Below are 72,089 nucleotides of genomic sequence, written 5' to 3'. Positions count from 1 at the left end.
CCATTATATAGTGAAGGTCTATGCATTTCATTGTATGCAAATTTCTCAATAGAAATGACTCAATATCAATTAAGAATCATCCATAAATTATCAAAAGCACTTCAACTATCATTGTATGGTTACTTTAATGCTTGCAAGTCACTTTTCACTAGTTATTGCATGAAGCTTATGCCAAGAAAGAAGATGCCCCCAGCATAGAGCCTGAACCTTGCCTCGCATTAAACAGCTTGGGGAACACATGTAGAGCAGTAATATGTTTTCTGAAACAACCTGTTTCTTCACACAAAGAAACATCTGAAGATCTAAGTGAAAAACCAAAAAACGTATATGAAAAATGCTCCAATGCAAAACAATGTTCCTAATCAATGACGCCTGTATCAAAAGTATGGATATTTGTCAGATGGCAGAAATTATTCTAAGTTCTGAAAAAAGACGATTTAACCTGGTGTCACAAATTTACATAGTGGTCTTGGTGGTCTTCTAAGTGCTAAGATGTATTATGCTACATGTTTTCATGCTTGTGCTGTTTTGTACTGTGCTTTAAAAATTTCTAGTATCTATTTATAATATGAATCAAATGTTTGCAAAGCCCCTGAAGTACCTACCAGGTTGAAAACCAATGGTCTAGCTACACTCTCTGTATTGGAGGCCAGGAAGCTGCTTTCTGTTTATGCTAAATAGCTTTGTTAATGGCTGGGCTTAAGTGTTAACAGTTTAGTGGTAATGGGTAAGCTGGCAGTCTGGGAGACTAAATGACTCCAGTTAAAAAATTGATAATGGCTCCTCCTGGGCAGAAGCAAAGGACAGATAAATAAGGAGAGGCTATAAACTGTCCATTGAACTGAAATCAGATGATGTGGGTTAGAAGCATTATTTCAACCCATTTTTGGCTGTGTGAGTCTTGGTGAGCCGTTCACATTGTCTGGGCCTCAGTTTCTTCTTGTGTCCTGCCCCCCTCAGTGGGCTAGAATGGTGCTTCTTCAACGTTCTTACAGGTACAAGTCACTGAGACATCTTGTTAAAATACACGTGATGACCCAGGAGGACTGGAGGAGGCTGGAGACTCTGCATTTCCAATAGGCCTCTGGGTGATGCTAATGCTGCAGGTCCAAGGACCACGCTCTCCAGGGGCTGGGAAACTCACACACTACTGCTTTCTGAGAGGGCCTCTCAGTGATGCAATTTAGATTAAGGGTGGAGAGAAGGTGGGATTTGAGAGGAAACACAGATCCGTAAATGCTGTGCTGGCCAATGTGGTAGCCACTAGCCCCATGTGGCTAATTAAGTTTACATAAAATGAAATTAAAAATTCAGTTTCTCAGTGGAAATAGCCACATTTTAAGTGCTCCATAGCCACGTAAGGTGACTATTGGCTAATGGATTATATTAGTCAGCACAAAATAGAAACATTTCCTTCATCACAGACAGTTCCATTGTGTAGCACTGCTTTGGGGTATTCAAGAGAGCAGAGCTTCACCCGGGAACAGGCTGGAACCTGGGAGCTGGACAGTGTTCCAGAATGAGGAGTCTCTCGAGCAGATGATCAGCTGAGCTGGATGAAGCAGGACACTGCATCTATAGGTAATGCTGGTAAAGGTCCATCTGGGATTAATGAGTGTCCTTCCAAATCTTTGGACCTGGAGTCTATTCTTGCTGCTGTTCTGCTCAGGTGGACTGTGGGTTGGGTTTCTGACCTTATGCACACCATTTGCCTCTTCCAATCACTGCACATTCAGCACATGTGGTTGCAGTACACCGAAGTTGGTGGATCTCCAGACCATTCAGAGCTGGGAGGAACCCTATTTCGGTGCTTTCTAAACCATCTTCTGGGGAGACTGCACCATCCTGGCTGGGGGCTCCTTCTGCTTCAATACAGATCAGTTTCACTTTCGTCTATTTCACATATTAGTTTCCTCGAAAACTTCCCTTTCAAAAAAATTGGTCCCACTCTTAGCAAAGTTTCACGTCCAATGATGCTAGTTCAGCCAGCTCACTTTATAAACAATGAAACTGAAGTCCAGAGAGGTGGAGGGCCTGACCTTTCCAAAGTCATATAGCCAATTAGTGAGCAAGCCGAGATGAGGAGTCGAGTCTCCTGACCTGGGAGCTCACTGTTAATTATCTTCTGCGGCTGTGTGTCTGGCCACCCCAGCTGGGCTGTTGGCTCTTGGAGGGGAGGACGAGGCCTGAGGCATTTTTGGGACTACTCTTGGTCCGTGCCTGGCTCGCTGTGGAGAAGTAGTGCCGTCTAGTTAGTTGCAGGTTATGGTAGTTTCCTGGGAGTTGAGGTACTCGGAGGAGTTCAGAGGCAGAACACATGGATGCCTCAAAACTTCCACGTCTGTAATTTGGAGGTGACGCTCTCAGGACAACTGGCTTTTCAGGTGCCTGTGACTTGCCATCATGAAGGACCACTGAAAGGTCATCAGAAGGTATTCACTGTTTCTTCTTCCCCAGGGTCTGGTGCTCTGTCCCAGAACTGGCCCCCAGGTCAGGCCTGCGCTCCCTGGGCTGGAATGTGGCTAATTTCTAGCTTCCATCCGGAGCTAAGTGCTTTTCCATTGTCGGCCTCATTAACTATACAATGATGATTGCTGGCTCCCCAGCTGGCTCTCTTCCTCCTTTTTTGTTTTTATAGTAGATCTTTCTTGAGCTTCTATCTGTTCCTCCGGTAACACTTCATCTTGATATTCACACATGCTAACCATATGCCAAGGAACAGAAATTTCTGAGCCTCTCCTAAATGGTGCTGGTGAGGGATTGGATCCAGTTAGGCCACTGGATGCTGAATGGGGATTGTTAGAGGACGATGTGAGAAACAAAGCTCTGACAATCCAGTGTTCCTTTTAAGTTGTATTCTGCCCCAGAGACCAGGAGCTGAATGTTTCAGACAGACAGAGTTTCTTGCTTCACAAAAGGGTCCCATTTACCAGGCATGTATCATTTAGGTGAATTTGAAATTTATTCTAAATTTAGTGATCTCTTCGTTTACTCCCAACACAATGATGATTTATTGGCATATACATCATGCAAGGGCTTCCATGAATCCATAGGGCTGTTAGTACTGTGTATCTAAGGCCTTTCTCAGCCTATCTCTGTGCCCGTTCCCCACCAACCCCACAACTTTGTGCACATGCACACATACAGTCCATTTTGGAGGTAGGCCAAGTGGTTCATCCAAATCGCCTGGCCATGCCCTGGTGAGTTCAAGAATTAGAGATAATGATGCAGAGGACAGGGGGATAGTGCTTACCTTGTCTTATTGCTGGTTGGTTTGTTTTTCCTCTTTTGGAACACTTATGATGGATGCTACTAGTTGACTCACTTAAGGCCCATTTGACTTCCTTCTTCCTTGTCTTTCTGTCCAATAGACTCTAAAAAGCAAAATAAAGTACTAACATTTTTAGCTTCACTTGTCATCAGCATGGCCATGAGACATCATTCTGGACAACTGAAGACCACCATCCCTCACCATTGTTTCTTGGCCATGTAGGGGACAGAGAACTGGTCTTTTTAGCTCACATATTCTGAGTCCACTGCCCCTGAGGAATTGCGCCCAAGGATCCTCATTCACATCTGGATCTGATGATGAAATTCTGAATTTCAAGGAGATACTTTAAGAGGACTAGTATTTTGAGGGTAGAGGTACATGTGAATCATTGTGATTAGAGGGTAGCCAGTACAGATTGTTTGCAAAGATGGCCACAGAAATCCTTTTCATTGTACATTTTGTCTTGCAACATGACTTTGTTCTTCTTGCCATCAAGAGATGAAATCTATTTCCCCACCTTGAGTCTAAGCTGGCCTTGTATCTTCCTTTGACCAACAGAGTGAAGTGGAAGAGATCTTGCAACATTTCCTGCCCCACTGACCCTCTACCTTGGGCATTAGCCCCAAGAGAAGAGGTATGACTACCCTACTGTTCACAAGCAAAGATATGGAATCAACCTAAGTGTCCATCAATGGATAATTGGATAAAGAAAATGTGGCATAGATCTATACAATGGAATACTATTCAGCTATAAAGACGACTGAAATCACATCTTTTACAAAAACATGGATGAAACTGGAGGCCATTCTCTTTAAGTGAAATCACTCGGAAATAGAAAGTCAAATACCACATGTTCTCACTTACAAGTGGGAGCTAAATAATATGTACTCATGGACATAGAGTCTGGAATGATGGACATTGGAGACTTGGAAGGGTGGAGGTGGATGGGAGGGGTTGAGGGATGAGAAATTATTTAATAGGTACAATGTATATTATTTGGGTGATGGTTACACTAAAAACCCAGACTTCACCACTGGGCAATATATCCATGTAACAAAACTGCATTTGTACCCCTTAAATTTATACAACTAATAAATAAAAAAGTATGGCTACTCTTCTAGAGAAATAACATGGAGAGGTCCTGAACGGCAGCAGTGTCAACCACCACGCATGTGCCAACAACACAGGGAGAAGAATGCCCAGCTGAGAGCCCAGCCAGTCCACAGAATTATAAGAAAGGCAAATGATTGTTGCTTTAACCCGTTAAGTTTTGGAGTGGTTTACTATGCAGCAATAGACAACCAATACAAGGACAGTGGCCTTGTTTTCTGCTTCTCAGACGCTCAGTCCCTTGAGTGCTTGTGAAGGCAGCAGTTCTGTTTTTGGAAGGCCCAAGTTACCTGGAAGCCCAGAAATCATCTTCCTGAACCTTTGGAGTGGAGCCCAGCAGGTGTTTAATGGCTCTCCCTGGAGTCCTCTGTTGCCTCCCTGCCCAGCAGCCCGGTCCCCATGGACTCTGGAGTATGTAGTGAGAATAGTCACAACAGCTGATGTGAACAGCTGCAGGACAGAAAGGCACTGGGAGGGTAATTACTTGGAAGCTGGAGGGATGCTGAGGACAGAGGCTGCACCCTGTATCCATACGTCGTGTCTAGGAGAGACTAGATGGACACTGGATAGGCCTCTGTCCTCAGGGAATTCTCTCCTGCTCAGTGTTGTAGTGGCAGGCAGGTGCTTCCCTTTCCTTGAATGAGCCCTGTGTTTTTCTGTCTCCATGTTCCCCCGCCCCTGGAACTCCCCACCCGCCTTGTCTACCAGAGGAAATCCTACTTCATTTTAAAGACTCATTCACACATCTTCTCTGTAATGCTTTTTTTAACCTACCTGAGCAGAGTCAATCGATCGAGGTTCTGCTCCCACAGAGCACTCCTTAGAACACATTCGGCTATTACCACAGTCTGACTTGTCTGCTGGGTGCTTTACTAGTTAGGGTTATAGTGAAGTGAGGGTAACAGAAAGTTTTAAAGCAATAGCATCTTAAACAAGGTAGAAATCTTCTTGTATATAGGAAGTGTGGAGGTAGTGACTCTGGGGCTGGTCAGTGCCCCCCCGGTGTCTGGGCCTAGACACTCTCTGTTCTGTGCTCTACTGTGGACAGGTCCCATTCTAAAGGTAACCTCCAGGTCTAAGGTGGCTACTAGAGGTCCAGCCTTCATGTTCACATTCCAGCCTCTGGAATAAAGATTTACAAAGGCATATTCCTTCCCTGTAAACACATTCATTAAAAATTGCAGACACCTCTTCTGCTGATGCCTTGGGCTAGAGCTGCAGGTGAAGCTGGAAAATATGGCCTTTAATCCCAGCTCAAGTTGAGAGTTGTATTTCTAAGAAAGAGAGAGATGATTAATGTAAGTGGGACAATTATTGAGTTTTGTCAAAGAATCATCTTCCTCATTAAAATGACCTTCTTGAGGCCAGAAAACACACCTCCTTCATCCATGTTTTCCCCAGATGACCAGCCCCGTGCCTGACACATGGTAGATATTCACTGAGCAATGACCTAACAAATCTGCTTGCTGATTTGAGGCCAGTACCTCTGGGAGAGAAAGCACAATTCATTATTAGAAACTCAGTAGAAATTTGTTTCTAGTCTCTGAGTTCTGGCTTCTTCTTTCCCTAAAATTTCTTTCTGACTTTTCCATGCCTATTCTCTCCCTTGCTCCTGGATCCTCAGGTCCTCATGCCATTATTATCAACCCATCTCACAAACTCTCCACCCAGCTACTCAGAAGCTGAAGCCAGGGAGAGCTACAGGCTGGGAGGTGCTGTGTTGCTCTCATTGGTTGAGGAGATGATGGGGGTGAGATGTGTATTTGAATTGGAGAGCAGGGAACTGGGCTGTGGTTTCAGTTTAGCCACTAGGTAAGACCATGACTCTGGTAAACCATGTTGATTATCTTTACCTTGATTTCTTCTTCTGTAAAATAATAGAGATATACACTCTCTCCACACTAGAGGTTTAGAACACACAAGAGCATACTGAAGACCACATCTATTTTATATGCGTATGTGTGTATATATATATGTATAAAATAAAGTTGCAAGGTATTACTATATGTGCATTTAGAACAAGCAAGCAAGCAGGCAAACAAACACACATAAAGATTCCTTGCATCCTTCTCCACTGCAACTGGTTTCCCAAACAGGTATTATTGGATTGAAAGGGTTAGGAAGAATCTTGATCTCTGCCTTCTTCCTCTTCCCTCTGTTTTCTTTCCTGGGCTGCCTGAATATAGAAGTCCTTCTCAGCCCTGAGGTGTTACTCCCAGTCATTTCCACTGGTGGGCCAGGAATGGCAGGGTGATGGATATTGCTCTTACTGCCTGGACTTAGATGGGGAAATGTTTTTCTGGCTGGCCCTGGAAGCCTTCATGCCATTGATTTTCTTGAAACTCAGAAGCTTGACAGATGTGAACCAAAGGTGGCCTGCAGAGCCCTAGGGATAGGCTGCCCCAGTTATCTACGCTTTGAATGTTTTTAGGCACTGCTTGGCCTTTGAAGTATTTACTGTGTCATAAAAGTTTGGAGAATGGAGGAGGAAAATAAATGGACCAGTGAGGTCTTGGGAGAGTGTCTCAAGACCATGCAGGCAGATGGGATGGGCTGGCTCTCCATAACCCCTGTGCTCTTCACTCCCACTTCCTGGGGGAGGTGGCAGAGAAGGAGGGAAAGGATTCCTTCTAGAAAGCCAGGGAGTGTCAGGCATGGTCCCACGAGCACCACTCCAGGCTCTCCAGCAGGTATGGCAATGGGAGCCTTTACCCAACCTTGACTCTGCTACTGGGAGACATAGGCAGGAATGCTCACCTCCCTTCACCTGTGATCCTGATCAGTATGTTCCAAGAGAAGGAAGAGGGAGTGAAGAGAAAACAAGGATTGGGGGTAAGATGAAGGCAGGGGTGAAGTTATCACACCTCCCAGAGGTGAGATGCAGACTTTGCTAAGAGGGTCTCAGCCACCAAAGCAAAGAGGAGAACACAACAAATGATTACTTACAATGTCCACATGAGAAATCAAAAGTCTCCTCCCATCCTACTTGCTGAAGTGAGCACAGTGTTTTCTGCTATGAAATGGGTTCTTCTAAAGGGCTGTGACATGCTTAAACTCATTGCTGTCATGCATAGGACAGGTGAGACCTCCTGGTTTGTTCCTCTAAGGGCATGGTGCAAACATACAATTCCAATAAAAAATAATGTAGAGAGCAAAGTGAGACAATTTTAACCTGGAACAGTGATAAAGCACTTTGTGACCCTCTTTTTTTTCAGACCCTTTTGCTAGGGTATTTATCCCTTGTTGGTCCTGGAAAGTCCACACTGGGTCCTTAAAGCTGAACAGAAGCAAGAAATATTCCTGACCTAAAAGGTGAGACCATGAGGCTGGGCTCAGTGGCTCATGCCTGAAATCCCAGCTGTTACTGAGGCAGAAGTGGAAGGACAGTTTGAGCCTAGGAGTTTGAGACCTGCCTGGGCAATATAGCAAGACCCCGTTCTCTACAAAAAGGAAAAAAAAAAGACAAAAAAAAAAAAAAAACAAGTGAGACCAAAATGAGAGATTTTGTTTTCTTGGGAGCTGGCAAGAGAGAAAATAAAGGACTCCAGAGATTTCCATTTCTGTGTTGCCTAAGTGTTGGGCTAGGTAGGGAGGAGGATGCTGTGTGAGCTCTAGTCCTTTGTCCCCTCCCCGACCCCTCCATTTGTTCCAAGTGTGGCTGCCTCCTTGGGGTCCTAATCAGGATGAGAACCGGGTAGAAGGCATTGGGCAGAGGCTGGGGAGAAGCTGTTCTGCCCAGGCTGGCTCATCCCTGGGGTAGGAGACCCTGGGCTGCAATGAAGCTCAAACCCTGTTCCCAGAATTGAAGAGGTGGCAGAATTGAAGCCTGAACATGCTGCTGGAGCAGATGTGGGCTCTGGAATGCCCTTGAAATGTGAAATTGTGAGTATAAAGGGAGCTCAGGGACCAGAAGGCTCCATTGAGAGGAGTTAATTATGAGGCCAGTTCCACTAGATGAAACCAAGAGACCACGCTGCATAAACTGTTCCCTGCCAGCTCCGGAGCTTAATAGCCCTGCTCACTCCCTGGCCCTGGCCCTGCTCAATTCTGGGTTGGCAGGGGTGGGCTACAGGGATAGGGGAGAGGGAAGATCAGAGCCAGGTTCTCACTTTCCCAGGGTTCTGAAGAAGAAATATCCAGCAGGCAGCTCCTTGAGGGTCAGGCAGATGCCAAGGCAGAACCAGGAGGGCTTAAAGAATGGCATTAGGAGGATGGGTTATCTGCATTAGAGGGAAACCAGGAAAGGAAGGGCTGAGATTTTGCCACTGCACTCTAGCATGGGCAACAGAGTGAGACTCCATCTAAAATAATAATAAAAATTAAAAAATAAAATTAAAAAAGGCTGAGTAAGAGGGAACTCTTCCTGCCTGACTGCTGAGCTGGGACATTGGTCTTTTCCTTCCTCTGGACTTGAACTGAAATACCAGCTCTTCTTGAATCTTGAGCCTGCTGCCTATTGGACTGGAACTTACACCATCAGCTCTCCTGGGTCTCCAGTTTGCTGGCTGCAGATTTTGGGACTTGTCAGCCTCCATAATGATTGAGGCAATTCTTTATAATATGTCTAGATATGTATATCCTGTTGATTCTGTTTCTCTGGAGAACTCTAATACTAAGGGGGGGGGGCATTCTAGAAGGCTTGTGAGCTCACTAAGGTGATAGAAAAGCACAGGTGGTTTTAAGCTGGGGAGGGCATGATGGGGCCTGTGTTTTCACATCTTCAGGTCCAGTGGAAGGAGGTCTAGAGAGACCTCATCAGCTGCCCTGACACCCAGGACTTTCTTGTCTCAGTGACTATCGCCCTGTGCCTGTCTCATGGGTGAGTCTGAGATCTTGGTGCTGCCTTCCATGGGTCTGGGGGCTCCAGGTCATTCCTCTCCTATGTGGGGTGCCCTTACCTGTGTTTGACTCAAGATTGGCTCCAGCTGGACTCTGGTGATCCCTTAATGTGTTGGAACCTGTAAGCCAGGATATAAACCCTCTCTGGCAGGAGGAGAAGCCTGCGCCTCGTACCCTGATATTTTTGTGGTTCCTGCTCTCTCCTTGGCTGTTTTCCTGTAATATTTGGTAAAGTATTCTTGGATATTCCATCCACCTCAGCTGTTCTAAGAGGAGCCAAGGGAAGATCTGCATGTATGTTTAGATGAGCGCTTTGAAAGTGAGTTACAGTACTGAGGGTGCAAGGTGTGAACAGCAGGTCCTGAGGGGTAAGTGGTAGGTTCTGAAGGCAAGAACCTTGAAGGAAGGAGAAGCTGCTGAAAAAGAAGCCAGAGATGATGCCAGAACCACTTGCTCCAGCCTGTTTTACCCACTCAGAGGCCGTCCTATCTGACAAAATCTTGGGAAGCACTGTTTTATCTTAATAAGGGGGTCCTTTTACAATCTTGCATCTGACAAAGCCGTACTCTTGGAAAGACAAACATAATTTCCTTTGGACTTTGGAGTTAGTCCTAGGTTTGCATTTTGGCACTGCCACAGCATAGCTGTGTGCCCGGGGAATCTCCTGGGGTCTTGGCCTCATTTTCTTTACTTATGAAATGGAGAAATTCACGCTCACCTTCCAGGCTGGTTGTGAGGCTCATTGAATGAGGTACCATGTAGGATGTGCTTCCCAATATGTTATGCACCCATTTTCCAAGTCCAGAGAAAAGCTCTCTAGATAAAGTGTGCCATCCTTGCCTAAGACCCCCTGAAGAATTCATGTATTTCTTCACTTCATTTATTCCGAAAATGTGTGCTTCCTTCCCCATAATGGAATCTGCACTAATGACTGTGGCATTCCAGGCCTGGGGGCCCTCTGTGAAGCCTGCAGCCAGTTAAGGCCAGTGGGAAAAGACTGAACATTCAAACTCATTTTTAGGAGATGACTGAATGCCTGTATGTCCCAGACAAACTACTGCCAAGGCAGAAGCATGACTCTTTAAATTCTTTGACTTCCTGTCCACAAATGGAAGGGCTCCAGAGAGAGGCCAGAAAATGGTGCTGGGGAAGAGGAAGCATATTCAGGTCCAGACCATGTTGGTGGCCAGTTTTTCCTTTTCTTCTAGGACATGTGATAATGGTACCTCTGAATATTCAACCCAATGGATGTTTGTGTTTATCATTTGATATGGTTTAGCTGTTTCCCCACCCATACCTCATCTTGAATTGTAGCTCCCATAATTCCCACACATTGTGGGAGGGAGCCGGCGGGAATTAATTGAATCATGGGGGCAGTTTCCCCATACTGCTCTTGTGGTAGTGAATAAGTCTCACGAGATCCGATGGTTTTATGAGGGGAAACCCCTTTCACTTGGCTCTCATTCTCTCTCTTGCCTGCCATCATGATTGTGAGGCCTCCCCAGCTGTGTGGAACTGTGAATCCATTAAACTTCTTTTTCTGGCCGGACGCGGTGGCTCACGCCTGTAATCCCAGCACTTTGGGAGGCTGAGGTGGGCAGATCACTAGGTCAGGAGATCGAGACCATCCTGGCTAACACGATGAAACCCCGTCTCTACCAAAATTACAAAAAATTAGCCAGGCGTGGTGTTGGGCACCTGTAGTCCCAGCTACTTGGGAGGCTGAGGCAGGAGAATGGTGTCAACTTGGCAGGTGGAGCTTGCAGTGAGCCGAGATAGTGCGACTGCACTCCAGCCTGGGCTACAGTGACTCCGTCCCAAAATAAAAACAAAACAAAACAAAACAAAAAAACACCTCTTTTTCTTTATAAATTACCCAGTCTGGGGTTTGTCTTTATCAGCAGCATGAAAATGACTAACACATCATTCATTCCATTCATTCTTCATTCATACATCACCCTCTATTCAGAGGTGAATACTATGGCTCCAGCTCTTCAGGCCTTCATTCTAGTATGGGGAAGGGGAATAGAAAAGCGCTTCAGAACTTGTTGGGCTGTGTGATGAATAGTGTGATGGAGACATGTGACAGCCAGGAGTTTTGGAACACAGAGAAGGATGCCCAGAGAAATGACCTGTGACCTGGGTCTTTAAGGACAAGCAGGAATTTTCCAATGCAATAAGAATTGCACGGGGGTGTGGAGGGTGTTCCTAAAATAGAGATAATCTTATGCAAAAGCTTGGAGGCATGAAGGCATGAGAAATTGCAGCATGTTCAAAGGATTGCAAATAGTTCAGACTGGCTGGAGGGCAGGGACAGAGAAGGACTGTGTGCGTGTGGGGTGTGTGTTTGGGTGGGGGCAAGCGGGACCTGGGGTGGCAGTTGGGAGCAGAATGCCTATAAGCGTGGGATTTGAGGCTGGAGAGGTAGAGTTCAGATGATCCCAGGGGAGTTTAATTTTATTCTGGGGGAAATTAGAGCTTCGGAGGAATTTGAGCAGGGAATTAATGAGGCCACATTTCTTTATTGATTATTTTTTTCTGTCCAGTAATATGGGTATTCAAAGAGCCATAATAGGAATGTTCCTTGCTTTTGTGGAGTTTGAGTTTTGATTGAAACAGCATGTACACTCAATGCCCTTGTCCCTCCCCTGTCTGGGTCTGTTTACTCATTCGCGATATGAATACACAGCTAGGATTTCTCTAGGCCTTGAACCCCAGCCCACGGTTCTGAGGCCATGATGCCTTTTGGATTTTTCCTGTGCCTCTCCTGGGCACTGGACCTGGTGCCCCATCCTTGAGGGCACCCTACTGGTTGGAGATTGGCTATGGATGGCCATGCCCCTCCCCAAACGGTAGCCAAGGGGCCCCCCAATTTTTTTTGGTAGAGAGGGGTTCTCAAATCAGTTGATCAGGCTGGAGTGCAGTGGTGTGATCACAGCTCACTGCAGCCTCAAACTCCTAGGCTCAAGCAATTCTCCTGCCTCAGCCTCCTAAGTAGTTGGGACTACAGGCATGTGCTTCCACACTTGGTTAATTTTAAAATTGTTTTGTAGAGACAAGGTCTCACTATGTTGCCCAGGCTGGTCTTTAACTCCTGGCCTAAAGGGATCCTCCTACCTCAATGTCCCAAAGTGCTGGATTGCAGGCATGAGCCTCTGTGCTGACCACCCCGACCCTTAAGTATTGGCCCCTGCGGGGCCCACCTGTGTCGGTTGCCTAAATGACCTCTAGCTAGGTGTGCAGGGCCATCTAGGGAGTCCCAGTTAGTCTCCAATGTCCCTCCTACGTCTCAGGATCAATCTGGGACTCCTCTCCCTTTGGGGAGCTGTCTAGAGCCTGACAGACTTCCTGCTCAAATCATCCCTTCTTCTCCAGCACATAATTAGTGACAGACTAGACTAGGTGATCTTCGGCAGTCCATTAAGCTTGTGGGAAAAGTTAAGCAAGGGAAAACAGAGATAGAAAGTTTGTCACAAACCATTAGTAAAGAAGAGCCAGAAGGGTGAAGGAATTTAAAGGTAGGGAAGAGTGTTGGTTGGCTGAGGGGACCAGCCACTTCCTTTAAAACCTGCAGCCAAGTGTTTCCCCAGAAGCCCTCCTCTCCCTGTATATCAAAGTGCATCACTTTGATTTCTTCCAGGGAGTTGCAGTAGGTCCTCCTCTGTGTTTTCAAACCAGCTGTTGAAGACAGAAGCCTTTTTGGAGAAGGTCAGAAAGTTGTTCTCCACCTTGTGGAAATGACTCTGAGCCTCCAGCAGCTTCTTCTTCTGGGTTTAGAGAATAAACTTGTGTCTATGTGAATATGGACAGTTAGCATTTACCAACAGGTGTCTGTCTACTTTCTGTTCCTTAAAAAGAGAAAAAAAAGTGCCGGGCGTGGTGGCTCATGTCTGTAATCTCAGCACTTTGGGAGGCTGAGGCGGGTGGATCATTAGGTCAGGAGATCGAGACCATCCTGGCTAATGCAGTGAAACCCTGTCTGTACTAAAAATACAAAAAATTAGCCAGGCATGGTGGCAGGTGCCTGTAGTCCCAGTTACTTGGGAGGCTGAGGCAGGAGAATGGCATGAACCCAGGAGGCAGAGCTTGCAGTGAACTGAGATTGCACCGCAGCACTGCAGCCTGGGCAACAGAGAGAGAATCTATCTCAAAAAAAAAAAAAAAAAAAAAAGAGAGAGAGAGAGAAACAGTAATAAATGAGATTATAGAAGCTCAGTAAGGGATGGGTTTGAGATGTTTCAGTGGGTTAAGTGGGCATTTTGGCAATCTGCCTTCTTTGGCATGTTTAATTGTGATGTTTAATGGACATCTTTGCAGTTTAAGATGACACTTTAAAAATAAATACTCTCCTAATGATGACTTGAGTCCTGCCACTCAATGGGAGAATCAGCAGAACCTGGAGGGTCTTATTTGGAACTGACATTCTTTGTGGTAATTTTGTTCCTGTTTATTTTTAAATTTTCTTTTTACTTTACTGGAAAGGAAGGATGATGTTCAGTTCCATTAAAAGGATACAAGTTGCTTTTTTACAGTGAAACTAAATGTGAACACACACGTGTATGGGTGCACATGTGTGGGTAAGCGCACACACACACAGGCACACACACTGCTCCTCTGCTGCGTGCATTTCCTGCTGGATTCCAGAACGCGCTCTGCTCCCTGCCCATGTCGGTCTGTGTTACAGGGCATTGCCTGGCTCATTGCTGCCCTGGCTTCAACCACCCCCCACCTGCTCAGGCACTGTCTGGGTAGGGCACAGGGTTGGGGTAAGAACTTCCTTCCAGCCTCCCCAGTGGTACCAGTTCCCTCATCCTAAGACTTGCCTGTTATGTATCTGAATCTCCCACCACAGTAGGCTCCTTCAGTGTATGCATTGTCTTTTGGTCACGTTTGCGTCTCTAGTGCCTGACACAACACGAGTGCTTGTTGGAGGTTGCCATGGGAAAGTTGCTGGAGACAGGGGTTCATCCTCTGAGGGCTGAGGATAGATAGATGGTTGCCTTGAGTCATTTCTTCTGTGGAAGGGACAGACAGAACTGGATCCACCTGAAGCAAAATTGTAAGGCAAATATTTCGTCTTCAGTGATGGTCCTCAGCCCCCTATTTGGGTGGGTTTTACCTTTTATCTATCTCTGCTCCCAGATATGGCGTTAGGTGTATCCCTACCTGTTGAGTTATCCTACCAGACATACAATTTATAAAAACACTCACACGAGAAAGGGCCTTGCTTAAGCAAAGGGGTGAATCAAGTTTTTGTTTTGTTTTGTTTCTGTTTTGTTTTGTTTTTGTTTAAGACAGGGTTTCACTCTGTTGCCCAGGCTGCAGTGCAGTGACACGATCATGACTCGCTGTAGCTTTGACCTCCTGGGTTCAAGCGATCCTCCCACCTCAGCCTCCCAAGTAGCTGGGACTATAAGTGTGTGCCACCATGCCTAGCTAATTAAAAAAATTTTTTTTGTGGAGTCTGGGTCTCACTATGTTGCCCAGACTGGTCTTGAACTCCTGAACTATCCTTCCGCCTTGGCCTCCCAATAAATTTATAGTATCACCTTGTAATCCCTCCCCATGTCTGGGAGGAGGCTGATCAGGGCAGAACTGTGGACACTGGCCTGTTACATCTTTGAGAGCAGGTACCCCAGCCCCTGCCTTAGGGCTGTGTGCAGGCTGGAGAGGTAGAAGGTATTCCAAGAAAGTTTCTGAATGAATGAATGGAGAGTCCCCTACTCCCTCCTGTATTTTAACTTCTGCCAAAATGGAGTTCTTATTTTTTCCTGTCAAAATGTAAATTCTTGAGATTCTTAGCAGTTTTGAATGACATTTTCCTTGTCCTGGTATTGAAAAAAGGTGATCCACCTAATACCGGTAGGGCTACTCACAGTTCTCTTTGAAAGCTCCGCATGGGAGAAATGATGCTAATGTATGCATATTTACAGGCAACTAACTCCATACCCTAGTGAGCTACATAGCCTTGTGAGTTCAAAGTTAACCTTCCAACAATAGGAACAGAATTTTAATTGAAAAAGGTAATGTAGGTATCTGGCAGATGTGGTTTGTTTAGGGGGGATTCTATTAAGGAGTCACTGAAATGACTGTGTAGCTGTTCTGACAGATTCTTATTTAAATGAGATTTCACTTTTTTATTTTTTAATAAAGGGAAAATTGCCCGTGTTTGCAATGTTTTTCAATGAACTGAGATTTCTTTTTCCTTTTTTAAAAATTATAATTGATTTATTTTGTAAGGCAATATTGCCTAACATACACAGGCTGATTCGAGTAAATTATTCACCAGCATTTTAGTTTTTTGGGTTTTAGTGACACGCCAGCCTGTGCCTGCCTGGAGCTCCATCAGCTCTCTTCTTGCCACCAAAGTGCAGAGACACGGTGCAATCTCTGCAAACAACATGGATTACTCTTAACTCTGAACTAAAGCCACAGAACACTAGGTTATTAATAAGGACACTTGATGGATCCCATCTCTAATCGGGGGTGGGAACAGGGGAGTCAGCAGGTGGCCTGCTAGTGCACAGGTCACTTATTCTTCTCCTGGGGTTATCCTCCTTTCAATCAGGTGCACTGTGCAGTCAGGCCCGTCAAATGCATACACAAAGGAGAGAATATTGATTTATTTAGGTGGGTAAAATCATTTCTCCAGGTCCTGTTTTTCTGATTCAGAATATAGATTCAAGCTGATTGCAGAAGTTGGAAGCCTCTGAAAAGTGCAAAAATCTTACATATATTAGCCATATTAGCCCAAGAGCGAAGGTTGCTGTAAATACCGGCTCATCAATGCCAAGGGCAGATTAGGCTCTTTGGGGCCTTGTTGTCTCTCCCCTCCTCCAGTCCTCTCGGCAATGTCAGAGCAGCCGGGCAAGACTGAAGAAACCCACCATCTGGGGCATGGGCAACCTGCCTGCCCCTGGCCTAAGGATCTCCAGGAACACTCCTCTCTGGCCTCTTGCAGTGAGTACAGAACTTCTTAGGGAGCCACAGGCTCTCAGGAGCACAGCCTGGGGGAGTGCTCTGTACCACCCAGTGGAGAGAAGTGGCAGCCCACTTGGAGTTTGCCCTCACACCGCCTGGCATTTCAAGGTGGCTGTGACATCTGGTTTATTCCCGGGTGAACAGGAAAGGATGCCTTCTCTCCTCATCAAAGAAAATATTGAGTCCTTTTGGGACTCTCTGGCAGAATGCCTGCTCCAGAACAGCTGTCAATCGCTAGAACAACCCCAAGATCAGCATGTTCCCCACGGGGCCCTTTTATTATTATTTTTAAATATTAATAGAACTAATTAAATATAGAGGTGTGCTCCAGCCCTAATCTGTGGTTTCTCATCTTTACTTCCCTCCCTCCTCCTTCCCTCTGTGCCCGAGTGTGTATTGTCAAAGTGTCAAGTGAGGAGGGAAAGAGAAAACCAGGCCAGATAACGCAGAATTGGTATGCTGGGCGAAGGCTGCGGACACAAGGGACTTCTTTTAATCCAGTGCATTAATCAATTTCTCCGTAGAAATTGAATTAACTGTCTTTCATCAACATCACATCCCAGGACTTGAAAACACGGTGCGCATACAGGAATGTAAATGCAGCAGGCGTGCTTCCCTTCCCATGTAGGTGAACCTGCGGGGCTCTTGTTCTCTTGGTCCAGAGTATGGAGAGTGGGAAGGATCTGAAAGTTAAATGGGTCTGGCCTTGGCCTTGGCTGGGACTGCCTTGAACCTGGGATCCAGGGGAGCCACTGAAGAAACCTGCTGTTTTGTTTTTCTTACTCACAGCCACTTAGAAAGACTTTCTGCTCCCATCTTTCCTTTAACCCAGACACATTTGCCACTGAATATCAGTCTCACTGTCGTAATTTTTCTTTGGCCTTGAGTTGCACAAAAAACCATCAGCCTGTTCCCCGCTGTACCCACAGCTGAGTCCTTCATCCCCGCCGAGACAGGGCTCTTTCACCGGGTCAGCAGACTCTAGCCTGCATGGAGAATATATCAATGCAGGTATGAAAGGACCTCTCTCAGCCTTTGAGAGAAAAATTTGGGCGTTTCCATTTATTTATTTATTTGACACATAAAAATTGCTTATATTTATGGTGTATAACCTGACGGTTTGAAATATGCATACATTGTGGAATGGCTAAATCCAGCTAATTATCATATACACTGCCTCATGTATTTATATGTAATGACATTTAAATCTACTCTTTCAGCAATTTTCAAATATACAATACGTTGTTATTAACTACAGTCATTGTGTGGTATAATAGATCTCTTCAACTTACTTCTCCTAACTGAAATGTTGTACCCTTTGATCATCATCTTCCCAAGCCCCTGGTAACCACCATTCTCTTTGCTCTATGAATTAGTCTTTTTAAGATTTAATATGTAAGTGACATCATAGGGCATTTGGCTTATTTTACAGACATTTCCATATGTGTATGGAGATGCAGTTGCAGAGGGAAGTTACCTGCAGGAGGTGCTCCATGGAGATTTGTGCAAAGCAGGTGCACTCTGCACTGCTTACCAAGGTGTATGAGTCCAGTGAAACAGAATACTCACACACAATATGTTACATGAAATGAGTTTATTACATATAGACAGGCAGCAAGGGACAACAGAGGCTTAGAATTCATTGTGAGCTGGTCCCCCAAGGCTAAGGAAAGCTGCCTGGGGCAGATGGAGTCTCAGCGGTGTGTGCCCCACCTGAAGAGCAGCCTGTCCTGAGTTTTACACCCTGGGGCCCCATGAGCTACTGGACTAAAGTGTTGAAGGACAGCTTGTTCTGCAGGGAGATGGGAACTGGAACAGAGTCTGGACTGTTCTGGCCAGTTCCCTCTTATTTCAGGATTCTGTTCTGTTTGGTAATCCCAGAACATTCTACACTTACTCTTGAAAAATACAGGCAAGAAAGAGTAGAGAACTGGGTCGGTCTAAGGCCATCTGGAGAACTGTCCCGCAATTTGAGTATTTCATGCATTGGATCAACCAACTAATAGATATTTACTGGCTTCCTGCATGGCAGATCCAGGATCTTTGCTATGTCCCAAGGGCACAAAGAATAAAAAAATAAGATAAAATAAAATAAAATAAAATAAAATAAAATAAAATAAAATAAAATAACAAACTGATGCAGTCATTGCCCTTGAGAAACTGATTATCTGCTGGGGGAAAACTGGTAGAATAAGAATTCATAACACACCAAATCCATATTCAAAGTTTTCAATTAATGTGGTGGGGAGGGAGAACAAAGAGGAAGGAGTGAATATTTGGCTTGATGGGGAAAGGGAAACAAACCATTTGCTACAAGGAGAGGGGGAATGGAAATAGATTCCAAGAGAATAAATGTTGCCCACTCTCCCATTCTCTACACAACCATTGGATTAAAATATGATGTCATTTCCATGCTTACAATCCCGGTGGTGTTTCCTTTGCCCCAGAATAACACAAAACATTTTTTTTTAAAGCAGGGAGACCTCTCTGGCTATCCCTAGCACCTGCTGTGTGATGGTCACCCCAGCGAAGGTTGGTGTGGGTACACCAAGCTGAGTCCAGCCTCCAAGGCTACACACCTGCTGTTCCTTCGGACTGGAATACTTCCCCCCCAATCCCCTGCCCCTGTCCCTGCCATTGTCTGACCAAATCCCAAATTCTGTTCATCCTTTGGACATCTACAGGGAAAATTTCCCTGGCCTCCCAGGTGCATTAGGCCCCCCAGTACATCTCTGCACAACAGCCTGGACTTCTTTTCTCTGAAATCATTGCAGTCATTAATTAGTGTTTCACAGTCACATTCCTCCCCAGACTTTAGTTGCCAAGAAAGAGAAGGCTGTATCTGTGTTGGTCAGTTGGTGGGCATCAGGGCCTGGCCCATTGTTGATGCTTAATAAGTGCTCCATAAACATTTGCTGGATGAGTGGGTGAAAGGCTCATACTTAAACAGGCTTGCCTGGGGGAAACGGTGAGTGTGGCTAGCAAGTGGCTTGCTTCGTATGGGAACAAGCAGCCCTGCGATGTGAGATTGGGCGAGATTGCATGTCAGGTTAAGGCATTTGGACTTTATCCTGCAGGCAGAAGGAGCCATGGAAGGCTTATAAGCAAGAGAGTGACTTAATCTGGTTTGCGTTTTAGAAATACAACTCTAGGGCAATTGATTCCAGAGTTAACTATCCTGAGTTGGCTCTGATTTGATTTCCCAGGTTCTCACTTTCCCAGTTAAGATAAGTGAGGGGAAACAAGACTTTCCGGGGTGGGCAGGCTCATCACTTAACAGGGCATGTCGTCTTCTGCCTGTAACGCCCCCAACCCCCACTCGGCTCAAACTTCTTAGAGGCTCCTCATTCCCCATAGTTTGATTTTGAGGCACACTTGGAACGTGGTCCCTGCGGCTGCGTCTCATGAGCTGCGTTCTCTCCAGCCTTCGTTTCTTTGCTTGAGATCCCCCTCTGCCTGAAGAGCCCTCCCTTCCATCTTTGTCTTTCTTAATACTGCCTGTCCTTCTTGGTCCGATTCAAGGAATTTTGAATGAATTGTCTTTAATGAAATAAAGGCAAAAACAAAAACAAAAACAAAACAGGTGAGCCCAATAGGGCCAGCTAAGAATGGGGAGGATGGGGACGTGCTCTTCTGCCTCACAGCCTCCCCCATGTCCCTCCCCCGGGGGGCAGGCTCAAGGACACTGTGTATGCTCCAGTGTTCCCTGGAATCTTGCATCACTGCCCAAAATGCTTGGTCCTATACTATCTTCTTCCCTGTTGGTCTGAGTAAGATGCTGTTATTTTCATCCATGGAACTCACAGTCCAGTGAGAAAGAGAGACACATGAACTCAATCTCCACTAGGGGGTGGAGAGAAAAAGGGGACAAGGTGGGGGTGTCAGATGTGCCTGGATGGGGAAGTCACCAGCCACAGGCTGCCAGACTGGAATAGACCCCAATGTGGAATAGCCTCTGGCTTTGGAGGAGGAAGATGAACTTAATCCCTGGGTTTTGTTTCGTTTTGTTTCTGAGACAGCATCCCACTCTGTCACCCAGGCTGCAGTAGAGTGGTGCAGTCTTGGCTCACTGCAACTTCTGCCTCCCACGTTCAAGCGATTCTCCAGCCTCAGCCCCCTGAGTAGCTGGGACTGCAGGTGTGTGCCACCACTCCCCATTAATTTTTGTATTTTTTTGTAGAGATGGGGTTTCTTCATGTTGCTCAGGCTGGTCTCGAACTCCTGAGCTCAAAGTGATCCACCAGCCTTGGCCTCCAAAGTGCTGGGACTACAGGTGTGAGCCACCACACCCAGCCTCCCTGGGTTCTTTAATTCCCCTCTGAGCCTTGTTGGTGAACCGGGAAAAACAACGTCTGCTTGCAGGCTCATTGTGAGATCTGAGTGAGACACAGGGGCACAGTGCCTGGGCGAGGGGCTCCCCAGCAAGGGGTGCCATCCATCTGCAGATGTGTGCCTTCCTTTAAGTCCCAGGGGGTCAGGGTGGAGGAGCTGACACAACGGAGTTGATGTGTGAATGTTTGATGAATGAATAAATGAAAGCATGAAGAGAGAGAAGAGAGTGGCAGTTGCTCCCGCTGTGGGACCCGACGTGGGACCTGCTGCATCAGAGCGGGCACTGTGGGTGAGAGAACGAGCCGCCAGCTCTGTGCTCTGTAGGGACAGAATGCTCCCGCAACAGGGAACCAGAGAAAGACAGGAATGGACCCAAACTGACGTGACTTAAATTAACTCATGCTTCTTGGGCATTCAGGCTCATCCACTTGAAATAAATTCAAAACTTATGAGTTTATTTATTTCATTTGGTTAGAAACCAAGACAATAGAGGGTGGAAGATACCAATTTCCCTAGAAATATAACCTTTTCTCCCCCTTTCCTTTTTTCTTTTTTAAAAACCCTGGGCAACTGACCTAGTTTTTATTCCCTTTGAACTCCACTGAGGCAGATCCTCTTCAAAGCAGGGTTGTAACATTCAGGTTCTTTGCTTTATGTGGGTCAGGATGACTCTTCGAGTTACTAAAAAGGAAGACGAGCTGCGAACGCCATCTTTTAAAGCTGCCTGAGTGCCCAGAGCTCTTTTGGAGTTTTCCCTCCTGGCTTCCTCCCTCGCCCTAAGCACTTAAGTCATGGCAGTTAGCAGGAAAAGTGTGGCAAAGGGAATGTTTCCTATTTGGTTTTCTGCTAAATGACTTTTAGAAGGGAGCTGGAGGAAACAAAGCCTTGCGTGGTGTCTTTACGTTGCTGGGGTCTCATGTTGGGGTGCAGTGGGGGAGTTACCTGTCTTCCACACATCATTGGAACATCTGACCAAGAATCAGGGGACCTGTTCTTCAATGGTGTAATCTTGGATAAGTCACAAACTTGTGTTTCTTCATCTGAAAAGGTCCCCTTCAGCTCTTTGCTCCTCTGATAGTGCTGTAATTTTGATGTGAGTTGAGGGTGGAAGAGAATCTTGCAAGGAACTCCAAAAGTAGACACATCCTCCCTCCTCCCAAATAACACTAATGTTTCCTTTCTGTGCCATCCTTGCAGAGCAGGGCTGGGTGAATATACAAGGTCTTCTCCCGGTGTGATTTGAGTGATTCTTGATGGCGAGTCTGCTCCCAAATCTCTCCTGGACTGACATGCCTCTAGCTTGAAATTTCACCATAGAAAGTCATTCCTTTGAGTAGGACATTACTGAATTCAAGAGTTTTAGGTTAAAAGGAATTTGGGGGATTGTGTTTATTTGAGGAGGAGTTTAGTTTATCAGACTCCTTTTCCAAAAAGACAGCTGGCTGAGGACACAGCAAACCAGGTAGATACATTCTGAAGCGTGCTAGTGGGATAGGCTGGCATAGGTGATATTCTAGGCAAGTCCCCTCTTCCTGCAAATGCGCAACATGGGCCAGCATTCCAATTGTGCTGAGGCCTGGGGGCACTGTTTGCATTTAGCTAGTAGGAAGGTACCTCAGAGTTCAACTTCAGGCCCTTCCTCTCCCTGGTCCCCACTTTCACTCCTATTTCCAGGATTCAACACTCACTCAGAACCTTGGTGAGCCCCAGAGCCCAGCCGAGTCAGGATGTGTGCCTCACCCCAGCCCCCAGTATGGAGACCTGTCCCCAGCTCCCTGGTGCAAGCACAGAGGTGCTTCAGTTACTGCTGGCAGCCAGGGCCCAGGTGTGCGCCCTCTGTTTCTTAATGCAAGGTTCTCAGAGATGGCTATTACACATTTTAACAAATAACAGGAACACTGAGGCAAGGACTTTTATAGCAATATGAACACTGTAATTTCAACCTTTTAGGGCAACCAGTCTATGGAATCAAATCCAATAGGGAGGAGGCAGAGTTGAGTTTCAGCTGTGAACCTCTGTTGCCTGGGAAGAGGAATGTTCTGCAAAACCTTGGACTGAAAACTAGGATACCACCCCCACTAGGGCTCAGTGCTGTTAGAAACACAAATGGCAATTCCTGGAGCTGATTCACTGAACAAAGCCCTGAAAAGTGAGCTCTGTTTCGTGCATTCAATCACATATGGATATGACTGATTGCTTTCTATGGGCCCAGCCTTGTGAAGTGGTGGGGAAATCTCTGCTACCACCAGCATTAATACCATCTCTACAGTGACTAATACTGGCTAATATCATTGCTAGGTACCATGCTAAGTACTTTGCACAGATTTATATAATTCACACTGAGGCCAACTCTGTGCTGTTGGTTCTATCGTTAGTCCTTTTTTGCATATTAAAAAATGAAGACTTAGAAAGGCTCCCTTGCCTGAGGGTAGTAGCTTAAAAGCAGGAGACCAAGAGTCTTGTATTCGGAGAACCCGAGTCCAGAGCCAGTGTTGACTACTATTCCTCTCCACAGTCTCTCTGCAAAGATGAATAGCACTGTCCTGTGGTTTTTAGTTTTCTGGGGGGATGGGGGAGAAAGAACATAAATAATTATAATACATGGTAAATACCATTATAGAGGTTGTACTGAGTTCTCTGAGAGCATTCATTCATTCATTAAGCACTTCTTGTTGGTGAAGGTAGTGAGCCCAAAGAATTTAGAGACTCAGTCCTGATTTTGTAGAGATTATCGTGCAAGCATGGAAGACAGAATCATGAAAGAATTATGCAAATAAATGTAAATTTATGAAAGAAATTATGCAAATGAGAGAATCATGCAAATAAAATAATGAAAGAATCATGCAATGAAAGAATCATGCAAATAAAGGTAAATTTAGTGGGGAGTGAGTAACTCGCTTCTCAGTGGGCTCAAATAAAGCTTCAAAGAGGACACATTTGCTCTGGTCCCAAGCACGGGATGAATTTGCCAGGTGGGGAGAGTGTTGCAGATGGGGGAGAGAGAGGGCACAGGCAAGGCTCTGAGGTGTAGGGGAGAGGAAGGTGTTTAAGGAATGACGACAGTTCCAGCAGGGATGGCTGGAGCGTGAAGCATGTGGAAGGGAGAGGCGAGAAAGTTAGGTTGGGATCAGCTTGTAAAGGGCCTTGTTTTCCAGGTAAGAAGCCATGAGAATGTCATCACATAGAGCTGGAGGCAGGTCCACACAGTGCTTGGAGTGGAGGATGGGCATGGGCCAAGGAAGGGGCACTTGGTGTTTGATGTGATTGCCCACCCAAGATAGGATGGGAAGGAGGAAGTTCCACATTTACCTCTTCAAATTGCACTTGGGCTCAATTGAGAAGGATCCTTTTGTGCTCAACTTCAAGATGAGAAGTAGTACAAGGATAAGGGTGGGACTATAGCTGGCAGCAGCTTTAGACATCCAGTTCAACTCTCTTGTTTAACAGAAGAGGAAATTGAGGCCTAGAAAGGGAGAGGGGAGTAATTTTACCAGAACAAGGGACAGTGATTAGGCTTCAACCCATGTTTCTTAGTGATCAGCCCATCGCTTCTTTTAATTAGTTAATGTAACACTTCTTGAACACCCACCATCTTCCTTGCACATTTGAGTATGGGCTTATCTAGAATTAGGAATTTCTGAATGATTGGAGTAGGTCCTAGGTCAGAGGGAAACTTAAAAAAGCTCCAGGCTTGTATTTGTCATTTTCAGGGCGTCTACCCTTTTGCGCCCTGCCTAGCAGCTCAAAACTCAGCATCCCCAAATCAGACTCATGATCCTGACCCTCAAACTTTGCCCGCTTCCTCATTTTCTGTTTATATGAAAGGAACCACAACATTTCCAGGTATCTAGTCTATAAATCTCAAGAAATGGCACATAGAATATGACAGTGGACAGTCATTGAGTAAAGAATGAAAACAGATGGTGATTCTAAGAATGTAAATGTTAGATATGGTCGGGTAAAGTCAGTGTGGCCGCAGGAGGAAAGGAGACTGAGGTCTGGAGGGGAGATGTTTCTCCTACTCACAGGTCTTACAGAGGAGGGTCACCCTGTGTCGTGCAGGGCCACAGGGGTAGCACCAGGCTTGGGCCAGGTGGCCGAAGATGGAGCAAGGGGAAAACCTGACCCATAGCCTTTGGGGTTTCCATGGAGAAGGCAAGGCAGGGAAAAGTAAACAAATTGGTAAGTTTGAATAATTCCGGTGGGCTTTTGCTTATAAGGGCAGTCTCAAGTTGCCTAGTACCTGGCCCTGGGATGATTTAGGACAGAAGAAATATTAGCTTCGTATGTGAGCCTTAGACAGAAAGGTATTTGGGGCTGTAGACTCAGGATTCGTAGGTTTGCATATGAAAGCCTCCTGGGGGCTGAGCATTTTGTTATCTCTAAGAATCGGCTAGCCCTGGGAGTGGCAGTCTTTCAGCCAGTAAATTTTTTAAGACGTTAAAAACATCATAAAATGCAAGAAAAAAAGCCCCAAAACTAATACAATGCTTTTTTCCCCTTTTCTCTTATTCCCCACTCCCAGGTACTGGCTACTCTTATCTGTTCTGCTGACAGTTCCTTGGAGAGCTCCCCTCCATCCCTCCTTCCCTCCGGTTTTAATGATTGTATCCAAAAGAGATCTGGCCAGATGGAGATGGCTTGGGTTGCATTATTTCTAACCTGGCTCTTTAAGGTGTTATAGATCATCTTCCCTGTGATTGCCTCTCTGCTTTCAGGTAATTTTCTCCCTTCAATGTTTCTTGGCCATCTTCAAGAATCCAGCGACAAGCCCCCACTGGAACTTCTGGGTATTTAGTGTCCTCTGCACCCTGACCCCACTGACTGCCCGTCCAGGTTTCTCTCTTGCCCTTCCTTTTCTCAAACAGCACTTACTGCTAGGTCCTCCACCTTGAGGGGCCTCTGCTGTGGCATCCAGCTATTCGAGCGTGATCTCTACAATAAAGCCTGGTTTACATTCACACAGCTTATCCCAATCCCTTCAGCAGGAATTAATAACTTCATCCCCTGCACCCCTATGGTGCTATTGGTTTTTGATGATTCAATTTGTCTTGCATTTTGTAATAATTTCATTGGGATGTGGCAAAGACAGTGTGATATAGGCTGGGCAGATGGGCCCATTCATCTCTGCTCCTAGTGCCCCTTCCTTTCTGGGGGCCAGTTGTCTCGGCCGGTGCTATAAGCCTGAATCAGGATCCAAATGGGCATTGGTCTTTTCTCCTCTTTAGGATGCCATCTCACCCTTTATCCCATGCCCACAGGGTCAAAGTGATGCTTCAAGCAGCTCTAGGACTCACACAACTGTGGGGCTATACTGAGGCCCTGTGGCTGCACTCCAGAAGAGCATTCTGTTGAGTGTATCTCTTTCCCTGGCAGGCATGACATTTCTTTCTTAAGTGTGCCTGATATTGGGTTGCAGGAATGGTGCTGATATGCTGACTGCAGATAGCTCTCGCCTATGTCAGGCCGAGGATGAATTTGGGGCTCTAATCTGCCTCGGGTCCATCAGCAACCCTTGGGGCTGAGCCTCATGCACAGACTCTTGCCCGAGTATATTCTGCCTGCAGTGTCACCTCCAGTCTACAGCACCCTAAGGTGATGGCAATAGTGGCCGGGGGTCTTTTACATTGCACATCCCTGCTGCTGGCATCTGAGGTGGTCCCTCATCCCCTCTGTGCCATGTATCAGGCAGTCCTGATACAAAGTAGACTTGCATTTGTGACCATCATCAGGGAAGCACTGTAGCAGCTTTGAGAGGCATTGCAAACTTGAGGGCAATACCTCTCAAGGGCAGTGTGTTGAGGGCAGCATGTGGATAATGAAGAGTCCCATGCAATGATATAAATGGTGTGAAATACATGATTCCAGGGAACAGCAGAAGCAAGAAAACCTTTATAGTTTCTGGGCAAATAGGTTTCAAGGAGCTACAGCATTATAAGTAAATAACAACATTGCTATCTTTTTCTTTTTTCTTTTTTTGTGACAGAGTCTCACTCTGTCATCCAGGTTGGAGTACAGTGGGGTAATCTTGGTTCACTACAACCTCCGCCTCCCACGCTCAAGTGGTTCTTGTGCCTCAGCCCCCTGAGTAGCTGGGATCACAGGCATGTGCCACCACGCTTGGATAATTTTTGTATTTTTTAGTAGAGACAGAGTTTCCCCATGTTGGCCAGGCTGGTCTCAAACTCCTGGCCTCAAGTGATCTGCCTGCCTCGGCCTTCCAAAGTGCTGGGATTACAGGTGTGAGCCACTGTGCCCAGCCTTCTATCTTTTTCCTAAGGTGAGAGATGGAAAGTTAGCCAGGAATGGCACATTTGTTAAAGAACATGAGGAGATGGTTTCTGGGCCTGAGAAGGAAGAGATGCTGCCTGTACTCTACAAAGAATCATCAGGCACACCAATTGGTCAATAAAGATACATCTCTTATTCAAAACTAGGAATTGACAAACTTCAGCCTGTGCCCGCCATAGGCCAAATGGCCATCCCATTCGTTCACATATTTTCTGTGGCTGCTTTCTGTGCTATAACAACAGAATTGAGTGGTGATGACAGAGGCTATATGGTTTGCAAGGCTGAAAAAAAACAATGTTCATTATCTAGCCCTTACAGAAAAAGTATGCTGACCTCTATTCTAAATCTTCATCCATAAATCACTACACCTTACATGGATCCATAGATTATTTTTTTAACCTCTTATTTTGAAACAACTTCAAACACAATTTGTGTGTGTCTGTGTGTGTGTGTGTGTGTGTATAGTACTAACAATTCTCATATATTCTGCTCCAGAAACCCCTTTCCAGTTTTTCCAATTGACCCAGTAACATCCTTAATAGCAACAGGATCCAGTCTCAGGTAATGAGGTCTGTCATGTCTCTCTAGAATCCTTCAATCTGGAACAATCTATGAGTCCCTCCTTGACTTTCATGACCCTGACTTTTATTTTTAACTTTTTATTTTCAAATTATTATAGATTGACAGGGAGTTGCAAGAAGAGTCCAGAGAGGTCCCATGCGCCCTTTGCCCAGTTGCCCTAATAATCCTGTATTAGGGTTTGCCAGAGAAACTGAATCCATAGGGTGTGTGTTTGTGTGTGTGTGTGTATGTGTGTGTATGTAAAGTGAGAGAGAGATTTATTATAAGGAATTGGCTCACATGATCATGGTGATTGGCGAGTTCAAAATCTACAACGTGAGACGGTCAAGCTGGAGACCCAGGAGAGCCATTGTTGCAGATGAAGTCCGAAGGCAGTGTACTGCAGGATTCCATCTTACTTGGGGAGGCTGGTCTTTTGGTTCTATTCAGCCTCTCAACTGATTGGATGAGACCCACCCACATTATGGGGGGCAATCTCTTTACTCAAAATTTACCCATTTAAATGTTAATCTCATCCCCAAACACTCTCCAAGCTGACACATCAAATCCACTATCACACCCTTTGCGGTAACCACTTACATAGATACAGTATAATATCAACCAGGAAATTGACATTGGATTCATGGATTTTATAGCCCATTTTAAAATTAAGATTTCTTTATATAGACAGGACTCTACCAAAAAACATTTGCCCAGGGTAGCCCTGCTTGCGTTTTCCAACCTTCACTCCAGGGAATTGTAGACGTTCGATAAAAGCAATTCCCTGCAGCCCCTGAAGTATGGGAGAAGTCGGGGGGTGGTTTCCGGGCTGCCTCCCTGCTCTTGACAGAGCTGTTGCTCTATCATCTTTGTGGCCAATTGGGTTTCACTTGGAGGAAAGGTCTCATTGCTAAAACAGGTTGGATTTCTGTGGCTTCTGGCCATTTTTAGGGCACCCCGATACATGCTTCTTGCCAAAATTTTCTCCAGACCTGCTTCTTGTTCTCCCCGCTGGCTCCAAGCATGTCCTTCAGCCTCTTGACTTTGATGCCTGCCCCTGACCTCCCACTAGGTTTGATCTTTCTAACACATGTTTTTGGCATCTCAGGCCTTGGCTACCTTCACTTCTCCCCATTTTCTTCCTCCTCTGGCCTCCAAGTTCCCTAATATCTCAGGTGGGATCTTGCTTTCCTTTCCTAGCCATAGAGAGCCCCATTTCCTAATTTTGCTACTGGTCACCCTTCTTGAGAAATGGGCAGTAGTTTAAATGCCCTTTCTCCTTCTTCTTTTTTTTCTTTTAGACAAAGTCTCCCTCTTTTGCCCAGGCTGGAGTGCAGTGGAGCGATCTCGGCTCACTGCAACCTCTGTCTCCTGATTCTCCTGCCTCAGCCTCCCGAGTAGCTGGGATTATAGGCATGAGCCACCACACCTGACTAGTTTTTGTGTTTTTAATAGAGACAGGGTTTTGCCATGTTGACCAGGCTGGTCTCAAACTCCTGACCTCAGGTGATCCACCCTTCTCGGCCTCCTAAAGTGCTGGACTATAGGCATGAACCACCGTGCCCGGCCTGCCCTTTCTTCTTTATCAAAATTTACTTCTTCATAAAAGTTATCTCTAAAACACATCAGATATGATTATATGTCACAAGACTACAACCATAGTGGGATATTTGAATAAACTATTTCAGTCTTTGACCAAGTAGATTAAATGACAAATAAGATTACAGAAGATTTCAGTGATTTATAAATAATTTTGATTTTTTGATAGATATTAAATTTTTAAAATCATACTCTTGCTAAATATATTGTTTTATTTGCTTTTATCATCTACAATGCCAAAATTTGCTAACTTCTGGCTTTTACAGCTAATATTCAGTTTTTAATTAGAATATTGGGTACCTTAATGCTTGAAAATAACTTTATGTTTCTAATTATTTAAGATTTATGCCAAAATAAAAACCGTTGACCTCCCTAAACAACTTGAGGCTTTTTGTTTCATTTTTCCTTTCTCTCTTTCTGCTTTTTGTTTATTTATTTGTTTTATGTCATCAAGTTTATAACCACACCTAAAGCAAATTATTTGGACCATTCTACTTAGTTTCAATGTTTATCACCAGGCTTTTTGAGGTCCCCCATCTTCCTATAACTCTTCTATTCTTGATTCCAGTGTTCTAGAGAATGTTGTAAGAAGTTTTTCAGAAAGAGAACTCAAGTATACTTTCTAAACTTGGAATGTTTAAAAACTGATTTTCTGTTGTCATTATGTATAAAATAATTGGGTCACATCCTTTTCCCATAATGCCAGACTATTTTTTCCTTTCTATTTAGAGATTGTTACTAAGTCTATCCTTTAAAACACGGATTGATTTTCTACAGTGTTGAATCCAATGTGGAACATAATTTAGCTGTTATGTTTCTTCATGAAATTTCTACTTATTTTGCCTAAAATTGGCAAAGTCCTCTCACGTTTTTATTGCACACATGAAACATATTTCCTATATTTTCTTCTGTTCCCTACAGTGAATAAGACAGATTCTTCTCTGAGAACTGAGCACATTGCTCTCCTATGCTGCAGAATGTTTTTGAAGGTTTTATAGTTACTCAATGATTCACTTAACAAATATGTATTGAACAGTACATGCCAGGCACTGTTCTAGGCACTTAGGGACATAGTGATTAATAAAAAAAGACAAAAATATTTGCCTTTCATAGAATGTACACCCCAATCTCCCAGTGAAGATTGACATTAAACAAAATTAAATAAAGTACACAGAATGTTAAATAGTGATGAATGCTAAGGAGAAAAATAAGGCAGAAAGAGCAGTATGCTAAGTGTTGGGGGGGTTGACATTTTAGGTAGAGTGGCCAGAGGAGCAGATTAGATTGAATAAAGATATGAAGGAAGTGTGGGAAGAATTCATCAGCTATCTGGGGAAAGAGATCTGAAAGACAGGCAGCACTTGATAGTGCAAAGGCCCTGAGGCGGGAACCCACCTAGCGTGTTCTAAGAACAGCAAGGATGCAATGGGCTAGAGCACAGCGAGCAAAGGAGAGGGTGGTCGGAAATGAGGTGAATGACACAGCAGGGGCAGATCCTGTAGGATCTTGAATTCCTTGTGAGGATGTCAGGTTTTACTCTGAGTGTGGTGGGAAAGTTGGAGGAGAGATATGACATCATATTTTGATAATTCACTTCGGCTAGTGTGTTGAGTTTAGTGGGGAAGGGCAGAAACTGAGAAACCATTTAGGATGCTATTGTCATAATCTAGCAGACATTTGGTGGCTTGGACAGAGGATTAGCAGTAGGGGCTGTGAAAAATGGTCAGACTTTAGCTATATTTTGAAGACAGAAAAGGATTCTGGGAGATTGAATTGGTGTGTGAGATAAAGAGTGAGTTAATACTGAATCTGGGGTTTTTAGACTGAGCACCTGAAAGGTGGAGTTCTGTTAACTGAGATGGAGGAAATGTGCAGCAGGCTTGGTGGGCAGGAATCTGGAGTTCCATTTTGGTCATGTTGAGTTTGAGATGCCCATTGGACCCCTGGGTGGGATGATGAGTAGGCAATTTGATATATGAACCTGGAATTTGAGTGAAAGGCTTAGGCTGAGATGTATTACATTTGGGAGTCATCAAATTATGGATGGTAGCTAAAGCCATGAGAGCAAATGAGATCAGCAAGTGAGAGGGGGCATCCCCATGTTGATGGGCCACGGAGAAGAGAGTGACAAGCAAAGGAGACTGAGAAGGAGTGGTGGAGAGACAGGGAGAAAACCGGGCAATTGTGGTATCGCAGATGCCAAGGAAGAAAGAATTTACATGAGGAGGGTAATCAGCTGTACTAGTGCTGCAGATTGGGTCAAATAATGAACAACTGAGAATTCACCACTGGATTTAGCAACATGGAGGTCACTGAGGTCTTAGAGAAGAGCAACTCTGAGGAGTGATGGCAGCAGAAGTCTGATTAGTGTGAGTTTGGGAGAAAACTAGAGGGAACTGGAGACACAGATGGGCCTACCCTTTGAAGGTCTTTTGCTATAAAAGGAAAAAGATAAAAGGGGGGCACTGACAGTAGAAGTTAGGGCAAGAAAGGGTTTTCTTAGTGGAAGAAATAACTTGTGTTTGTATCCTATATTAGTTTTCTATGGATGGGTAACATATCACTCAAACTTACTGGCTTAGAACAATATGAGCATACTATTATTAACTTTTATTTTTATTTTGTATTACACTTTAAGTTCTAGGGTACATGTGTACAACGTGCAGTTTGTTACATAGGTATACAGGTTCCATGTTGGTTTGCTGCACCCATTAACTCGTCATTTACATTAGGTATTTCTCTTAATGCTATCCCTCCCCCAGCCCCAACCCCCGGACAGACCCTGGTGTGTGATGTTCCCCACCCTGTGTCTATGTGTTCTCATTGTTCAACTCCCACCTGTAAGTGAGAACATGCTGTGTTTGGTTTTCTGTACTTGTGATAGTTTGCTTAGAATGATGGTTTCCAGCTTCATCCATGTCCCTGCAAAGGACATGAACTAATCCCTTTTTATGGCTGCATAGTATTCCATGGAGTGTATTATTTTATGGCTTCTTTGGGCCATTAGTCCAGGGATGGCGAAGCTGGATGCCTCTGGCTGAAGGTTTCTCATGAGGCTGCAATCAAGGTATTGGCTGGGCTGAGTCCCTTTCTGGAGCAGGGGGTCTTCTTCTAGGCTCACATGGTTGTTGGCTGAGCTCAGTTCCTTGCAGCTGTAGGACCGAGGACCCTGTTTCCTTGCTGGCTGTCAGCGTGGGGCCACTCTCAGCTCTGAGCTGCCACTCATAATTTTCAGGTGGTGACAGCACCTGGCAGCTCATGCCAAGGCCAACTGGAGACTTCTTGGCTCAGTCAAGGCCTTAGCCCTCTTCTAAAGGGCTTTCTTCTGATTAGACCAGACCCACCCAGGCTAATCTCCCTTTTGAGGAACCTGAAGACAACTGAAGAGGGAACTGAATCACATCTGTGAGCTGCTCTAACCTTTGCCATATAAGGAAATATAGTCCAGGGAGTCATACTACAGCCCTTTTGTCATATTTCCTGGGCTAGAATCAAGTCATAGATTCTTCCTGCACTCAAGGGGTGGGAGCTGCACAAGTAGGTGACTCACTGGGGGTCACCCTTGGAGGTGTCCAACACATGAGCCTGTAGTAAGAGATCAGTAAAGAGAAAAAATGTGATGATACAGGGCAGAAGAGGGGAGAATGCTGGGGCAGTGTCCTTCAGTGGGTGAGAGGGGACAGGAGTGAGTGCACACACAGGTGGAGACATGGAGCTGAGCTCTGAGGACAGCCAGGCAGTGCACAACAATGGGAATCAAGGCAGGGAGATTGAATGTCTATGGCTGTGTGTGTGATAGCAGAGCTTGGGGAATGCCTCTCTTCTTGCTATTTCAGTGTCCTCTGTGAGATAAGGTGGGAGGGTGATAAAGGGCTGAGAGTAAGGATGGAAAGAAAGGCTACAGGTTTACTTTAACATATGCTCAAATTTCTTTTTTTTTTTATTTGAAATGGAGTCTCGCTCTGTTGCTCAGGCTGGAGTGCAATGGCAAGGTCTCAGCTCACTGCAACCTCTGCCTCCCAGGTTCAAGTGATTCTCCTGCCTCAGCCTCCCGAGTAGCTGGGATTACAGGCACCTGCCATCGTGCCCGGCTAATTTTAGTATTTTTGTAGAGACAAGGTTTCACTATGTTGGCCAGCCTGGTTTTGAACTCCTGACCTCAGGTGATCCGCCCACCTCGGCCTCCCAAAGTGCTCGGATTCAGGCGTGAGTAACTGTGCCTGGCCTAATATATGCTCATATTTCTTATCATATAGCTGATCTGTCTATATTTATTATAATGTGTTTTGGCATCATTTTTATTTGCTGTCTAATCTTTATGGAGAGAGAAAAGGGAACCTAAAGACTTGGTGTCGGGGATACATTTGAGATGAATGGACAGGCTGAATCACTTCACGTAAGGACTAAATGAGCCACTCAGGTCTTGACCCAAGGAAAAATCAAAACCTCAACCAAAATGCACATAGAGATGAGGCCACTGGCTCAGGATTGAGTAGGGGTGGGGCTGGTGGTCTAATCACTATGGCTCGTGGCACTCATGCGTTGAGGACACACTTAACAAGTGATTCAGAATCTGGAGCAGCAAGGCTAATAGATATTGCATATTCAATATTTTCATTTATGGCTCATAAATGCAGGGCTTGTCCTGACTTATAAACTGCACAGAATACCTGTATCACAATGCATTTTCCCCACAAAATTTCCCAGGTAATTAGTTTTACGGAGTATTGCCATTTGGCACATCTTTACCCCCTTTCCAAGCACTCCTGGGGATAGCTAAACTACTGGAAGAGAAATCTTACCACATAGCTATATTTAGAATTTAAATGAACATAAAACAGTCTGTAGTAGGAATATCAAGCATTCTGTGTAGAGTCTGTATAGAGAAACAGAATGTGCAGACAGCTCCAAGTTTAGAACTGCATTCATCTCACCCACAGTCATTGATGATTTCTCTACGGCGTCCCCAGGGTGGCGCATGAAACCTTGGGAGAGGCTTGTTTCTCTGGCTAGGCTGCTCACCTTCTTGGTTTTTCTAGAATTCCTTAATTCCATTGACTTTCATCCCCTCTGTCTTTAGATTTATTCTAGGCACATCCTCACCACACCTTCCCCAGCCCCAATCATGGAGGTAGCAGGAGCACCCTCTCCGAACTACATCTCTTCCCTCTGCAGGTACCTGGCCTGGCCTACCCCTGCTGAGCAGTCTTCAGTTTCCATCATCAGTAAATCCATGGGTTATGTAGCCCATGGGTCTACAGTCAGTGTGTTCTGTATTGGAGCCTAATACGTTGCTGCACTCATTTTGTGATGGGGAAGAAGGGTGTAACTTGTTTTTCTGGCAGCTATTGTTTTGTTCCTCTCTTTCTCTATAGCTTTCTGCTGCTTAATAGCTGGAAAGAAGGATATTGAATATTCCCAGCACAAATAAATGATGAGTGTTTGAGATGATGGAAATGCTAAGCTACCCTCATTGATCACTATACATTGTATGTATAGAAATATTACTGTGAACCCCTTAAATATATACAATTATTATGTGTCAATTAGAAAATAAAACTTAATAAACATGATTTTTGGATCCTATTGTAGGCTAGGAAGGCTCATAGCTAGGGAGGTTTTATGTCTCCCCAAGTAAGAAGAGTGTCCCTCTGGACTGGCCAAACTGGAGGACACCCTGTGTGACACTCTACACACAGCTAGCAGGTCACAAAGTTCGACAGCACTTTCCAATAAGGATCTGCTCCCCCAACCCTAAATCCATGGGGCTGGAACTGAAACCGCCCCCATAGGATTGATAAGAATTACATGTCCGGTTCTGGACAGAATTACAGTTATAATTAAGCATTCATCAGGTTGTGTTTGGACCACTCCCTTGTTGCTAAAAGTCACTAGATATTGACCATGTACATCCCTGTTGTTCCTATAGACAAGATCTCTGACATTAGAATCATAAGCTTTTTGTTTAAAGATCCCTTAAGATGTTTCTTAGACCTGAATTTCAGCAACCAGTTTGGAGACCCCCACAGAGGAGTGGGACCTGCATGAGAATGCAGCTTCTTCACCTTCCCATCCCATGACGTCACTCTGCACTCTTAGACTAATCAACAATCTCCAAACTTTGGCTCACTCCAAAACCCTTAAAGGGCTTAACTCCAAGTCCTTCCCATCTGCTTGTTTGGTGATGCTATAGTTAAACCTCCTTCTCTGCTGCAGCTCAGGGTCTCAGCATATTGACTTGTTATGTGCACTGGGCAATGAACCTATTACGGTTACAGGGCCTGCTCTAACGGTATCACGGTAGAATTTCCCCAAAGAAAACTGACCTTCTTTAGTCAGCTGAGGGTTATGTGAGTGGCCCTATTGGTTTTGCAATAGGGTAGGCCCCTATTACCCTGTGAGTTGTAGAGTCTTTGGTAATTTGATCCAATCCTTGCCTGGCAAAGGAGGTTTGATTTACAGAAGGAGCTCCAGGGTCCAGGGGGAGGAAAATAATTGGTTCCTCCTAATCCCTTCTCCCCGGGATTTGGATGAATAGAGCACTTTAGGGTATGTTAAAGGATGCAGGAAGGGCCACAAATGCCTTGAAAAATGAAACAAATTTAAGGCAAAAGGTTGCCAAGTCTGGTGACCTAGGACCATCATGGGAAGGAAGGATGTTTTGATGCAGCAGGTGGCTGATGGCAAGAGTCTCTCTGGACACAACTTACCCACATAATGATTGATTTATTCAATAAATATTTATGGACTATACCATACACTGGTCTGGGCTTTGGGTATACATTGATAGATAAAATCTGTATGGTCTCTGTCTTTGGAGCGTTGACAGCATGGTAGTGTTCAGAGAACAGTTGCTGAGCATAAGTGCTGAGTCTGGGATGCCTGCTGTGAAAGGAGAATAAATCTTGGGACCCCCAAATCACTAAGCCAAAGGGAAAAGTCAAGTTGGGAACTGCACCAAGCAAACCTGCCTCCCATTTTATTCCTAAACAAGGTAGCTACAAAGATTTAAAAAGGCTACATACCTCTCTCACAATTTGCCCGCTAGGAAATTCCTTGTGAGCTTCCAAATCTTTACCCTAAAAACGTTCTGTTGAATTTTACCCTGACAATGTAAATGGATAGCTTATCTTCACAGGTGTGGGACAAAGGACAGAACTCTAAGTCATCCCTCTGCTCACCTGAGACAAATGCATATCTGATTTCTTCCTCTGATGCAAAAATGCAGATTCACTGAGCAAGACTAAGTTGTAAGTGACTATTCCTCTGCCTGCTGCCCCACCCAGATGTAAATTGTGTATCCAGTGAAAGGCAGACCAATGACTCAGAAGAATGCAACTGTTTGTGTCTTATCTACCCATACTTTAAAAAAAATTTCATCCTCTATGCCCAATACACTCTTTCCCCTTTAAATACCGAAGTTCTCAAAATCACCTTTGGAGAAAAGCAGAGACCTGCCTCCTGGGCATGCATAATTAACCTGGGCTAAATAAACTTTCTAAATTGATTGAGACCCGCTCAGATACTTTTGATTTATTCTGCCTAGGGCTCCCCTGCCACCCTAGAGGGGCCGAGATTCTCACATCAGTGGTCACACATTTTGTATGCTGTGCTGTACTAGTCTTGAAGGAACTAGAAGTGGGTAACTGTAAGCAATCAAGGAGGACAAGGCGTGAGATGTGGGTGGTTGTTCTGAGGGCAATAAGATGAGCTGAGTGTGAACAGGTTGCTGGGCTGTGGGATGGAGACTGGCTTGAAGAGGAGGCAGGGTGGATGTGGGGAACCTCTAGGAGGCTTTGCGGCAGCCCAGGCCAGTGGTCTTTATGTTGTGTGATTATGAACTCCAACAATGGAAAGACATTGAGCTGTTACTTCCAATGTGTATATTTTACAATTGATTTCCAAAAAGTACACTAATCTATTATAAGCCTTATTTTATATATATGTAAAACATATACAATAGAAATGTATATTTAGGCTGGGTAGAGTGTCTCATGCCTATAACCCCAGTGCTTTGGGAGGCTAAAGTAGGAGGATTACTTGAGGCCAGGAGTTCAGGAACAGTCTGGGAAAGATAGTAACAGCCCTTCTCTACAAGAAATGAAAAAAATAGCTGGGAGTAGTGGCACATGCCTATAATCCTAGTTACTTGGGAGGCTGAATTGGAAGGATTGCTCGAGCCCAGGAGTTTAAGGCTTAAGGCTGCAGTGTGCTATGATCACACCGTTGCATTCAAGGCCGGGGAAAAAAAAGTTATCTATTTATCTGTTACACATATAAAATACACATAAAGAATATAAAATGAACAATATTGATTTAAAGATAAAATATTACTTAAAATATTTTTGTTTTAACTTATTTGTTAATGCCTCAAAAATGTGATTGAATGTGCTTCACAATGTTTATTGTATCTTGGTATATGACTTTGTGACTAAACAATTCAAGCATCAATTTTTAAGTACAGTTTATTTCAAGATTTAGTTTTCTTATCTGTCCATTGCTGGAAAAGACATTTTGCAAAGATATGCAGATACAAAGGCAAGAAACACTTCATTGGTTATACCTACTAAACCATGTTGAAAACAAAACCTTGTTTCGTTTTTTTTTGAGACAAAGTCTTGCTTTGTTGTCTAGGCTGGAGTGCAGTGGTGCCATCTTGGCTCACTGCAACCTCTGCCTCCTGGTTTCAAGCGATTCTCCTGCCTCAGCCTCCTGAGTAGCTGGGATTACAGGCGTGCACCACCACGCCTGGCTAATTTTTGTATTTTTAGTAGAGATGGGGTTTCACCATGTTGGTCAGGCTGGTCTCGAACTCCTGACTTCGTGATCTGCCCACTTCAGCCTCCCAAAGTGTTGGGATTGCAAGCATGAGCCACTGTGCCTGGCCTGTTTAGTACTTTTCTCTTCTCCTTTATGTCGGTCAGTTGTTCTTTAAGGGTCAGAAGATGCTGCATTTTTTGTAATTTTAACAAACTGGTTAAAAAATTAAACACTTAATTTGAACGATTTTAGATAGGGCAGAATAGTCTATTTTCAACTTTTTAAATTGCGTCTACATGAGAAATTTTAGAAGTAAATGACTTGTATCATTTTTGGCAACAAAATGTAACAATTTTAACATTTTCAAATACCCATTTCAAGATGCTCTCTCCTTAGCACAAGATTCCTTGAAAGGGATTCTTCACGTTCATTCCTAACACACTAAACTTTTTTTCTTTTTATGTTTTGGAGACAGGGTCTCACTGTGTCCTAGGCTGGAGTGCAGTGGTGCCATCATAGCTCACTGCAGCCTTGAACTCCTGGGCTCAAGCAACCCTCCTGCCTCAGTCTCCCAAGTAGCTGGGACTACAGGTGGGTGCTACCATGCCTAATTTTTTTAACTTTTTGTAAATATTGGGTTCTGTTACGTTGCCCAGGCTGGTCTCAAACTCCTAGCATCAAGTGATCCTCCTTCCTCAGCCTCCCAAAGTGCTGGGATTACAGGTGTGAACTACCATACCCGGCCCTAAAACGTTAAACTTTGACGGAGGTTGATTCATTATGTTTGTGTTTTGAAACCATCTGTTAGGAAGCATGTTATTGATAGCCACATGCTAGACCAGAACACCAGCAAATTGGGAGCACTTGGCTCTTTTTTTGTAAAGGAAATGAACAATTTTAAGTTATAGCATACTATGCATTTAGGCAGGTGATCATCTCTGGGGGGTAAAAAGAGTTCAAAAGGTTTTTATAGTGACTTCCTATCTTGTTAAGAAGGGTTAGGAAGATTCTAGTACCATCTGAAAAACAGCATTGTAAGCTGAGCGTAGAAAACAAACAGCTTGGTGAAAATGTAAATTGTACCCACTGTGTAAAACAGTATGGGGGTTTCTCAAAAGATTAAAATGAGAACTATCACATGATCCAGCAGTTCCTCTACTGGGCATATACATCCAAAGGAAAATCCAAAATCTGCATCTCGAAGGGATGTCTTCACTCCCTTATTCATTGCAGCATTATTTATAAGCCAAGCATTATGCATATGGCTAAGATAGAAAAATAGTTCAAATGTCCCTTGATAGATGAGTGGATAAAGAAATTGTTGTATATATGTGCAATGGAATATTATTCAGCCTTAAAAAAGGAGGTCCTGACATTTTCAACAACACGGATGAACCTCTGGGCTATCACGAATACCAACCCAGAAATACTCTTTCTGCTGGGAAGGTGTGGGAAACCTGACAGCTGACTGGGAAATCCAAAGGTGATTGGAACTATGTGGTCATTCTTTGGGAGCAAGAGAAGGGGCAGAGAAGGGCAGGTGGCACATATATATCCTGTGTCCTGCCTTCCCTTGATAGGAGAATCTCTCTATGCTAGATATGGACACAGTGCCTGCTTGCCTCTTTTCCATTGGTTGGAGTTGAGTTTTGTCAGTTGGACACTGCCCACCTCTCCAGCCTGAGTTTTCATCAGGTCTAACACCCCTTTTGTCCTACCAGTGGGGATTTACCCACAATTCTCAAATGTCTTGAGTCTCATTTCTTTGCTTGCGTCATTCTCTCTCCTACACTGCTGAGCAGGCCCTCCCTCAAAGAGGCAACTCCCGTCTGTATTTCCCACCTGCACGTCCCGCTGGCCAGGTGCTTGTCTGGTCTCCCGTGGCACCAAGAACAGGTCTTTATCACAACACTTAACAGCCTGTGTTGAAAAGTTGATTTTCCTGTCTGTCTGCTTGAAGAGACGCTGAGCTTCTTGAGGAAATGGAATCTGTCTTATTCTGGATGTAGGTTCTCAATGAATGTTAGAATGAATGAAGGAACTGTGCTGGGTGCCAGACAGGCACCGAGGTATATAGTTGGTGCTGAGCAGGGCAGTGTGGCCATTGACAAGGAGCAGGGGGGCATCTCTGTGGGGCACCCCCAGAGCTTACTGGCCAACTCCCTTTAAAGCAGGACTTGTGCTGGGACCTTTCTCCAGGAGAGGGACCCTTCTCTCACCCCTCAAGCCCCTCTTTGTCTTCTGGCAGCCAACAAAGGTACTGTTTGCTCCCAGACATTTAACCTTTCCCAAATGCCCACACTTGACTCTCTATCATAGCTGCCTTAAGTGGTCTCCCTGCATTCAGTGCGACTCGATTGACAGAAGCTTTCCAAGCAATTGCATTTCTCTAAAATCTAAAGAACTCACTTTGGTAACAATTTTTATTCTAGCTGTGCATTTTCAAAGCTATTAACTGTACTTTGTCCTCGAAATGGAGCTGAGCCCTTGCTTGGGGGTCAGATGCTTCTTGTGGGTAAGTCCAGCTCTGGAATGGCAGTGGGTCCCTCCCACTGCTATCTGAGCTTGGGTACATGCTTCCACCCTCGAGCTGGCCTGCCCATGCCTTGGCCTCCCTGGGGTGGGTGGTGGCACTGGCTCACCGGGGAACTGGTTATTCCAGAATAGTCTCTGTAGGAGGTAGGGCTCCTCGGGGGCTGGACTTCAGTCAAGTGCACAGTGTGCTCTGGTCCTTGCAGATACACACATTTCACAGAAAAGATCTAGTCTCCATCCCAGATGGCTCGATAATCAGCTGTGTGGATAGGTAGCCGATGTGTGGGGGGAGGATTGAGAAAAACCAAATCCTGGAATGAAGATAGAGGGAATGAGACAGGTGGACCCCTCTGTAGAAGGCTGAATTATTGGCCCTGATTCTGTTTCTACACTCTTGGCCCTATGACTTTGATGCCTCCCCACTCCCACTAATTGTGCAGTGAATTTTCCCCTTGACTTGGGGTAGCCTTGTGATTTGCTTCAGCTAGAGGTATAGGGTAGAAGTGAGAGGGTGCCATGTCTGAGGCTAGCCCTTAAGAGAATTGTATATTTCTGCTTGCTATCACCATGAGGAGCACATCCCCCAGGTCGTGGCATTGCATCAGCCTGGGTCCCACGAGGGGAGCAGACCTGAGTCTAAACCACAGCAAAGAGCCATGTCCAGCCAGATCTGCAGCCTAAAGCAGAGATGCTCCCTTCCCATTGGCCAATCTATGGATTTGTGAGAAAAAAAATTGTTACACTGGATTTTGGGGTGATTTGTTATGCAGCTATAACTAACTGACACGATGCCTCAGTGTAAGATTTTAAAAGGGGTAAGTTGTGTCTTTTCTACTCTTTCAGGAACTTTCTCCAAATTTCCTTTTACCCATAGGTAAGACCATACCTTGTTCATACCAACAATAAAAATTGAATTAATTACAGCACTATTTATGGAACACTGGCAGTGTGCCAAGTTGTGTTATAGATAGTTACATGTTTTAATTTAATCTTCACAACAAGCCCTGTGATCCAGGTGTGATTATCATCTCCATCTTACAGATGAGAAACAAGAGGCCCAGAGAGATTAAGTAATTTGTCCCCCATTCACAATTCACTAGGGCCTGGTGCAGCAAGTATATGAACCCAGGCAGACTGGCTCCAGGGCCAATATTCTTGGCTGCTGCTAATTGCATCCTTCCTACCTCTTCTCACTTTTTCTTATCAGAAATCCAGAAAGGTGAGCTCAATCCTAAGGGAGCATCTGAGACAAATTTGGGAGAGCTTGTCTTTTAGCCCTGAGCTTTAGGAGTAGTTTAGTAGGTTTCCATTTGTTAAGCATTACTGAGCAACCTGGAGAATCTGGGTTGCAAATGACACTGCTGAGGCCAAGGCCAACATAGCCTTCCAGTGTACTGCAGTCCTGACCACAACTGTTTTCTGGCTGGTAAGCTCTTTGGGCCACCCTGGAAGCGCAGGACAGAACGTGGCTGTACCCTTCTCTGTCTGTGGCTGTGCAGTGCAGGGGAACAGGCCTCTGAGTCCAAAGAGCTGCTTTCTAGCTCCAGGCCATAACAGCTATTTAGTCTTAGGGGAGCCAGATTTGTGTTAACAAGTGCTAGTACAGTGGTTGTAAACTGTGAAAATATATAGATGCTAATGATTAGAATTATGGTTGCTAAGATTCATAACTCGAAGACAGAGTTGCCACTCTAACCCCGGCTAGTCATTGTTTGGTTGATGTCCTGGGTAGCTAATGAAGTGCTAGAAGCTTGTTCTAAGCATCCTGTAAAGCTTACTTCTATCCCTTCTACCTTCCTTCTTTTGTTTCTTCCTCCTTTCATCCTTCTCTTTCTTCCACCTCTCTTCCCTTCCACTTCTTTTCCTTTCCCATCCATCATTTATTCAACAGCATCTCTTAGTCTGGAGTTGCCAATTTCTAAGATAGGAATTGTAGAGTAGATGCAAAAACCAGTGCATTGCAGCTAAAACCATCTCAAGGTTGCTCCCCCTACCCCAACCCACGTACTGGTATCTGGTGGCTATAGCTTGTATTTCTTTTCCTCTGTGGAGGCCAATTCAATAATGTACCCAGTACCCAGTTTCCAAGTCAGAAACACAAGAAGTCCCTTTCCTCCCATCCCACCAAACTTGAGTAATAGGGGATGACGGTGGCAATATCCACCTCAAACTCAAATCCCAGCCTGGGAAAAGAAAGAATGCAGGAGGACAGAAAGCATGTGACATGTGGAAGAAGAGGAAGAGTAAATTGCCCTGGACATGAAAGGAAGGAAATTGCATACATCATAACTGAATCTCATATAAATAAGACAGACATGGCTGTTTTAATAGGCTCTGGAAAACTGAAAGGACCCACAGGGAGAAAGTACTGGTAGCAAATGAGATGCAGATTTTGGAAGAGAAGCAGACAGTAGCTATTCCTAGTGGAAGCGGGAAGATGGGGTGGTTTTTAATTAGGCTTATCCTGTAGAAGCCTGGCACAGGCTGAGCACAGGGCATCAGAGGGGCCATGCAAGCTCGGGGCACCTGAGTGAGAGTAATAAGACTCCAAGTGTAAACGGACCAGAGTCAGACCCTACCAAGGTCCGGCTAAGCCCCTTAAGCCTCATGTGTAAGGACAGAAGCCAAGGTCAGATACTGATATTATCTACCTATCTTTGGCTACCTAGTTTTGGCTGCCTTTGGCTGAGGAGTTGCTAGAAGCAGAGATGGGTGACAGGACTGGGGTGGAGATTTGAAGTGTAGGCTATGGGACATTATGCAAATACAAGCTGAGTGAATTAAGAGGTGTGTGCCTGTTGGGTTTGGACAGATTCGTAGGGATGGACACTGCTGGCAAGGGTTTTGAGGGTGGGCATTTCAGAAGGCATTGAGTTTTGACCCTAGGTGTGGCCAACAATGTCCCTGCAGGTTTAAAGCCTTCTGCTTTTGAGCACATCTGGGCATCATTGTTGTAGTTCGTCACAAGGGAGATATGGGAAGTGAAGAGATAAGGCTTGGATGTTTGCGAGCTGATGGCTTCTGTTGTTCATTTTGGAGCCAGCAATTATAGGGAAGATGGTCAGGAGAATGGAGGGGAAATGGCCCTTGATACAGAACATTCCTGAAGCAAATATGGCATAAGTGGGGGTGGAGCAACAGGAGGCAAAGAGGATGGTGACAAGTCACCTGCTTCCTGGGACGGGCAGGCTCTGGCCACAGCAGCAGGACAGAAGCATGATAGGGCCACGGTTGAGAGCATGGACTGAGAGGCAGTTAGCCTTGTTGAGAATCTTGGCTCTGCCGCTGTGGCTGTGTGATCATGGGCAAGTCACCAAAATGTTCCCTGCCTTGGTTTCTCGACTTGTAAAATGAGGACTGGCATGAGAATTAAATGAGTCAATATTTACAAAATGCTTAGGAAACTGTCTGGTACATAGCTGAAACTTGCATAGGGTCTGTTAAGTAAAACACAATAATATAATTTAAAAAGAAAGCACAAAGAGCTCATCCCTTTTAAGATGGTAAAGGGGAAATGGGAAGACAAGCAGAGTCCTAGACGCCATGTGCAGAAAAGGCTGAACGGAGGAGTTGCTGATTCTTTGAATGTGACTTACAGGGAAGAGTGGTGAATATTCATAGCCTGGGAGCCCCTGGTGCTGGGATCACTGGGAGGATTGGAAAATACTGCAGAAGCTGGCAGGAGCATCCTCTTCTGGGGGAGAGTGATGTAGGTGTGTAGGACCTGAGGAACTGGATGAGGCAGAGGGATACCCCAAAAAAAGCTGTTACACAAGCTGCTGCATCCCAGGCAGGACAGTGGAAAACTACCAGATGTCACAATAAAGTCCCGATGCATTGAGTAAGCTGCAATGTTTTGAAGTTGTTTCTGTCATTTATGCCAAATTTTGAGCCAAAAGGAGAGAATGGAAGTGCTGAGGTCAGGAAGGCAAGAGGTGTGGTGGTCCCTCAGTAATCCTGTAGGTTCACAGATAAACATTTACCTAAAACCAACAACCAACCAATCAACCAGCCAGATATCTATTTTAACAGCAACCAACCAACCCACCCACCAGGTATTTTAATAGGAGGCAACTGGAGATGCAAGCTTGGGTTAAATCAGACATGAAGGTTTTCTCAGTGGCCACAGCTGTTTTCTCTGGAAATGAAAATCCGGACCTTGGAGCTTCTGCTTCCCCGAGCACACATTAGTCCCCTGGAACAAACCTCTCCTTCCCTCTCTCTCTGGCTCTTCCACCTCTGCCTCCCCATGCTTGTGAGGGCTCTGCAGCACCAGCAAAGAACACAAGCACCCTGAAGCCACGAGGGAGCGGTGGAGGAGAGCCGTCCCTCCCTCCTAATGACTTTCTCTGGACTCGTTGCTGTTAGAAGCAGTTGTAAGGCAGCAGGGAATCGGCCTTTGAAAGCAAAAGCTCCCAACAGTGGACTTTGTTTTCTGTAAGTAAATTAATTGGACAGCCCTGTGTAAAGGGTGAGAAGAAGAGAAAGAAAATGAGCAGGAGAGAACTAGAGAGCCAGGTAGTGGAGGGGAGGTGAGGCGGGGCTGGTTGAAACTAGGGTGAGCCATTCCAAGAATCACAATACATTGATAGAAATAATCAAGTTAGCAATCATCCAAAGACTTTATCTATATTATCTGCTCATTGCCTTCCGGGCATCAGCCAGCTGTTACGAAGCTGTTGGAACCTCTTGCTCAGCCAGGGAACATGAGAATGAAGACAGAGAGTTTCCCCTTGGGGAACTCATCCCCACTGGGCCTGTTAGGCTGTGAACTCATCTCCTGATGGCACCACCTGGCATTTCCCCTCTTCTGCCCCCAGGAGTGCTGACACAGCAATTCACACACAATCATGACCCTTTCTGCCTTAGCCTCAAGAAGTAGGGGTGGGAGGCTCTTAGATATCCTCTGGATAAAGGGCAAGCCACCCTCTTTCTTGGGGGAAACTTGTGTTCTGGGAGCTAGGACAAAGATGAAGTGTTTTTTGCTGTCTAGAAAGTGGGTTTAGAATCATGGCCAGTGTCATTTATGGAATTTGTTTTGGCCGTATGTTCCTATCTATTCTGATTGGGAATGGCTTGGGGAATCTCTTTAAGCTTCAGGGAAGGCAGCTCAGCTTTCCTTGAATCCCAGTGCATCTTCATGATGAGGTATCACACCAGAAATATACCCAGGTTTGTGCGCACATCAGTGGACCTTCCGATATGGACAGCAAGACTGAAGATGGTTTTAGGATGTTTACAGGGGTCCAATAGACTTCGACTCTGGCGTTGAAGACAGGAGTTTCTTCCAGCTTCCTTCCATGGGAATAGTTCTGGTCTAGAGACAGGAAACCTATGAGGCCCTTTTGAGTCTATAATCCACCAACTTGCTGACCTTGGGGAAGCCACCCTACGTTTATGGGTCTTAAGTTTCTTTCTCATGAAAATTAGGGTTTGGTGATGATTCAAGGTCCTGGGGCTGAGCTTTGGATCTGTGAACCCCCTGAAACCAGATGTGACATTCTCTGTGTGCAATTGTATGTTTGTACGTTTTCCTGGGGTAAAGGTCTACAGCTTTCATTAAGACCTCAAGAGGAGGTCCTGGGAATAGGAATTTCCTTTCCCCTTGACATCTAAAAATCCTCTTTGAGTCTACAGCTCAGGCACAGGCCCATCGAAGACAATATTTAGTCTCCTCTACTGGGCTTTTTACTTACCTCTTCTAGTCCTATTATTACTTTGATATTTGTTGTTGTTGTTTTGTTTTCTTTTACTTGTTATCTGGACCAATGCTTGTCTAGCCTTTCAATGAACAAAGAGTCCAATCTCTGTGTTGAGAGAGGATCTGACATGGATTTTCATAACATTTGAGGTGTGAAAACAGCTTGGAAAACACAGTTTAAATGTCCAAATCTGTATATTTCCAGCAAATTCTTGTGCTTATGGAAGTAGACTGTTGGAAATTGATTGTTGGGTCTCCTGGCTCTTGCTTTCTCTTTAATTCTTATATAAACATTTTTCTCTTTTTGAATGAACTTCCAGTCTCTTTAGACACATGAAAGAAGTTTGGATAGCTTCGTTCAGAGGGGAAGCATTTTCTGAAACCTCCACATCCTAGTTACCCAAGCTGCACAATACACCTCTCCTTTCTCCAAACATTATTAATAACAATTCCTTTGATTAAAAATTTTTAAAAATTATTCAAGGCTCTTACTTGATTTCCTGACCACCTTGTCAGGCAGTTATTGGATGAGATGATGCCAGTGAAGGCACTTTGTCATGGGACAGGTGTGAGGCGGGCAGGTGAGAGAGGATTGTTTTACAACTGATGTCAGGAAAGCAGGGTAACTGCCTATACAGTTACCTGCAGGTTGGTTTAACACAGCAACTAACCCCAGGGCTTTGGAAACAGGCAGGTCAGAGGCCAAATATTAGTCCTTTGTATAGCTGTGTTGTGTGGGGCACAGTACTCAAACTCTCTGAGCCTCTCTTTCCTCATACATAAATGAAATGGTGACACTGATGCTTGTATCCCAGGGATGACATGAAGATGAAAGTGTATTTTGACCCTAGAACCTGGAGTACAGTGCCTGGCACATGGTGGTGACCTGCAGCACTGTAGCCATTCTTATTTTGGCAAGGTTTCCACACCTACCTCCATCATGGAATTTTTGCATCTGCCTCTTGACTGTAAGTTATTGGAATATCCTGGAAGAGCAACAATAATAAAGTGAATCAGATATAAAAGGAAAAGTAGAGTTCCTCTATCCTACTCCCAAATCAACTTACAGATGAAAGTTTTGTAGCCCAGAGAAAGAGAGCAGTGTTTCCCAAACACACAGCTAGTTAGGAGGCAGCAACAGGGTGATCAATTACCCTGGCACTGAAGGGTTCCACAGGGTGCAAGACTTTAAAAGCTAAAACTGGGACAATCCTGGGTAAACCAACATAGGCTACTCACCTGAGGCAGTGACAAGGTAAGATTTTGATCCCCTGATTTCCAGCCAGACTAGTAGCCTTTACCACCTGTGAAACAAATATTCTATACAAAGTCCATCTTCTCTCAGTGTTTACCATTTTCTGCAGAAACTCTCCCACTGATATGTCTGGTCCCCACACTGTTCTATAACCCAGAGAAGGTGAAAGCATTGTCCTCTACTCTCCATAGGGCTCACCTCCACCCATCCCCTGACCCTTATTAGGCTCAAAGTCCTGGGTGAGTCTTGGGGCTATTTTAGGGCTGCTGCATGGACCAGCGCTGGAGCACAGGGGCTGGGTGAACTTGCATCTGTCTGCTGTTAGCCGCATTGCCTCTGGGTGTGATGCTTAGGCCGCATGGAGAAGAGGAAGAATAAGACATATTTGTGGGAGCCTGGATTGATCATACAGAGAATGGGACAAGTGACATCAGATCAAAAGCAAAGTTGGGAGATGGGTGAGAAAAAGAGTAAGGGGTTGAGATTGGTGGCATGAAGTTCTGTAAGTGACATGCCACAACTTCTGCTGGGATACATGTAAGCAACAAAGAACTCATCTCCAGAATATATAAAGAACTATAAATCAGTGAGAAAAAGACAAATAATATATTAGAAAAATACGCACCTTAGAAAAATAGACAGAAGGCTTACAAAAGATATCCAAGTGTTCAGTAACGCATGGAAAGGTACAAAACTTTAGTCAACAGTGAACTGCAAATTAAAACCACACACGCTTACCAAAGCTATCAAATTGAAACATCAAGTACTGCTAAGAATGTAGAGCAACTGGGCCTCTCATACTCTGCTGGGAAGAGAATGAACTGGTACAACCACTTTGGAAAATTGCTTGGCAGGACCTACTAAAGCTGACTGCACACACGTATCCCACGAGCTAGCAATTCTTCTCTACATGTGCACCCAAACAGAAGTGAATGCTTACGTGCACCAAGCCAGAAAGAATGTTCACAGTCTTATTATTCACAAGTGCTAGAAAGAACACAAAGATCTGTCCACAGTATGATGAATAAATAATTGTGATATAATTACATGGAATATGATATAACAATGAAAATGAATGACATCGCCATGTCTACAAACATGAATTAGACGCAGAAAGGTACATATTATATATAGATTCCATTTATATTAAATTCAAAAATAGGCTCAACTGATCACTGGTTTTAGAAATGAGGATGATAATAGCTTTCAGGGAGTGAGTGACTAAGTGAGAGCAGGAGCAGAACTTCTTGAAATGTTCTTTGCCTTGATCTGGGTGGTGGTGCAAGTTCGCTTTATGAAAACTGATTGAGATAAGCCCTCATGATTTGAATATTTTTCTGTATGCACATAGTTCTTCAGTGAATACATTTATTTTAACAATGAATGCATTGTTTCATCGAATGTTTTTCCTTCATCTTCTGAGTCACTGTGCAGCTCTGGGCAAAAAGTCTGGGCCTTAGTTTCCCCAGCACACTATCCTGCTATTCAGAGTTGTTGAGCAAAAGAAAGTTATCCATTCATCCCTTCCGCTTGGGTTCTGCCGTAAGGTGGGTACCCTGTGTCAGCCACATTCCCTCTCTAGGATGAAGACTCCCATGGGCAATGGCGTTATTTTCTCCTTCCAGACATAGAACCCTTTTTTTGTTTGTTTTGAGATGGAGTTTTGCTCTGTCATCCAGGCTGGAGTATAATGGCACAATCTTGGCTCACTGTAACCTCTGCCTCCTGGGTTCAAGTGATTCTCCCACCTCAGCCTCCCAAGTAGCTAGGACTATAGGTGCACGCCAATATGCCCGGCTAATTTTTGTATTTTTAGTAGAGATGGGGTTTCACCATGCTGGCAAGGCTGGTCCCAAACTCCTGGCCGCCAGTGATCCACCTGCCTTGGCCTCCCTAATTGCTGGGATTATAGGCGTGAGCCACTGCACCCAGCCAGACATAGCACCTTCTTATTCCTCTCTAGAGAAATAACATCCTTTGGCCGGTTTCGGTGGCTCACTCCTGTAATCCCAGCACTTTGGGAGGCTGAGGCAGGCAGATCACCTGAGGGTCAGGAATTTGAGACCAGCCTGGCCAACGTGGTGAAGCCCCGTCTCTACTAAAAAATACAAAAATTAGCTGGGTATGGTGGCAGGCACCTGTAATCCCAGCTACTTGGGAGGCTGAGGCAGGAGAATAGCTTGAACCCAGGAGGCGAAGGTTGCAGTGACCCGAGATTGTGCCACTGCACTCCAGCCTGGGAGACAAGAGTGAGACTTCATCTCAAAAAAAAAAAGAAGAAATAACATCTTTTCTGTTTATTCTGGGCCCCACACAGCACCAAGCCACCTGTTCCAGAACTTTAACAAATTGACTCCTGCCAGTCTCCTCTTTTTCTGCAGCCTTTCACTTCATTTTCAGGCCACTTAGTCCATTCCCCCCCCCCCCCACTTTTTGTCCTTGGTTCTCAAGACAGCCCATTTGGGCTGAGCCCTATTTGGTGACAAGTTGTCAGAGCAGCTCAGGCCTTAGTTCTGTTGTGTGATTTAAGCAAAAAAAAAAAAAAAAAAAAAAAAAAAATTTGACTGGGGAAATTAGATGGAGGTGATTGCAGCTAAAGTGCCTTTTATTGAAGCTTTTGGAAAACGTAAATGTCATCAGTCTTGTCAAAGCCAGACACAGGAGAAAATAACAGGACTCAGGGCGGGCCAGCATACATGCTGGGGCTCACAAACTTAGAATTAGCCTTCCTATTTGTTATTACTTTTTCCTTGTAGGTAGTGGGAGGGAAGGGGGAGGAGAGGAGAAGATGAATAGAAGGGGAGAGCAGGGTGCGGTGGGAACCTGGGTGCAAAATGTCGAACCTGAACAGTGGTGGTGATTTTTTATTCCTCTAGAGCATGGACAACATCATGTGATTTCTGAGCAACTGAGATGAGAGCAGCCAAGAGTTGAAAGCATCAGCCTTGGCCTGGAATTGGAGTTGTGGACAGCGGACTAGGCCGGAATGGGAAGGGCGATGTGGTGCTGGGGCCCCTATGATGTCATCAGAGCAGCTGCAGATTGACCAAGTGCCCCAGCGACGCTGGAGATGACCATCCAGGAAGGATCTGCCCATTATTCAAAGACCACTGCTAATCTATGACACCTGAGACCTCGGTGAACTATAAAGACCAAAGCGTGGCATGTTGCCAAGAATCTAGAACTAGGAATTTGAGGAAGGGTGGGTGTTAGGTGTGGATCTGTCACTGGAGGGAATTCTATACATGGAAATCAGTTGAAAGTTGAGTCTGAAACCGATAGATTAGTGAATGAGAAGAAAGGACAGGTGACATGTGAGTTAACCAGGAATCTATGCACAGACTGAGGTTGGGGCATATCAGATGTGACTCAGAAAGCAGACCCTTGGTGCAAAGGTATGGAGTGGTGATGGTCAGCTCTGGCAAGGGCAGGCAGGAGGCAGCAGGTGCTATACATTAGGAGGTAGAAATCTGGGGAAGGGAAATCTAGCCCCTTGGTCTTGGGCCAAGACAGAGTAAGGGAATTAAGAGAACCCAGTCCAGGTTATAGGGAACTAAGTATGACTTTAAAGAGCAAAATCTGGAGTCCAGTCTTGGAGGAGTAGAATGTTCGAGGTTAGAGTGGAGGTCTAGTGGTAATATTACCTTAAAGAAGATCTCTGAGACTATAATCAAAGTGTCCTTGCCTCTCTGAGGATAATATTAACTCCCTGTTCCATAGAGGGTGAGACTCTGTTTGGGAGTTGAGTAACTCTAACTCCTAAGCTTGGTAGCCAAGCTTAATGATCCAAACAGTTCATTACGTAAGAGCTGCGTCTGGTCAGTGCACACTATCCAGAACATGCTGTGTTAAATCTGAGCAAGCCAGACAACAGAGAGCTTTGAATTCAGAAAAAGGAGGGATTGTTTAAGGCTGATGTCATTTGTGAAGGTTTTCTGGAAGAGCTTGAACTCAGAACCCAAGGTTTCCATCTCTTCATTAGTTCCTAAGAATTAACACCAGCCAGATGAGAATACCTGGAAGCACCTGTAACTCTTCCTATCAGCACTAAATTATTCTAAGTAAATTCCCTTTTTGCACCAGCAGTGTGGCTCAAACCTGTAACCCCAACACTTTGGGACACTGAGGTAGGAGGCTCGAGTGAGGCCAGGAGCTTAAGACCAGCCTGGGCAACATAGTGAGACCCGTCTCTACAAAATTCTTTTTAAAAAATTAACAAATACTCCCCTTTCAAGGATTTGCTTCCCTTACTTGTGAAATGAGAGTTTGAACTAAAGAATGTGTAGGATCACTTCCTCTGCCTACCTCTTGTCATCATTGTTTGGCGTTAGTATGCCCGAGCATGTCACATACCACCTTTTGTTATTCTTTGCTTAATTTCTGCTTCCCCAGACCTCTGAAGGCAGGACATCTGTTGTTTTCATAGCATATACATAGCAGAGAAACTGTCATGAAGGAGGCACTCAATAACTGTTTATTGAATGAATGAATGAAGTGCAGCCAATATTCTTTGATACCTGCCCATAGGTTTGAGACTGGAGGCCCTCAAGAGAGTCAAAATGCCCTCCCCGCCCCCAACCTCCTGCCATTTCTTCCTCTTTGATGCTCGGTGATATCTGAACTATCTTCCTTGGGGCAGATGATTTTTTTAAGAAATTGATTCCTCATTTCAAGCATGATAAATCCAGAGGCAGATAACCAGCAGCCTGAGTTAGGTGTCCACAGAGGGCAATTGGCTTCAGAAAGATAGCCTGGGTGACTTATATCCCCTTCCAGCAGCAGGGAAGAGCTGGAACCTGCAGTCCCTGGACAGCACCCGCGTTCCAGGATCATGCATAATGTCTCTGGCAGCAAAGGCAACACCACCCGCGGTCACCGTGTGCTTCCCTGGCCTGACCCACTGGCAGTCTCCCAGGAAGGATCCTACACTTGGCATTCCACTGGTTGCCAGCACCCCGGACTGGATCCCAGTGTCGTCCTTTCTCACTGACTCTCAGCCCCGGACTGGATCCCAGTGTGGTCCTTTCCCACTGACTCTCAGCCCCGGACTGGATCCCAGTGTGGTCCTTTCCCACTGACTCCCAGCCCCGGACTGGATCCCAGTGTGGTCCTTTCCCACTGACTCTCAGCCCCGGACTGGATCCCAGTGTGGTCGTTTCTCACTGACTCTCAGCCCCGGACTGGATCCCAGTGTGGTCCTTTCCCATTGACTCTCATCCCCGGACTGGATCGTGATGTATCTTTTCTCACTCACTCTCAGCCCCGGACTAGTTTCTGGTGTTGTCCTACAGCCTCATCCTTACAACTGCAAATTTCCAGAACCTTCCCTTTGGTGGCTCATAGTTCTGACTTAGGGAAACCCCAGTGTCTGAGGTTACTTCCCAGGTGTCCTAGGCCCCTTCTCTCCCCTGGGGAAAGGCACCGAGGCCTTTTTTTTCTTTCTTTTTGTTTTAAAATCCTCAGCCCTGAGGGCAGTGCTATGATCAGGGGATGGTCTGGGCTTCTGCCTCCAGAGCTGGTTCCCAGATTATGGTGACAGCAACTCCCCAGGTCTGGCTGATTCCCTTTCTCTGCATCCGCATAGACAAAGGAATCCTGGCCACGGGGCTGGTTTTGTCAGGCCCTTTTTGCCAAAAAAAAAAAAAAAAAAAAGACAAAAGAAATCTTAAGGCTGTACATGGCTTTTGGAGAGTCTTCTAACCCATCTCCACAGGTGGTGCCTGCAAAAGTCATCGTCCTTTGTAAGACTGCCATCACAGAGGGTGAGATGCAGGAACAGAAGGGGAGGCTGAGCCCACAGCTTACCTCTATCTTTCTGCTTTGTTCTGTTCTTCCTTCCTTCTCATTCTCCACTCCTGCCTGGAATCTCATTCCCCTGTCTTGTCTGTTTATTCCTTCAATGAGCATGTCAACTCCTCAGCCACCCACCTCCTCCACCGCCATCACTTCCAACCCATCTCCTGCCAGGAGACGCCTTACTCCCAGCTCCCCCTGACCCACTCTCACCCCCATTCTTTGTGCTCTGTACATTTACCACCCACTGGTAAACTCAGGCATCCCTTAGGGTACCATCTCCCCATGCCCAACTGGCCATGCCCCTCAGTATAGAAGAAGAAACTGAGATGTTCTGATTACATTCACAGGCACTTCACCATGACTCCAAGGTCAGTTCCATTAGTTTCATTTTCCAGATGAGCAAACCGAGAGGGAGGCAGTCACTTTCCAAAGTCAACCCAGTTATAAACAACAGTCTGGGTTCTGTATCAAGAATTTCCTGGCCTGAGTTGAATGCCCTTTCCATTACATAACAGCTTCCAAGGGCCAGGGAGATAACATGGCTGGGATGGTCATGAGCTTTCACTTAGAAACAAAAAGTGAAAGACTGTGCCTGGAGGAGCAATTTCTGTCTGTGACTTAGTAATATATTATGAGCATTCTCTCCCAGGCTGGGCCTTTTCTTGCCCACTGGGTATTCCCCTCAGGGGCAGCAGGGGATGAGGGGAGCAGAGGCCTCTACTACCCTACTTTACCTTGGCACAGTGGGGTGAACCAGCTGTTAGACAAGGGAGCAGGGATGACCTGGACAGCAAGCACCTCAATTAGCAAATGCATTTTGGTTGTTGAATTCATTAGTGCAGATTAATTGAAAATGAGAGGTGGGGCTGGGTAGAGTAGCTTAATCGCACAATTGGAAAAGCCAACCTCCTGGCCTGAGAGGTGCAGGCAGCTCCTGAGGCTGCACTCTAAAACCCTGTTTTCTCCTCCTCAATCTCCTCCTGAATTCATGAACCTAAAGTTTTGCCAGCCCAGCAGAAAGGCTCTTCCTTTAATGCCTTTCTTCTTGAGAGTTTGGCCACTTAAACCAGGCCCCCTTGAAAGTGGGCTCTGTTTGAGCCCAGGTTTCATTTCCGAAAACCCATTTTAAGTGGCCTCTGTGCTTGCATGGCACTTAACACTTACATTAATGACTTGTGTCATCACTGGCACCCTGTCTTACAAGCAGCATGGCTTGGTCCACCTTGAGCATAGAATCAGGGGTGTGGAAAGGTTACATGCTTACATCAGAAAGAATAAGGACATGAACACCCACCAATATAGCTTTGAATCCCAGGTCTGTTGCCTACACACTGTGAGATCTTTCTTCTTGGAGCATCAATTCTTAATTGTAAATGGAGATAATAATGTGTAACTTTAGAATTATCTTTAGGATTATGAGAAAGAAATAAGACAACAGATGTGAATTGTGAATTTTGTAGTCCTCCAATTGGCATATAATAAATCTCAGCAAATGCTTCTTCTCTTCTTCCTACCCCTTTTGGCCCAAGCCAGGTTTGCAAATACATTTAAATATTACACCTTCCAATTCAGGTTACATTCTCCGCCTCTTCTGTCTTCACTCCTTCCTGCTTTTTCCCGTCAATACGTACAATTCAAATGCCTTAGGAATGGTGGCCAATTGTGACAGCTTGACTCCATGACTTTGTTATTTATGGTGAACTTTGCCCTGCAATTTAAGAAATAGATTGATAGGATGTGGCAGCATTGTTCCAGGGTCCCGTGGCCTCACATTGACAGAAATCCACATTCCGTGACACTAGGTGCTAATCACTTTATGTGAGTTATCTCACTCCTGACCATGTTTTTTTTGGGGAGGTATATGTTAATTTAAGCACTGCTTAATCTGTATTAGAAGAACACTGTGGCTTAATACAATACATCCTCCTTGTTTCTTGCAAAGGATAAGTCCAGTCTGTGGCGACTGGGGTTAGGAGGTTCTTTCCCATGCATTAGGGACTTGGCTGATGAGGATCACTCAGTGTTAACACATGGCTTCCAAGGTGGCCCTAGGTGTGGAAAAAAGGTTGTCGAAAAGGGAAGAGAGAGAAAGAGGAATAACTTTGGCATTTCTTAAAATTTTTGTTTTATTTCCCATCCTGCATGAGTCATCCTTTCTTCTTCCTGTTGCTTTGCTCAAAACTCAGGAACGTGGCCATGCCCAACTGCGGGGGAAGCTGGGAAATGTAGTCTACTCCCAGAAAGAGTGGAAGGGGTTTGGTGAAAAGCTAGTCAAGTCTCTATCAAAGGTAGGTATTCATATCAATATTTGACAGGTGTGAAAATGAGTGGGTACCAAAAGCAAACAGAAGGGCCCGTTTCTGAATTTGGGCACTTATTCCATTTCTTTTCAACCTTCTGAGAATTATGTTTCTAAATTTCCAAGTACACATCTGAAATAACATATTTTTACTAAATAAAAAGATCACATTCAGGCAAAAGTTACATCGGAAAAAGTTAATTATAGTGATTCTTCTCAAGATAGAATATGTGTTAATAAACAAGTGGATGTGAGACTGTAGACTTAGCGTGGTATACCCAAACTATTAGTTTTTGCTTATTAGTAAGTCATTTTAAATGTTTTGCTATTGAAAAAAACCCTGAATATATATATAGAGGAATCCAAAATTGGTCTGAAATTTTAAGATTAAAAACAGCACTTCAAAGAAAAAACGTGCTTGCAGTGGGCACTGCCAGACCCTTGGACACCTGGGAGTTCAAGATCACTCCTTTTAGTTTTAGTGATGGGAAGATTTAAGATAGTGTAGATTTTTTTCAATGAAAAAAGTTACGTGATACATTTATGTGTAATTTCTGACTAATCTTTACTGTAATTATTCTAAATATCAACTTATGTTTTGGAACTCACACAAAACTTTATTTTAGGTGTTTATGTTCTACCCGTTTCTGGACCTCAGCTTTGTGAGTTTGGGGATTCTAAAGATTCAAAGACTATCTCAGCTGACAGATTACCTCCTCCTTCAGGGATAGTGTGTTCCTTCCCCAAATCGAGGAATATCCTGTTTTATTTCTATTTTTTCTTTTCTTTTCTTTTTTTTTTTTTTTTTTTGTGATGGAGTCTCACTCTGTCACCCAGGTTGGAGTGCAATGGCATAATCTCGGCTCACTGAAACTTCCACCTCCCGTGTTCAAGCGATTCTCCTGCCTCAGCCTCTTGAGTAGGTGGGATTACAGGCATGTGCCACTACACCTGGCTAATTTTGTATTTTTTAGTAGAAATGGGGTTTCTCCATGTGGGTCAGGCTGGTCTCGAACTTCTGACCTCAGGTGATCTACCCGCCTCGGCCTTTCAAAGTTCTGGGATTACAGGTGTGAGCCACCGTGCCCAGCCTATCCTGTCTTATTTCTTTAGTTTGGAGCTGTGTTCAGCTTTTTCTGAGTGAAAATCCTCTTTCTGCTCCACTGGGAAAAATAAAACCTTGTATGCTTTTCTTACCATATCAAAAGAACATCACCCCAACTCCTCCTATCTGCTTTCTGTATTGAGTTAACCAATTTAATCTGCGTATAATGACTGAGGCTAATTAATAGTTTTCCCACAGCTGGTTCCCTCTAGAAACATTGAGCAACTGCCTTCTAGTAGAAGCTGCCCTAGAAAGAAAAGTTCAACTTAGCAATATCTCTTTATAATAGAACAGCGTGTTTTCACACTAACTGCCTTTATTACCAAAGGCGAGAATGGCTCAATGGTATTGTGGATTAGCAAACATCTGGACGTGTGACTCAAAAGATGGTGGTGAAATTCCCTTCCCATCTATTATTTATTTCTTTACTTCCTGCTTATTTATTTCTTTCCATTGTACTTTTTCTTTTGCAACTTTTCCCTTACTCCTAAGTGACTTTGCATCTGATAGTATCTCCACCAAATTGCATTTTAATGTTTTTCCTATTTTTAAACTCTCTGTGGACCTTAGGTCCACAGAATTGGATCAATCTTATCCTTAGTACATCACTCAATTTCATCATGGGGATTTATTTAGTTATTTTTAATAATATAATGAGCACTCGCAAAACCATCAATGCACATAAAAGCTCAGCCATTGATAATAATCCTAATCTAACCATAAGGGTACCTCCGCCCCTTCACTTTTTCTGGTTTCTTCTATCTGAGGCAAGTTTTATCCTGAATTTTGTATGCATCATGTTTTTGCTTTATGTTAAAAATGGTTTTATTTCACCTCTTTGTAGTCCTAGAAAGTCTATTTTGATTTTAGTTATTTTAGACTATAAAAATGATATGGAGATTTATGTAATCTTAGGGGGGTAACTTTCTCATTTAACATCAAATTGCTAAGATTTATCTCTATTTTCACAAATCATAGCTTATTCACTTCCTCTGTTTATAATATGCGATCATTTCACCCTTTTATACTTGGTTCATTCATTCTCCCGTTGATGAGCATTTGTGTAGTTTCAACATTTTTTGCGAAGATGAACAGTGACAATATGAATGTTTTTGTATCTATTTCCTATTGTATATGCTCATAAATTTCTTTTGAGTAATTAGGAGTGGAATATGCTGGGCTATAGGTTGTATAAATGATCAAATTTAGGAAATATTACCAAACTGTTGTTTAAAGTAGTTGCACTTTGAAAAACCACTGATGGACAACCATTTATGGAATTTATTGCATCAGTCTCAGTTGCAATGTGATCCTATGAATTCACATTTTTTTTATACTTGATTTTGCTAGACTTGTATGTATTTTGCCAGTTAATTAACTATAAAATGGTATCTCATAGTGGTCTTAGTATTCATTTTTATAATTAAATACATCTTATGATTTTTAGCCATGCATTTCTTCTGTGAAATATCCATTTGTACATTTGTCTATTTCTCTAACTGATCATTTGTACTTTTTCTATTGATTTGAAAGAATCTTATTTTCTATATGTAATTGTTTGTTGGAGCTGAATAATAGAAATATCTTCTCCCAATTTGTAAATTTTTTTCACTTTCCTTAAATAATATTTTGAAGAATATATATATTTTAAGATGGAGTCTCGCTCTGTCACCCAGGCTGGAGTGCAGTAGTGCGATCTCAGCTCGCTGCAACCTCTGCCTCCTGGGTTCAGGTGATTCTCCTGCCTCAGCCTCCCAAGTAGCTGGGGTTACAGGCACCCACCACCATGCGGGGCTAATTTTTGCATTTTTAGTAGAGATGAGGTTGGCCATGTTGGCCAGGTTGGTCTCAAACTCCTGACCTTAGGTGATCCACCCACCTCGGCCTCCCAAAGTACTGGGATTATAGCGTGAGCCACTGCACCCGACCTATTTTTTTTAATTTTCTGTTCAAATCTATCAATTTCTTCATTTCTTTGCTTCTATTAAAATATCTAATACAATTTAAAAATTATCCTTGTAGAATCTTGTGTGTCTTTTGTTAAGTACATTCTTAGCTATTCTCTGATACCATTATAAATGGTGTTCTGTGTTTATATTTTCCAGTTGTTTCTTGATGCATTATCGATTGATGTTATTACATATCCAGACACTTTGCTAAATACTCCCATTCTTGTCATTTATCCATAGATTCTTGCAGGTTGTCCACTTAAAAAATTACATCCTCTACAAATCCTTATGAGTCTGATTTCTTTCTTGATTTATTTTGCTGTCTAAGATTTCCAGTACAAGCTGGAGTATAAGTGGGAATTGTAATTATTCTACAATCTGCAAACATAGGATCATATTTTACTTAGATTTTAAAACAGACATTCTTCATAAGATAAGAAAGTTTTTGTTTATTACGAATTTAATGGGAATTTATTATGAGTGGATGTTGAGTTTTATCAAATTATTTTCCTGTATTAACTAAAAAATTATATATGTATTCCTATTAATCTCTTAATGTGGTGAATTATATTTCTTAATTTTCAAAGTATTAAATCATTATTGCATACCTGGGATAACATCAGTTTGGTCAAAGTGTATTTTCTTTTAAATATGTTTTTAGGTTACTTGGACTTTTTTAATATTTTAAAAACTATTTGCATTCATATTAAAAATGGAATGGCATGAAATTTTTGCTTTCTGTGGTTTTAGTATTTGGGCTATTCTGAACTCATAAATAAGCTGGGGAATATGCCCCCTTTTCTATTTTTTGCAAGTATTTGAAAAACTCAAAATTGTTTACTTCTTAAAAGTTTAGAAAAATATTAATAGTCAAATATTTTATTTGTAGGAAGATTTTAAGGCACAGTTTTAATTTCTTTAATAGTTCTAAGGCTGTTTAATGTTTTAATGTCTTTTTGAGCTGTTCTAGTTTGTTGCTTTTTTTGTAAGTTTTTTTCACTTCATCTAAGTTTTCAAAATTACTGGCAAGCAGTTGTTGGTAGTATTATTTTATTATCACTTACATTTTTTCCTAATTTTTTTATTGTGGCAAAATACACATAACATAAAATTTACCATCTTAATCATTTTGAGTGTACAGCTTAGCAGTATTAAATACATTTGTAATGCTGTGCAAACATTACCACCATCCATCTTGTAAAACAGAAACTCTGTACCCATTAAACAATAAGTCCCTATTCCCATCTTCCTCAGCCACTGGCAACCACCATTATACTTTCTGTCTCTGTGATTTTGACTACTCTAAGTATCTCATATAAGTGGAATCATATAATATTGGTCTTTTTGTGACTGACTTATTTCATTTAGCATAATGTCCTTGAGGTTCCTCAATGTTGTAGCATATGTCAGAATTTCTTTCCTTTTTAAGACTGAATAATTTATTATGTGTATATACCACATTTTGTTTATGCATTCATCTGTTGATGGACATTGGGTTGCTTCTGTGTTTTAGCTATTTTGGGTAGTGCTGCTATGAACATGGGCATATCATTTAATCTCTTTGTCTCAAGTACTTTTTTGCAGATTCTCCCCCTTTTCAGTCACAATATTTTTCACTTGTGGTTTCTTTCATTTTCTTGTTAGTTTTCAAGGCTTCTCAAGATTTTTGTGTTTGACAAATCAACTTTGGCTTTGCTGACATCCTGTATTACACGTTTGTTTCCTATTTTGTTAACTTCCATTAGTATTTTTATTATCTCTTCCATTTTATTTATTATTTTTGGCTTATTGTTTTGTTCATTGAAATAACAAACAATTAGCTCATTAATTTGAGGTTTCATTATTTTCCAACACAGGTGTTTACATCTTGAATTACTATTTTGGCTGTACCCTAAGGTTTTGATTATCATTATCATATGTTATCAATTGTTAATACATTATCAATTATTTTCATTGTCATTCAATTCTGAATCATTAAACAGTTTACTATGAAAAAGATGCAAAAATCCTCAACAAAATACTAGCAAACCAAATTCAACAACACATTGAAATGATCATTCACCCTGATCAAAGGAGATTTATCCCTGGGATGTAAGCATAGTTTAACATAGGCAAATCAGTAAACGTGATACATCGCATTAAAAGAATGAAGGACAAATACCATATGATCATCTCATTAGATGCAGAAAAGCATTTGAAAACATCCAATACCCTTTTATGACAAAAACTCTCAATAAATAAAGTATAGAAGGAATGCACCTTAACACAATAAAAACCACGTGGGGTAGGTTCACAGCGAACATTGTACTCAATGGTGCAAAACTGAAACCTCTTCTTCTAAGACCTGGAACAAGACAAACATTCCCACTCCTTCTTGCCACTTCTACTCAACAAAGTATTGGAAGTCCTTGCCAGAGCAGTTAGTCAAGAGATGAAAGTAAAATGCATCTAAATAGGAAAGAAAGATGTGGAAGTGTCACTGTTTGTTGATATGGTCTTATGTATAGAAAACCCTAAAGATTCTGCCAAAAAACCCACAAAAAACTGATAGAACTAATAAACAAAGACAGTAAAATTGCAGGATTCAAAATCAACAATAAAACAAGTAACATTTCTATACACTAACAATGAACTTTCTGAAAAAGAAATCAAGAGAACAATTCCATTTACAATAGCTTTAAAAAATACTTAGAAAAATAAATTTAACCAAGGAGGTGAATCATTACAAAATGTTAATGTAAGAAATTCATGAAGATGGGGATATATTCTGAGAAATGCATGGTTAGGCAATTATATCGTATGAACATCATAGAGTGCACTTACACAAATCTAGGTGGTATAGTCCACTGCATACCCATAACATACTACATATGATAACAGCCTATAGTTCCCAGGCAACACACTGTGCATCATGCTACTGTACCGATTACTGCAGGCAATTGTAACACAATGGTAAGTATTTGTGTATCTAAGCATGTCTTAACATAGAAAAGGTACAGAAAAAATACAGTATTATAATGTTATGGGACCACCGTCATATCTTTGGTCCTTTATTGACCTAAACATCACTATGTGGTGCATGACTCTACTTCAGGTGATAGATACATGTTAATTAGATTGATTTAATTATTGCACATGGTATTCATAAATAATAACATCATTGTGTACCCCGTAGATACACACAACTATAATTTGTCAATTTACAATTAAAAAATAAAAATATAACAACTTACACAAGACATAATTTTTATTATCATTTCTTCTTTAACTTTTTAACTAAGCACAATGCATTTCTGAATTTTCAAATTTGGGGAATTTTTTTTTGTTTATATTTAACATAAATGAACTATGATCAGAAACCAAGGTCTGTATGATACAGTTTGAAATTTGTTGAGGGTTTTCACGTGTGCCTAGGAAATTTACAAATTTCCTTTGTAAATTTTTATAATTTCCACATATATAATTAGGGAGCGTCATGACCTCATATTCAAAAGACTCTGTGGCTAAATATAATACTCTAAATTTTATGGTTATTTTTCTGAATACATTGAAACTATTACTCTATTACTCATAATTTTGTAAATATTTTATATAAGCTTGAAAATGTACATTATAAAGTTGTTGAAGACACTACATGTGTCCATTAAATCAAGTTCTTTGTGTTGTACATATTATCTTTATTCTGGATAATCTTCCTTTATTTGACCTATCAAGTAGAGAGGTATGTTGAAATTTCCTACGATAATGGTGATTTAACCAAAAATTTTTTAGCAGTTTTATCACTTTTTCTTTGTATATTTTGAGAATATTAGAGCGATAAAGTTTTAAAAATTGCTAAATGGCTTTGGTGTATCAAAACTTTTAATCACTATGAAATAGCTCTCTTATCGCTAATAACTTTTTTCTAGTAATCTTGTTTAAATCATATTAAAATATCTATATAATCTTTCTTTAGATTTTGCCTGATACATTTTTCCATTCTTTTTCAACCTTTTTTTTCTTTAGAATTTCTGTTTTAGACAACAGATGCCAGTATTGAAAACCTGCCAATTTTTGTTTAATAATTGTCTAAAATACATTTTAATTATTTACATATTTGGGCCTATTTATAAAATTTTGATATTTCAATTTGTCCTGTATTTTCTGTTTACAAAAGATTTCATCACCTTACTTCATTCCTCTTTTGCAACATCTGGAATTTTCTCTCCTTTATTTAGGTAGTTTGTTCAGAACTGTTTTCAGTGTGGGTCTTTCTACAGCCATTTATCTGAGCCTTTGTCTGCCTAGAATATTATTTGTCATGCCCTCATATTCAAAGGACTCTTTGGCTAAATATAATACTCTAAATTTTATGGTTATTTTTCTGAATACTTCAAAATTATTGCTCTATTATCATCTTGCATTCAGTGTTGCTTTTTATAAAATCTGTTTCTTGTTTTTAGATTTTTGTTTTTTTGAATGCTATATGCTCTTTTCCTTTGTAAATTTTTATAATTTCCACATATATAATTAGGGATATATCCTTAAACTTTTTAATAGTCTGTCTGAATGTGGGCTTTTCCTTATCTCTTCCTTTATGGATTTTTTTTTATCCGAGATCTTTATTTAAAAGAAAATTTTAGAAAATATAGCTCACTATTCAAATATTCAAATATTTTCTCTTTTCTATTTGTTTCTCTGTCTTTCTGGCACTTCTTTTTAATTGAAATTTCAGCACTTTAACTTCTATTCTCCATTTCTCTTAACTTCTTTTATATTTTCTATTAATTTGCCTTTTCATTCTTCATTCGTTCAATCTCCTATCTCCTATCTTCTACTTCTTTTATCCCTCTCTCTCTCTCTTTTTTGTGGGACCAAGTCTTGCACTGTGGCCTGGGCTGGAGTGCAATGGTACAATCTCGGCTCACTGCAACGTCCACCTCCCAGGTTCATACGATTCTCCTGCCTCAGCCTCCCGAGTAGCTGGAATTGCAGGCACATACCACCACACCGGCTAATTTTTTGTACTTTTAGTAGCGATGGGATTTCACCATGTTAGCCAGGATGGTCTCGAACTCCTGGCCTCAGGTGATCTGCCCACTTCAGTTGCCCAGAGTGCTGGGATTACAGGTGTGGGCCACTGGGCCTGGTCTCTTTGATCTCTCTTAAGAAAAATTGTCTGAAACTTGGAACTAAGGCAAAGGAAAAGTGCAAGTCCTTTTGGTGTCATACTGGAGCATTGTTTATTTCCATTCAAAGATTAACTCAGGAGAATTGCTTTTGACTTATTCTTTATAACTGCTTAGGGCTCATATTGTGTGAAGCTACAGGTTAATCTGTCAATAATTAATAAATAAAAACTAATTTCTGTCTAGTAGAAAAGAATACCTTAAAGGTTATATTTTTATTTTCTTTTGCTCTGTAAGACATTAACTGATTTGGTGTCTGATTTAGCAATCATATTCTAGTAATCTTTCTTCCATTGACTATACATACATACCCCATCTTTCAAATTCTCATTTGAACCAACTTTAGTATTCTTTTGGAGTTAAATCTGAGTTAAAATACATTTCATTATGATTTGTATGAGAGGCATATCTTTAACTGTTTGAAGATTATTCTTTGCAACCTCCTTTTAAGTTTTTTTGGCTAATTTAAAATGATTGGCTTTCTAATTATTTTGCTTCTAATTATTTTACTTCTGGTGCACACAATAACCTAACATGTTTTTGTTTTGAAATGATTGGGCCTTACAATGTCTTTTTATTTCGACATATGTGCCTTCCCCTCACCAACAGAGATACTGGGTATTTTGTAAGGAAATGAGTATTCAGGGAAATAGACCCTGTAACTGTGAGTCCCTGTGAGCTTAGTGTGGATGTAATGGAGAAGACATGCCCGGGGAGGACTGTCCAGCACCAGAGAGCTGGAGTGGCATCTCCACCCTGGCCCCTAAATAACTCCTCAAGTCACCCTGTCACCTTCTTCTGTCCTCACGCTGGGGAGAAGCAGTATCAAGAGGGAACCCTCCTTGCATTTGCATGCTGACTCGCCCGCGCTGAGGGTTTAGATGAGGAGGGTAGCAGAGACTGATTTTACTTAGATCCACCTGTTTTCGTCAGTCTCTTTCAAGCATGGGGCCTCTGGGGTGCCCTCACGTGCTTCCTGAAGGTGCTGGATTCAGAGCTTGAGTCCTTCCAGGTGTGGGGGCCATCGCTGTATGTCCCAGGGGGATGTTGGGGGAGAGGGAGCAACAGAACTTTAACAGTTCGTTTTCTTCTTCCCCGCTCCCCACAGCCCTGTCTGGTCCTCTTGTGCCGTGTTTCTCCTCTGCAGCTCCTCCAGGGTTGATCTTAGGGAGGGATCCAGACGTCCTAATGGTTTACCATCTTGGAAGGAACGAGAATCAGCACTGGCACCTCAAAGTGGGATCCTGCTGCCCACTGCCTTCATGGGCAGATATTCCTAAGATACAACCTATCCCCGGGTCCTGGGATTCGGGTCTGCTGTCATAGCCCTGCCTATTGCTTTACTCCTGGTGCCCTGTGGGACCTCCACTGTGCCGAGTTGTTCCCCCAGCTCTGGCTGTAGGGGAAGGGACAGTGCTCTCCACTAGTCCAGTTTGTCTCCAAGGTGGTGCAGTTTCTGTCTTGAATTTCCCACACCACAATGATAGCACGTTGAATGGACCTGCCTCAAAAAAAATCATGTCCGACTGGAATCTGTGAGTGTGACCTTTGGAAATAGGATCCTTGCAAAGTAATGAAATTAAGCATCTCAAGATGAGATCATCCTAGATTACCAGGGTGCACTCTAATTCCAGTGATGGTGTTCACATAGGAGAAGAGAGAAAACAGACACAGAGGCAAGGCCACGTGGAGACAGACAGCATAGAGTGATGCAGCCACAAGCCAAGAACACAGGGGGCTAAAGCTGGGAGACAGGAGGAAGGATTCTCCCCAAGCCCTTGTAATAAGCACAGTTCTGCCGACACCTTGATTTTGGCTTTTGGCCTCCAGCACTGCAAGATAACAAATTTCTGTTGTGTTAAGACAAGTCTGTGAATCTGTTCAGCAGTCATTGGAAACTAACTCAAATAAGAAAGACCAGGATATAACCTTTAAGTGTCTTTAGTAAAAGCCTGAGTAAAGGCCCAGCGCGGTGGCTCACACCTGCAGTCTCAGCACTTTGGGAGGCCGAGGAGTTGGGCAGATCACCTGAGGTTGGGAGTTTGAGACAAGCCTGGCCAACGTGGCGAAACCCTGCCTCTACTAAAAATACAAAAATTAGCCGGGAGTGGTTGTGCACTCCTGTAATTCCAGCTACTTAGAGGCTGATGCACAAGAATCGCTTGAACCTGGGAGGCAGAGGTTGTAGTGAGTCGAGACCATGGCACTGCACTCCAGCCTGGGCAACAGAGTGAGATTCCGTTTCGGGGTTTTGGGGGGGAAGTCTACAGATAATGGAAGGAAGAAGAGTATGGAGAATAATTTATATGCACAAAATAGGCCCAGAGCCATCCTGGGTCCCTCTCAGGACTCTCCCTCACCAGGGATACTTCCTGCCTCCCTGTGGCCAGAGCAACATTTGGAAGTTGTCGGGGTGTGGAGATGCTGGCCCAATTTCTACCCCTCAGCCTAGAGAGAGGAGGAAGTTCTTTTGCTCACAGCTGTCCAAGACTGGCCTTTCAACCCTTCCCAGTCCCAGAATTGACCTTTCCCTTGTTTCAAGAGAAGCTTACTCCCACCTGCAGGCTCTGAGCTCCAATACAACCAATCATCAGATTACCCAAAGGTAGGGTTTTCTAGCCTAAATAGGGGCACAACACCCTGTCCAGGTGAGGCAGCTCCAATTCAGCCCACTGCACTTTGAATTTCCAGGTTTCGAAAAAAAAAATTTTCAAAATTGGTGTCACTTGGGTTCATCTTTTTATACTGAGTTCATCTTAAAATGCTTTAAACCTGAGTTTGTAGGAATAGATGCTGTTCGTGAAATAAGTTTTGCTAACAATTACAGCTACGTGAAGTCAGTGCATGAGTAAAGACTTGGAGGGAATCCAAGAATTGCTAATGACTTTGTTAGGCTGGGAAGAGTATGTTAGGTTTAAGGTGAGATTACAGGTGAGATTTTTGCTGTTTATCATGTCTTGACTTTTAGAGCGTACAATGTTGTTTTTATGGTAAATAAAGATAGACAAAGTTCTGGTGCCGTAAGAAAATTTAGGGGGAAAATGTCAGTTTCTAGGGACCAGTTTCTCTGCTGAGAGAACCTTATAGTTTATGTGCATTTCAAAGAGTTGATCTGTTGGGGAGGAGAAATGCTTTTCTCTTTTGTTCATAAAGAGGAAACATTTTTTCCCATAGAATTAAAAAAAATCGGTCATGAGGTATCCAGATTGGGTGAGATGAGGCAGGGAGGGAGGGAGGGAGATTGAGAGCTGGGGGGAGAGGGAGAATGAGAGCTAGGGGAAGAGGGAAAGAGGGGAACACGGAGAGGAAGACAGAGATAAGGGAGAGGGTGGGAGAGAGAGGGAAAGAAAGAGGGGAAAGAGAAAGTGGAGGGAGAAAGGGAGAGGAGAGAAAAAGGGGGGAGATACAGAGAGGGAAAGAAAGAGGGGAGAGAGAGGAGAAATTAGAGGAGAGAGAAGGAGAGAAAGGAGGGGGAGAGATACAAAGGAGAGAGGGAGAGAGGAGCGGGGGAAAGAAAGCAGGGAGAGAGGGAAATAGCAGGGAGAAAGGGAGAGAAGGAGATAAAAGAGACTGGGGAGAGACACAGAGGAGAGATGAGAGAAAGGGGATTGGGAGAGGGAGGAGGAGAGAGAAAGGAAAGAAGGGGGAGAAAAAGGGAAAGAGAAGGGATGGGGGAAAGAGGAGAGAAAGAGCTGGGGGGAGAGGGGAGGGAGAGAGAAAAAGGAAGGAAAGAGATACAGGAGAGAGGAGAGAGAAAGAAGGAAAGAAAGGGGGAAGAGAGGGAGGGAGAGTGGGGGGAGGGAGAAGGAGAAAAAGATGAAGAGTCGGGGAGGGAGAAGGTGAAAAAAAGAGGGAGAGGGAGAGAGGGCAAGTGGGCACCAGGCCAGGGAATGGGGGCAACACGAAGACAGCAGAGAGGGGCCAGGGGAGCACCCAGGTCACCCCCCTTAATTTCCCTCCCCCCCACCGTTGGGCCATGGCAGAGGAGGGCAGCAGCAGGAAGCTGTGCAGAGCCCAGCAGGAGGAACCTGGATGCCCCCAGGCACTGGGGCAGCTGCTCTCCCCACCTGGAACACACTTCTTCATCTCCACCTGTTGGCGTCCCAAGGGTCTGGTAAGGCTCACCCCAAATGGTAGCTTTTCTATAAAATCTTTATTGATCAGCTCTCTGCAACACACACATGTGGTTTGCAAGTTTCTTAAATATTTATTCTATTCTGGCCTGTATGTGCCTTCCTCTTTCCTTAGCCTCTCCTTTCAGACCCTCCGCAGGCCTCTAGTGTTGCCTTATACGATTCTTCAGGGCAACAAATGTGTGCATTTGCAGTGCCTACATTGCGTCTTCCATGTTGTCGAGAGGAATATGTTTATAACCAATTTGAAGCCCAGTGATGAAACGATAGTTAGATTATGCTGTGATAATAACAGAAATCACTGAAAAGAACATCAAATTATACTTATCTCTTCATTTGTTAAGCACTAGGTTTAGTGTATATGTTTTAAAAATCAGTTACAATTTAGACAAAGCTGTATTTTATAGTCAAAAACAAAAACAAAAAAGTACTGGCTGGGGACAAGTTGCTCACGCCAGTAATCTCAGCACTTTGGGAGGCTGAGGCAGGTGGATGACTTGAGGCCAGGAGTTCGAGACCAGTGTGGCCAACATGGCAAAAATCTGTCTCTACTAAAAATTCAAAAATTAGCTGGGCATGGTGGCATATACCTGTAATCCCAGCTACTCAGGAGGTTGAGGTGGGAGAATTGCTTGAACCCAGGAGATGGAGGTTGCAGTGAGTCAAGATTGCACCACTGCACTCCAGCCTGGGCGACAGAGCAAGACTCCATCTCAAAAAAAAAAAAAAAAAAACTACCAACAAAATATTGAAAAGCCATGCCACTCCTTGTTATCTGTGCCTATCATCAGAATCTGTGTAGGCCACATGGCCGTAATGTAGTCGCCTCTACATGTGGATTGTGTTTTATTTTATTTTATTTTTTTGATTACATATTCTTCTTCTATATATATATACATATATATATACTTATTATACTTTAAGTGTTTTAATAACAGGCAATATGAGGGTGTGTTAAATGATCATAGAAAGCCTTAATGTTATCATGTTCTGTTGAAAAATGGTGTTGTCTAAGGTTCATTTAAACTGGAAGGGCTCATGATTCTGTATTACTGTTATTTAGATAACAGCCATAACATTTGTTGTTGCTCCCTCGGTGTCAGACACTGTTCTGAATGCTTTGCGTGTGTTCGTTGGTTCCATTTTAATAACCACAGGAGGAAACTCAGTCCTTAGGGAGGGGCCACAACAGTTGCAGCCCTGATCCAAACGCATGCCATTCCCCTCCATGTCTTCAACGCAATGCTCTCCTGACTCATCATACCTTGTTTTGTTCCAAAAATGTTTTGAGGTGAATGGCTTTTTACTATTAGATTGGCGCAAACATAATTGCAGTTGTTGACATTACTTTTAATGGCAAGATGCGCCATTACATTTGCGCCAACCTGGCAATGACTAGCCAAGTGCAATGGCGTGTGCCTGTAGTCCCAGTTACTCAGGAGGCTGAGATGAGGTGATGGCTTGAGCCCAGGAGTTTGAGATGACCAGCCTGGGTAACATAGCAAGACACCATCAAAAAAAAAAAAAAAAAAAAAAAAAAAAAAAAAAAAAAAAAGTCAATGACAAAAAATTGAAAGCAATGAGCTATATGAAAACATGGAAACATGGTTCTTTTTCTGTAAGCCTGTCTTTTTGAGAAGCTACGAGTTGTATGAAGGTAGCACAGTAGGGGACAATGTGCAGACGGCCTGCTTGAAGCAGCTCCATACTTGGCTGATTGTGTGACCTTGAGCGAGTCTCTGAACCTCTCTGAGCTTTATTTTGTCAATCTGTAAATGAGTGGTTATAAGGATTGAATGAGTAAATATGTGTCAAGTATCCAGCACAGTGCCGAACACAGAGAGGATGATAGCCAGGTTTGTTGATGTTCAGTGAGTGCACTGAACTTCACTCTGCCCCAGAAATTGCACTGGGCTCTGGGGATGGAGCCCCTAATGCAGTGCTTGACCTACTGTAGTTGATGAAATCATTCTAACAAAATGTAATAGAAAACAGTTTAGGAGAATTGAAGAAAGTGTACCTGTCTTGATCTGGATGGAAAGAACAGTACAGTCATGTGTCACCTAACAACAAGGAAACGTTTTGAGAAATGCACTGTTAGGCGATTTAGTCATTGTGCTAACACCATAGAGTGCACTTATTCCACAAAGCTGGATAAAATGCCTCCCACACATCTAGGCTATGTTGTAGGTGGTATAACCTATGGTATAGATGGTAAAACCTATTGCTCCTAGGCTATAAGCCCATACAGTATGCTACCATACTGAATACTGCAGGCAATTATAACACAATGATAATTATTTGATTATCTAAATGTATCAAAACATAGAAAAGGTAGAGTAAAAATATAGTATAAAAGATAAGAGGCCTGGCACTGTGGCTCATGCCTGTAATCCCAGCACTTTCGGAGGGCTAGGTGGGTGGATAACGAGGTCAAGAGATCAAGACCATCCTGGCCTATGTGGTGAAACCCTGTCTCTACTAAAAATACAAAATTAGTTGGGCGTGGTGGCACATGCCTGTAATCCCAGCTACTTGGGAGGCCGAGGCAGGAGAATGGCGTGAACCCGGGAGGCAGAGGTTGCAGTGAGCTGAGATTGCACCACTGCACTCCAGGCTGGGTGACACAGTGAGACTCCATTTCAAAAAGATAAAAATAATGGTACACCTGTATAGGGCAGTTACCAGAGTTTGCAAGACTAGAAGTTTCTCTGGGTGAGTCTGGGAGTGAGTGGTGAGTGAATGTGAAAGCCTAAGGCATTACTGTGCACTACTGTAGACTTTATAAACACTGTACACTCAAGCTACACTAAATTTAAAAAAAAATTTCAATAATAAATTGACCTTAGCTTACTATAATTTTTTACTCTATAAACTTTAAAAACAATTTAAACTTTCTGATTCTTTTACAATAATACTTAGCTTAAAACACAAATACATTGTATAGTTGTACAAAAATATTTTCTTTCTTTATATCATTATTCTATAAATTTTTTCTATTCTAAAAAGTTTTAGTTTTTTAAACTTTTAATTTGTTTATCTTTTTGAGATGGAGTCTCTCTCTGTCACCCAGGCTGGAGTGCAGTGGCATGATCTCAGCCCACTGCAACCTCTGCTTCCCGGGTTCAAGCCATTCTCCTGCCTCAGCCTCCCAAATAGCTGGGATTACAGGCACCTGCCACCATGCCCAGCTAATATTTTTGTATATTTAGTAGAGACAAGGTTTCGCCATGTTGGCCAGGCTGGTCTTGAACTCCTGACCTCAGGCGATCCACCCGCCTTGGCCTCCTAAAGTGCTGGGATTACAGGCATGGGCCATTGTGCCTGGCCTTTCAAAAAACTTTTAAAACATTTTTGTTAAAAACTAAGACACAAATGCATTAGCCTAGGCCTATGCAGGGTCAGGATCATCAATATCACTGTCTTCCACCTCCATACCTTGTCCCAGTAGAAGGTCATTAGGGTCAATAATATGCATGGAGCCGTCATCTCCTATGACAATGCCGTCTTCTGGATACCCCTAGAAAGGCCTGCCTGAGGACATTATGCAGGTAAATATTTTTTATAAGTAGAAGGAGTATACTACTCTTAAACAATGAAAAGTATAGTATAGTAAATCCATAAACCAGTAAATGATAATAGTCATTTATTGAGTGTTATGTACTGTACATAATCATATAAGCTAGACTTTTATATGACTGGCAGCACAGTAGGTTTGTCTACATGAGTATTACCACAAACATGTAAGTAATGTGTTGTACTTTATGATGAGAACAACAATGTTACTAGGCGATAGGAATTTTCCAGCTTCATTATAATCTTATGGGACCAATGTCGTTTGTGTGGTCCATCATTAACCAGAAGGTCATTATGTGGGGCATGACTGTCGTTGGCTGTACTTAGATGGAAGCAGATTTTATCTGTGATATAACTATCCATCTCATGTCTGGTTTTCTCTGTTACCAAGCCAAGGCACATTTCAAAAATTACAGATTTATTAATTTGGGTCAGTCATCGAGATTTTTCCCCCATGGGCTTCTGTAAAATGATAAATTAACTTGGTGTTTGCATCAGTTTCCTAATGATATTTTGGTGGCATCTTGTATAGCAGAGCTCAGGGACTGACGCCCAGAGATGCAATTAAGTCAGTCTGAATGGGGCCCAGAAACAGCTCAGCTGATTCTGAGGCTAGGAGCACCCAGGCAGTATACCCTAGGAGGCAATAGGCTGAGGGTTGTGGGAAAAATTGGTGGCCCTTTTCACCTGAGGAAAAAAAAGCTCATGAGGGAAGTAGGTTTGTGAGCAAGAGCAGGGGCTATGGGGAAATGTCCATTGACCTTCTATCTATGGGCCATTTTTTTCCTTGAGTGGCTCCTCTATTCCTATTGGGATGAAGTTCCCTTG

This window comes from Symphalangus syndactylus, chromosome 10, assembly GCF_028878055.3.
Source record: "Symphalangus syndactylus isolate Jambi chromosome 10, NHGRI_mSymSyn1-v2.1_pri, whole genome shotgun sequence".
In the NCBI taxonomy this organism is placed as follows: Eukaryota; Metazoa; Chordata; class Mammalia; order Primates; family Hylobatidae; genus Symphalangus; species Symphalangus syndactylus.
The sequence above is the reverse complement of the archived record's forward strand: the minus strand, read 5'-3'. Positions refer to the sequence as shown.